Below are 60,948 nucleotides of genomic sequence, written 5' to 3' on the forward strand. Positions count from 1 at the left end.
AGAAGAAGCTTAGAATCCTCAGACTGATGAACACCAACTTTACTATTCACCACCATGAAGAACCTCTCCCCACTTGGATCAAACTTGACAAGACTCGCCTCGTGCCCCAACCTGCAACAAAAAATCCTCTTCCCCCTCACGAGATTCAACATCGCAAAGCACTCGTCACGGTAAACAGCCAGTGCGAGCTTCCCGAAGTGGTGAATCGCGAGATCGTTGACCGCCTTCTTTTGAGGACGAAAGGACTTGAGGAGGACAAAAGGGTCGGTGTCGAAGATAGCGACGGACCGACGGAGCCATCGGCGGAGAAGAGGTTGCGAGGGAAGGAGAGGGAGGAAGGGGTGTAGAAGGAGAGGGCGGTGATGGAAGCTGTGTGGTTGTGGTCGAGGAGAGAGTCGAGGGAAGAGGCGGAGGGGAGGTCGTAGAGGTGGATTGTGTCGTCGGAGCCGCCGGAAGCTATGGTGGTAAAGGAGAAGAGAGGGGAGAAGGTTAGGGATTGGATTTCCGGGTCGTGCTTTGTGGATAAGGCTATAAACGGTATATATTAAAATCCCACAGTACTTTACCGGACAGCTAATTAACTTTGTTTCTATGTATATACACTGCAATTGCCCATTTTTTTAAATCAGTTCTGAACTATATAATTTCTTTATAGTTTGTCATAGTATAGCAATTGGACATTAACTGTTTTATATTTTTTAATGTTGCTAAGAGTTTTATTAAGTGTTAAATGCTAAGTTTTTTTTTCTTTCTAAATGCTAAGTTGAATGATGCTTTCATGTATGGAGATTAGTTTGTTCATGCTTATGAAACTTTGTATGATGTTAATGGTAATTTAAAAAAAAACTGCCCTTTTAGTTGTCAATTCATAGAAAGTTCGTTGAACCTATCAATTTTATGTGTATATGTATTTGATTCATTGTTTATTAATTAATTTAAATTTAGAATATTTTTTGTTTGACTAATTTTAACTGAAATTTTTTATTATTTTCGTACTTCATTTATTAGCATATATGAATATTAGCTTTTTTTACTATGACATAGAATTTACGTTACTATAAAATAGGTTTTCATTATATAAAACTAAAATATATGAGGAAGATAGTTTGTGTTTATTTTCCTAAAATATATAATAATTGTTCTTATGAAATATTTAAAAGCGAATTTCATACGGAAAGCAGAGCATACATTCTAATACCTGCAACTGTTTCACGGCACCTCTCAACAACAACGCACGACGATATCAACAGTGTCTTAACCGAGTTCCTTGGTGTATTTCCCGTAGACTTACCGACTACTATACCACCTCTAAGGGACATTCAAAATAATATCGATATTGTCCCCAGTACGACGCTTCCAAAATGACGTCACTACCGAATGAGTCCGGCTGAGAATAAAGAATTACATCGTCAAGTTTAAGATTTACTCTGCAAAGGGCATATCCGCGAAAGTTTGTCCCGGTGTGCGCTCCCAGCTCTTCTCATTCTAAAGAAAGACGGCACTTGGTGTATGTGTGTTGACAGCACGGCAATAAACAAAATTACAGTAAGATATCGCTTCCAAGTTCCTTGTTTGGATGACTTATTGGATCAAATCGGAGCAGCAATTTTTTTCAAAAATTGATCTTAAAAGTGGTTATCATAAAATAAAAATCAGACCGGGAGATGAATAAAAGACTGCTTAGAGAACTCGTGAAGGCTTGTTTGAATGGCTTGTTATGCCTTTCGGGTTGTCCAATGCTCTGAGCACCTTCATGCACATCATGAATCAGTCTCTACGACCGTTTATTGGGAAATTCATGGTTTTCTACTTTGATGACATACGTATTTTTAAGGTAGAGGCAGTTCGTTCATGGCTAATCCCGAAGACAGTCACTGAGGCCTGTATTTTTCATGGATTAGCCTCCTTTTACAGATGTTTTGTTTGTCACTTTAGCTCAATTATGGCCCCGATCACCAGCTGTATGAAAGAAGGAAAATTTTCGTGGACTCCTGAAGCAACGACAGTATTCGAAATCATCAAGGACAAGTTAACAACCGCCCCCGTTCTTTTCCTATCTAATTTTTGAGAGACATTCGAGCTTCATAGTGATGCCTCGAAATTAGGGATAAGTGCGGTTCTCAGTCAACAGGGTCACCCCATTGCCTATTACAGTGAGAAATTAGCTGGTGCTCGTGCCCGGTATAGTACTTACTATTAGGGACATAAGTCCCACATCGGATATTGGAAAGGATCTTTAGTAATATATAAGATGGATGGGTCACTCCACTAATCACTAATTGGTTTTAAGTGTGAAGCTCATCTAGCTTAACATGGTATCAGAGCCCGATCCATACAGTCCAACCCGATCCACATCGATCCAGTCCAAAGTCGGCCCATCGATCCTTGCCCGAACATTCCGAGATTGACGTTTAGAGAGCCATCATCTCGAGGGGGCGTATTAGACACATAGTTGTCCCACATCGGGTATTGGAAGGGATCTTTAGTAATATATAAGATAGATGAACCACTCCACTAATCACCAATTGGTTTTAATTGTGAAGCCCATCTAGCTTAACATGGTATCAGAGCCCGATCCACGCAGTCCAACCCGATCCACATCGATCTGGCCCAAAGTTGGCCCATCGATCCTTACCCGAACATTCCGAGATTTACGTTCAAAGAGTCATCATCTCGAGGGGGCGTATTAGACACATAGTTGTCCCACATCGGTAGTTGGAAGGAATCCTTAGTAATATATAAGGTGGATGGACCACTCCTCTTATCACCAATTGGTTTTAAGTGTGAAGCCCATCTAGCTTAACACTTACGATGTGGAGTTTTATGCTATTGTGCAAGCCATTAAGCATTGGAGCCACTACCTAGTTCATCGTGAGTTCAATCTTTTTTACCGATCATGACGCGTTGCGACACCTTGATAGCCAAGCCAAGGTTTCTTCAGCAGTTCACATTTTTTATACGCCATCTATCGCGGACTTGTACCCTGATGATGCGTTCTTTGGGCGCTTGTTTAGGGACGCTACTGCTGGTATCTCTGCAGAATACTCCTTGCACGATGTGTTTTTATTCTGAGAGCTGCGACTTTGTGTTCCAGACTGTAGTCTTCGCCTGAAGATTATACAGGAATTACATAATGAAGGAGGACATGTGGGTCGTGACATAATTCTTCAGCTGGTTACTTCATCCTACTTCTGGCCTTCTTTGATCGCCAACACTTCCACCATCAAGGGGAGGAAACAGATCGAGCTCGTGACTGGCCTTAAATGGTATGTCCTCTTTGCGAATCTACCATAACCACCCCAGGCCCACAATTGCGTCTATTTCCCCCATGATGCATCAGAATTGCAGGTAGTAAGGATGTTTGCCAACACCGGTTGGCCTTCCAAAGTTCTTATAGCTGGAGTCTTGATTGAAATTGTGCCCTGGGCCATAAACGACTCGCTTACACTAACAATAGCAATATTCATAACAGAGAGAGCCTGTGTGGCTCTGTTTTCGAAGGAGAGAAGATTTCTCGCTTTCCACAAATCCCACATCAGCCAAGACACAAGATCAGAACTTATATCGGTTGGTGGTAAGCAAATGAGCGTAGTAGAGTTGATGAGAGCATGATATGGCGAGTCAATGTCGAGCCAATTAGCCGGGGATGTGAATGGTGCCAGATTCAATACTTGTTGAGAAAAAGGGCACGTAAAGAAGAGATGAAGCACAGTTTCTTCCGCATGACAGGGAGGACAAACGGCTAGAGGACTTTCTATACAAGTATATTTAGAGTTAGACGACTTCCGTAAGAGTTAGACGACTTCGGTTTCGAGACTTCGTCTCTTATAAAGACTATCAGTTGCTTCGTTTTAATATCCGCATTTTCATATTTTCAGTTTAGAAACTCTAAACCGAATGCACAGAAATAAACTGAATAAACATTTACACCCCTATTTTTCCGAATAAGCAAATATATAAACCAATTTCAATTCAAATATATATTATCAAAGGAATTAGAAATAAATATTTAAAATATACTGTTTTCATTTATTTGCATATTCTGTCCGTAGGACGGGTTAATAAAAAGTATCGATTAGAGATAAAAAAAGAGTTGTCGTTTTCTCGAATAAACGAGTAGGAGTTTTACGGTTTCTCTAATGATCGTAGTTGGAGTTTGTTAGTTTCTCGAATGACTAACGTATTGATAGATATTATCTAGTGGTATCTATCAGATACCAAAAGAAGTCTTGATTGTTCGATTAGTAAGTGGATAGGTTTAAAGAAAGAGAATATTTTATATTTGACTAAACAATACTTCTCAAAATGTATGTTTTAATCTTTATGAAAATAAAAGGAAAGAGTATATTTTATATTTTACTAAGAAAATACTTCTAGAAATGTATGTTTGTGTTATTATATATAATCAGAATGTGTGAAGAGATATCATTAAAAGTTTAGAGTATATTTTAAACACGATCCAAAATTACAAAGATCAAAAGTGGCTATCATAATGAATACTTTAGTCACATTTGTTTTTACTATTCTTTTGATCGGATCTTCTGTTCAATGTAGTACTACGGCTACCGCTGCTGATACTTCAAGTAATGGGTTATATTTGTGCTCTAATTTTATATATTTTGATTAATTTATATACATTGATTTAATGACTTTTATTCATATAAAAAGCTTATGGAGGAGATTACGGCATTTGCTTCCCCCTCAAGCAACGGTGTAGATTAGACGGCGGTTGGTTAAAAATTTGCGATGACTATTGTACGTCATGGAATTATATTTACGGACACTGTGATGCTCAAGGAAAATGTTGTTGTGTGGGCCCACATTGAAATCATCTTATCAAATGTATTGGTATTTGTTTGAAAAATAACATGAGTAATTTTTATGTGTTTCTCAATATCTAAAACAGGAGATTTATAATAAATTAAACACTATTTACCAGATTGAAATTAGTTTTTAAATTTGATTTATTTTAAATGGAGAAAACTAAAACTATATGGCGAAAACAATCATAACATTTTGTTCTTTTTTTTTGTCAACCATTTCTTTCATTCAAATAACTTAAAACACAATGTTTTCAACATTCATACATTTAAGCCTAGCCTTTTCCAAAGAAAAAACCTGAACATTAGCAATACAAGGAATGAAACTAAAAGCTACAGGATTGAAGAGAGTAGCAAGGCTTCTACCGCATTGGAGAACACCTGCGATCTCGTTCAAAACAGATCCTAATCGCAGGGTAGATATGAAGACCTGAGAGTCTGGGAATATAAGAAAACTAAGGAGGCTTATTTCTTTAACCTTAGAAGAGCTGAGCAAAGCTTCAAAGCTTCAACCATGAGTGCTGAAATTTCTATGTATAAAATAAAAATTTCTATGCTACTTTTAATAAATTTATAGTTATAGCTTGTATTATCTTAAGATAGAAGTATTATACAAATTAAATATGACAAGATTATATCAAATTGGTAAATTATCATTTACCAATAAACGGCTTAAAATTTGTCAACTATATAATATTTTATACAAAAAAATTTCTTAACATATATTAAAATTTTATTTCTACAGCAATATATTTTTCGTCGAAGAATATTCTTAATTTGATTATTATAAAGTAATATTAATAGTACATGTAATAACAATTAATATAAAGGTAAAATGCAAAAAAAATAATCACTATATATTAATAAATATTAATAAACTTAAACAATAAGAGTTAATAGTTATACAATACATAACACCAAAATATAAATTATACATTCAAAAATTATTATGATAATATCAAAGTGTACAAAATGAAAAAAATACTCTCACGGTTGTGCGGGTTAAACTCTAGTTTATTAACCATATTCATGTGGTTGAATTTTTATATATTCAACCATAGTAATTTTTATACTTCATAACCAAAAAGTAGCAATGGAGCGTCCACATTAACGAAAATATTTTCTCCGAAAAGAAGCAACATGGCATTATACATTTTTTACAATATAAAAAATAGAAGTATTAAATTAAACACTTATATAAACATGTATAATTTTACATTTTAATATTACAGATAAATATTACCCCGAAAATATTAGCTTAATGGCTTGATAAATATATTGGCTTAATGGCCTAATAATATTACTCTAGAAACTAAAGTCCATCTCACAAGAAGGCACGCACGCATCGTCAACTTCTCTTCTTTGCCACCACGAACGCCCAAGTCCCTCCTCACTCGAGCAAACCAGAAACCAGTCTGATTAAATGAAATCAACTCTTAGCTTCTCCATAATATAATATTACTATTTAAGAAAAAAAATACATAAATAATACATAATAAGTAAATATATAATATAAAATGATAATATTATATAAATATATATCTGAAATAATGTATAGTTATACATTTTGATTATTTCGTAAATATAAAATATAAAAAATGAAAACATTATATTAAACATATATCTGAAATAATGTATAGTTTTATATTTTAAATATTTCCAAATATTTTAAAAAATGGTAACATTACAATATTAAGAAATATTACATTAAACATATATCTGAAATAATGAATAGTTTTATATTTTAGTTATTCCATAATATTACATCTATCTGAAAAAGTAAGAAAATTAGAATAAGTAAATATAAAATTAAAAAAAAAAATATATATATATATATATATATATATATATAAAAAAAAAAAATATACAATATAAAAATGTAAATATTACATTAAGCATCAGTTATATGTAGCGTGTTTGACTGATCAATGTCTATAACAAAGCAATTTCGTCTAAGGGACTATTTGAGACACCAAAAGTGTCCATGTCACAGTACAAATCCCTTTGTATTTTGTTATTGTTGTTGTTTAATTTTATAAATTAGGTTTTCTATGTTAATCTTGATTAATACTTATCACCAGTTGATTATCTTCTCGGGTTACTTTAATATTTGTATATTCTAAAACTTTCACACATGAACATTCCGTCTAAACTACTAACATGCTTCTTCGATATCAAATATTAAATGTATGCACACAGATGCTTCTAGATATGTACATGCATTTTTAGCTCACGCACAATTAATATAATACATTAGAATAACATCCTATAGTCAAAATCAAATATCCGGAAGTATTTGTAATCCAATGATCTGTAACCATTCTATTTTTTATAAATCGACTTTTTATTTATAAAAATGACTTTCTATTTTTTTAATAAAAATCGACTTCTATTTGTTTTATAAAATCGATTTTATATTTTAAAAATGATTTTTATTTTTTTGTAAAATTGATTTAATTAATAAATTTAAAAAACTGAATATTTTCAAAATATTTACTTCCCATATGTTTGGAACTGATTATCTTTATCCATAGAGTGTAGAACTGGGTTGCACGGAAGCTTCATCGAACGTCCGCTTCCCGCTTTGGAATCGGAATCGGAATCGAAATCTCGCGAAAGCTTACGGAATCTTGCTTCCAAAACGCTTCTAAAATATTCTCTTAAATAACACGTTGAAAGCTTACGATTCCATTTTGGAATCACGCTTCCGTTTCTAAAAAGACCACAATGTCATAAATCAATAAAAATATAAAATTATAGTTTTAATTTATATAAAATCAAAATTTTAATAGTAAAGAAAATGAGTGAATAGAAATATACAAGTATTAAAACTAATACTATAAATTATCTTTATGCATTGAAGTTTTTATTAAAGGTATATCTAATATTCAAATATATTGTGTAAATTATTTATGAAGTGTAAAAAATAATTAATATAATAATTTCTTCTAAACTTAATTTATGACATGAAATATTTCAAAATATTATAAATGAATAAATGCTTTATTTTAAATCTAAATTATATAAATTTCAGTCCTAAATTTAAAATATTATCTTATATTTTAATATATATACTTATATATAGATATATGCTTCCAACACGTACCCGCTTCCTAATTTTTTATAAATCTCGTTTCTGCGTTTCCATACTCTTCCGCTTCCACGTACCTGCTTCCGTTTCCATGTAATGTATGTGTAGAATACAATAAATATGTTTGAAATCTATTTTTACTAGTTTTAGATTTACAGTAATATATAGATTCTGAAAGTTTTAGATTTATGGTAATGTGTAGATTTCGATATCTACAGATTTTAGAATGATAGGTTAAGCGCGGAATTTGTTTTCTAAATATTTTTAGATTACTTTTATTTATGTAGAACAAATATTCTAAACATATTAGATTCAATGAAAAAAATGGATTACGTTTTCTACTATATAGAATGTCAAATCTATTTTTTTAGAACAAAATATAAAATTATGATTTAAACATTTTCAGAACTGAAAAAATATCAATACGTAAATATAGATATTTCATCAGTATTTAATATTTTTAAAAAAAAATTTGTTTGTAAAACTATCTAATAGGATATAGTTATCATATTTTTGGTCTAAAAAAATAATTTTCTTATATTCTTAATATGATGGGTATACTTTTAGCAAAAAAAAATATGATGGGTATATTATTTTTTAGATGCCACTATACGTATTAGATATAAATTTATTAGCTAATTTATGTTGTGTAAACTCTATTATTTTCTTTTGGCTTTCATCTTTCAACAGAAGTATTGCAGAGTCAATCACTCTCAGCACGTGAATTAGTTTGAAGCTTATCAATTCTTTTCACATCACTTAATACGACTCCGTATGGCGTGAAGAATCTGCTCCTCTTTTGCCCTAAAGCTGAGTTAGGGTTTAAACACACAATAGCACCCTTTTGATTTATGTCTCTTTGTTCTGTTTTTGTCGGTTTGTGTAACCGATCAACTCAAGCTATTGGCTCCCCACTCCCTGAAATTTGACCTCTCTATTGGATCTCACCAAAGTTTCTCTATATGAAGGAATCTCTACCCTCACAACTTCATTATATTTGAACCACAAGAACAAGAACCAGTACATGCGGTGGTAATGGACGGCGGTTACGATCAATCCGGTCAAGCTTCTAGATACTTCCATAACCTCTTTAGGCCTGAGCTTCACCACCAGCTTCAGCCTCAGCCTCAGCCTCAACCTCAACCTCAACCTCAACCTCAACCACAACCTCAACATCAGCCTGAGTCTGATGATGAATCTGACTCCAACAACAAGTATCCGGTTCAACCTGATTCCGATCAGGTTACCTCGGGCTCAACTTCCGGGAAGCGTCCACGTGGTCGTCCTCCAGGATCTAAGAACAAGCCGAAGCCACCGGTGATTGTGACAAAAGATAGCCCCAACGTGCTTAGATCTCATGTCCTCGAAGTCTCATCTGGAGCCGACATAGTTGAGAGCGTCAACAACTACACTCGCCGGAGAGGGAGAGGTGTCTCCATTCTCAGTGGTAACGGCGCGGTGGCTAACCTCACGCTCCGGCAGCCGGTGACGACTCATGGGAACAATGGTGGAGCCGGGGCTGGAGCCGGAGGAGGGGTTGTGACTTTACATGGAAGGTTTGAGATTCTTTCCATCACTGGTACGGTGCTTCCGCCTCCCGCACCGCCGGGATGCGGTGGTTTATCTGTCTTTATTGCTGGTGAACAAGGTAGGATGATCGGAGGAAGAGTGGTGGCTCCGCTTGTGGCTTCTGGTCCAGTGGTACTGATGGCTGCATCCTTCTCCAACGCAACTTTCGAAAGGCTTCCACTTGAAGATGAAGGAGGTGAAGGTGGGGGAGACGTCGGAGGAGGAGTTCCACCGCCAGTCACTTCAGAAACACCGCCGTCTGGAGTCGCTCAGGGAGAGCTAAGAGTTAACATGAGTGGTTATGATCAGTTTTCCGGTTGGGGAGCCGGAGCTGCTTCAAGACCATCATTTTAGATTTGAAAATTATGTCCGTAAAATAGCTGTAACCAAAATTTCAATTAAAATTTAAAAAATCATTTCATGGTAATGACATTTTCATGTTGTTTTTTTTTTCTTTTTAACTTAGTTTATCACAATATATACATATGTATAAACATTTGGATTCGTTTCTAGGTGTACTTCTCCATCGACAATTCTCTTCTTCTTATGTTAATCACCGGGGTTCTGTGATGAACCCGATATGTTATTTGTCATGTGCTTGAATTCATAAAAAAAAAAATGGTACGAGAAGTCGATTTCATGGATATAATCAGTTCACTCATCATATTTGTCGCATATATTAGTATGCGCCATCCCCTATTTGGGGTAGATATGAAAGTTAATCATTAAATGTATGTTACTTTATATGTACAAGTCAACTAATTGATCAACCATCATGTTCTTGTTCATTTTAATTCATTTAGTTACCCCATAATATAAAATCCTCAAGATGTAATCAGGAGACCTTATGATTATCTTGGTCAAAACTTCATGTAACGAAAGAGCCTTATACAACCTTGAGCATATTGAATGCCTTCAAAATTTCAAATCAAGTTTGTGCTTAGGAACTTGATTTGATGATATATGTTTTAACCAACTGAGTTTTTTTTTTGTTTTAGGATGAAATCAATATGAATCTTTCTTCGATCTTATCGGTCAATCATGAAAATAACGCTTCAAAATCTTCCAAAAATAACCGCTTCAAATCTTTCAAAAATAACGCTTGAAATTTACGACAAAAATTAAATATCAGTTATACCAATAAACATATAATTACAAAAAATATGTATCCGTTACAACGATAGAAACATACCATAAGAGATAGTTTTGACGGTTACGACGATTCGATTAATGGTAGAAACACAAGAACATTACATGACCTGCCAAAAAACCAAAACAAGAAAAAACTTTTGGCTTTGAGTTTCACCAGTTTCCCTTTAGATGAGTAGGAAACTCTGCAACATCAGCTAATGGGTTTTGAGTACCAAGATGTGTGAAAATGAGGAGTACATCAAGTTCCTAGGGAAGATATTTAGTGACAATTTGAAACATGTAATTTTTCTTAAGGAATATAAATATACTTCATCCGTTTTCTTTTATATGTTATATAAGATTTTTATACGTAAATTAAGAAAAAAACATTTAAATTTTGATTTTACCTCTAATTAACATATATATATATATATATAAATTAAGTGCATTGTAAATATATAAACCACACTTGTAATGAAAAAAAATCACAAAGTAAAACGACAACTACTATAAAACAGAGGGAATGGTATTTTATGTATGGAAAAAGTTTGCATAACCAATGCAATGTTCAAAATATGATGAAATATATATATATATATATATATATATATCTCCAACAAGATGGAGATAATTTTTTATCTGCGTAATAATATGAATAATTTTTACTTTGTTTTTTTGTCAATAACATGCATTATATCATATACTGGTTTAAACATGGATAGTGCTGTGCACTAGCAGTACTAATATAAACTACTTGGCTACATATCCTGGTCAATTTCAACTTTACATTATAAGACGAGAATGAGAGTTGAATCATCAACCTTTTCCCGTAAATGATATCAGCTCTGTTCTTTTCATGAATGCTGCGATCAGCGTCAGCTTTAGAAAAAAAACACAGTACGACAGAGCCAAATTTGACGGAACCGAAGATTAAAGTAGCCACTACTAAAATTTCTGAGATACAAAATAGAGACGTTAAATTTCCAGCGTTCATTTCACTCTGCTGCTTGCGCGAGACTGAAAAACAAGTTGACATTGTTTCATGGATTTTGTGTCCGCCATGGTTGACAAGTGTTATTTTCTTGACTCTGACGCTGGTCGTAGCTTCATGAAAGAACAGAGCTATAATATATAAATATTTGGCTTTTTACGGCTTGAAGTATTGAGAATTCAAGGGTATTCGGTATTCCACGTTGGGGACCTTTTATGTACATGCAACAACAGACTTTATCTATTGAAGATTTTTCATGTGATCGTCTCATGTACCTTGCATGCAATTGAACTTAATCTTTGTTCAGTATGTGCTTTTCTTTATACACTGATAAACAAACCGGCTCTCTTTCAAACGATTTAGTAAAGATATTAATCAGTTTACTTTAAAAAAAAAAAAATTGGGGTTTATGTTCATATGTATTAATTCGAAACAAAATTGGGGATCTTATTATATCAGTGTTTCACATGATTATGTCATGGAAAATGAGCTTTTAAATCTTGGACTATTTGAAATCAGCACTTTTAATACTCAATTATCTATTGCGCAGATTTAATCATGAATTTATTGTTAACTACGTAAAATCAGACTTGAAAAGTAAAAAATAATTATTACATGAATTATAATTAGAAAAATGATCGGTTTGACTACATAAATTCTTAAAATCAATTATATAAGATAATGGAAGAGATTTTCGTTAAGTTCGGATAATTTTCAATGATATAAAGAAAATTTTAATGATAATATAAAACTTTTGACACTGAAAATAAAGAACATGATTCCTTTTTTTAAAAACAATATTCACATCGATTTTAAGGATTTTTGGATTTTTGAAAGCCAAATCGATATGTTATTTAATTGTAATTCATTTTTTTGTTTAGTAATTAATGTTTGACATTTTAAAGTTAATTTTGCGCAGTCAATGATAACTTCAAGATTAAATATACGCAAGAGAAAGTTAGATATTACAAGTGTTGATTTCAAATAGTTGGGGATTTAAAAGTCTATTTTCCAAATTCCGTTCAGGACCGTTTCTGAATGAAAAGTGAACATAAATGCAAATTATATGCTTTTAAACAATTAAAGAAATGCAAATTGTATGCCTATGGGTGTGATTGTTTATGACTTTAAACTTTTTCTAAAAGTTGGCTGTTAAATAATAATTGTAGGCTTTAGAAATGTTAAAAGCCATAAATTGTTGCTTTAGGAAAAGCAACTCACGTTGAGTGCAAAATCAGTTATTATGGCTTTGGGAATTTTACAACTTTCAAAGCTTTAGATATGCAAAAGGTTGATTGGGTAAAATAGGCTTTAAGAACTTTAGCATTAAGTTAAAGCTTCTAAAGCCCAACCTCAATCGGACTACGATAAAAAAAAATATAATGGGCCGAGTTTAAGGCCTAATTCGACCCACAGAATACAGGCTGAATCATAACATCCCAAATTCACCACAGTTTTTTCTTTTGAATTGCATTGCATCCTGAATCATGAGCAGCCTTTCTACTAACTTTAGTGGAACACCAATGTTCACTTCTCTACTTTTATCTGGCTCTTTATCAGTTTTTTTCTAAAGACAGAAAGTTTCTTTTTCCTCTAGGTGTTTGTCATCAATTTTTTTGTCAGCATTGTCATCATTTAGTTGGCTAATTTCAGTCTTCTTTCAGTGGGCGGTCAGAAGACATCTATCTATAGTGGTTATTGACACCTCAGAGTGGTGCTGATATATCTAGTCTTTTCTAGGGCCAACACTCAGGTTATCTATATCGATCCTACAACTGGTATCTTGATGTACAATGGGATCTATGGTCTTGATCATTTTATCAAGTCAGAGCGTGAAGCCGTAGATTATATCACGAACAGATCAAGATGAGCTTTTTTTTCTGAAGCTCACTCTATGGCAGGGTAAAACTCGGTTATGCTGTGTTGGGGAGCTTTGGGATGCTTCTTGGTGCGACAAACAACTCGCCAGACGATAGATGACAACATAAACATGTTTGTAGTTTTGTAGACGTAGTATCTGTTTATCTACATAACTATCTCTATATCCAGCAAGAACTACCATAATATGGTGACATTTCACATATAGTAGTCTATGTGACGAAAGGCATGACGAGCGTCCGATATAACTGGTCTCGGACAAAACCTGATCCATCTTTTGTATTCTTGCATGTACCTACGACAATCTAGGAAACAAACAAAGAATTACTCACATGAGTTTTCTAAGTTTTGTGGAAATTATTTTTCTCTTCTTATATTTTGTAGATTTTATCTTTCTTACTTCACATGTTGGTGCATATATTTTGTGGATATTTTATATTTATTTCATGAAATGCATTAAAATTGATCTACAGAAGGGGTGATATATACATGTAATTAGAATCCTTTTCACATCTTCTCTATTAAAAGAGAAGTACCATTTTTATCTACTATAAAATAGTCATATTAGATTCATATATTCAGTTACATCTTTTATTATTACATTAGTTTATTTAATGTATAACATTTCTAAATAATTGTAAGGATATTAATAAAAATATATTTAAATATAAATTTAAATTTTAGTTTTAGTAATAACAAAATCTGTTGAGAAAAAATCTAACAAAATCTTTCTAAAAAATTAAATATTTTTAATTAATGCACTTATTAATTTCGTAATTAGTAGTATAATATTATTATAAATTAGTTTTAACTAAATTTTTACTATAAAAATATGATAAAATTATATCTTAATTTTATAAATTTTATAAATATAGTCTATATTATAGTAAAATAGAAGTAATATATGAATTATATATTAAATTATATTAAATTGGTAAACTAATATATTTAAAAAATACTTTCATTTAAATTAATAAACAAAATTTCATTTACCGTTTAAAATGCCTAAAATCATTCACCTTTTAAAAGGATCAAAATTTGTGAATTATGCAATAATTTTTACAAAAAATAAAATTATTGACATATGTTAAATTTTTATATTTAGAACTATATATTTTCTATTTATTTATTTTTTAAATGACAGTAATATATTATCTAAAATAATTATATACAAAATATAGTATAAAACTTTTATATTTATAAATGAAAAGTTATATGCACGGATATGCGGGTCTGAATCTAGTAATACTATATAAGATAAGTCCTTATGATTTGAAACCTTTTTTCTTGTTGGTTCTGGTAAAAGTAAGAGTTCGGAAACTTATATATGAGTTATCATATGGTTGAATCAAACAAAGAGCTATAGAGCTACGAATCTATGATACAGCTTGAACTATTTCATACGGAACAAACACAAGAAGAAAGTGTACAAATCTGACTCGAGACATGTGGATACCAAGTTTGTGCAATATTTACAACGTTAAAATCAAATTAATATTTTATAGAATAAAAATATGAAAGTCTCATCCCATAGCCAGGGAACAATTTTGTTTTTTTTTGGGAAAATTGCCAAAACGGAACAAAAATTCAGCATGGTTGTCCCTATAGTATAAAACCATCATTTAGTTGTCTTTTTAGTATAATTTTTTTCATAATCCCAAAACTAACCCTTGATTAATCTAATTAAACACATTAAGTTAATAAAATTTTATAAAATAATAATTAAAACGTTTTAAAATGGAAAATAAAAATAATTTTTTTAATAAAAATAAACTTTGTAAAACTTAATAAAAATAAAAAAAAATTTACAATTTTTTTAAAAATAGAAAACGTTAAATCAACCTAATAAAAGACAGTTAACAAAGCTGTATTTTATATAAAAAGTTTAAAATGTTTGTAAACTTTTTAATTTTATCAAAATTTTTAATAAAAAAAATTAATGTATTTTTATAAAGTTTGTTTAAACTTTTTATTAAAATTTTTTTGTAAATTTTTATTTTATTTTTATAAAGTTTACAAATTTTATATAGTTTGTTTAAAGTTTTTATTAAACACATTAAACTAAAATAATTTTTTTAAAAAATAATTAAAAACGTTTTAAAAAGGGAAAATAAAATAAAACTTTTAAAATTTTATTTAATAAAAATAAACTTTGTAAAAATAAAAATAATTTACAATTTTTTAATAAAAACGTTAAATAAACTTATTAAAAACATTTTACAAAGTTTTATTTTTATAAAAAATTTAAAACTTTTTTAATAAAATTGTAATTAAATAAAAATTTTAAAATTTATAAAAATAAAAATAAAACTTTACAAAAAAATTTAATAAAAACTTTAAACTAACTTTATAAAAAAAACATTTTACAAAGTTTTATTTTTATAAAAAGTTTAAAACGTTTGTAATCATTTTAATTTTATCAAAATTTTTAATAAAAATATAAATTTTAAAAATGTTTTTAATAAAACTTTTAATAAAAATAAAATTTGTAAAATTTATAAAAATATAAATAAACTTTACAAAAAATTGCACCTAATTTCAAAATACCATATGTTGTATAGATATGTATCATAGAGAACAATAGTTTGTGAAAAAATCAAAAGAAAAACTATGGAAAAACCATAGATTAATGAATAAAACAAGGGAGAATCATTTTTTAAAATATTTTGACAAGCAAAATCGAAAATAACACGTTTTAGGAAGTTAGAATATTTTTAGGAGATTTTTAGAATATTTCCTTAACTGAAATTTTCATTAATTTTCGCAAAAATCAGGTAATCTTATCCGTAGAAGGCGTCTTCTAAAAGTTTAGAACATTGAAAAAAATCTAGAACACGCTTTCTACTTTTAGTAGACGGAAGAGTACATTTTAGAAAACACATTCAGCGAAATTTAGAATACTTAATAAAAGTAGAAGATGCTTCCGGACGAAAAGTAGATAGCTTTAGGATTAGTAGAATGCGCATTCTACTTTTTTAGAAAATTAGTAAATAGTAGAATGTATGTTCTAAAAATAGTAGATGAACGTGTTTATTTTAGAAATCGCTTTCTACTATACCATTTTCTGTAGAAGGCACATTCTACCTTTAGTAGAACGTATTTTCAAATTCTTATTTATCAACTTTTTGAAAAAAAAAAAAATACCAGCATGTGTATATAGGTGTTTTATTAATTTTTTATATTTTTAATATTTTTTTTGATTCACAAAAGTATTTATTTCATTAGTTTTCAGAAATACAAAGGATAAAAAGGAGAAAAATTAGACAAAAAATGATTTATACCAAAGGGACAACACCCTTGTTTTTTTGTTCTCTATTGGAAATTTTCCCTTTTTTTTTTCCCTTGAATTATAGACAAGAATATTGAGTAAAAAAAAAGAAACAGAATATGGAGTAAAGAGGCGGCCACTGGCCATCAAGTGTGGATTCTCTAGAGACGCATATTCTCTTTTATAAAGAGATAGAGTGTGCATGTTTGGACTTTTCTGGATTGTCTATTCATATTTTTATCCATCCATCCATCTATACTTCTGAAATGGTCTTTAAAATATTTTTTATTTGCTACCAAAGAAATATTTTACAGGTTAACTTGAGTATTTTTCAAGCTCTGTTTTCGTTTCCTATTTTCTTGAAGCTCCACTAATTCATATGCAACAACAGAAGCTATGTGTATTTGGATTATGTTTGCAGGTATTAGCTTTGGGGAAATAAAAAGTGGAAGTAGAGATGATGAAGCTTTTGCATCTGTTCATAACTTCATCGAAACCAGTTGTGGAGATTCTGATGATAACATCAGTTGGATTTTATATGGCTCTGGATGGTGTCAATCTTCTTGGTCCAGATTCTCGCAAATATTTGAACGACGTTCGTTATAATTAAAATTTTACTCTCCTTACTAATAAATCTACTTTAATCTACTTTAAAAAAAAACTACTTTAATCTGTGTTTGTTTGTTTTTTGTGTAGATTGTCTTTTATGTGTTTAATCCTTCGCTTGTTGGGAGCCGTTTAGCTGATAGTGTTACATATGAAAGCTTGGTGAAAATGTAAGTCAGCTGAGGTTTTTCAATCAGGAATCTAGCTCTCTGGTTTATCCTAATGAATAATTGTTAGGATTTAAACCTATTCCTAGTGCTTTAAACTTAGATAGAAATCAGATACCAAAAGCTCTTTCTTATTCACTCAAAGAAAAAACTGTTTCTCAAGAACAATAATAGAGATTACAAGCCAGTGATTAGCACAAAACCCTAACACTTGTAATTGCTTAATCTCTTGCCAATCTCTCTCTCTCGTATGCTCTTTCTAGTTCGGATGATTCTTAAGCCATGACACCACCTCCTTTATATATATAACATGATCACCGACTTTACTCTTCTTATTCCATATTGGCTTTTGTAAAGTATATGACCGTCATCAATAGAAACGGAAACGTTAACGTCTTTTCCTTATTTGAACTTGTGCAGGATTCTTGTTGGGCCAGAGCTTAAAATTGAGGCCCAATTACTACAAACTCCACCTGGCCTAATTTTGACTCTCTTGTCTTCCTCGTGATCGACAAAGAACAAAACCAGAGCAGCCCCCCTTTTTTTTTTTTTTTTTTTTTTCATCGCTTTCTAGAGAAAACGATCTGATCCAGTGAATCACTGCTCTTTGCTTCGTCGAGTTTCTTTGCCGGTAAATCATTGCTCCTCGTCCTCTCTCCGACATATCCACATGCCGACTCAAAGCTTTCATGTCTTTCCTCTGCAACTCGAATTGGATCCAGTAACACTTTCGCTGAGTTACTTCGACGATGCATAGCCATGAGTATCCTATGCTCATTTTCCTTGCCTTTGATGCGTCGCAAAAAATAAGCCAGAATGGCTATTCTTTCTTATCTCCTTTTCACCGTCGACAACTCATGTAACTCGTACGCCGCTACTCTGTCTCCAACCTTTCTCGCCTTGATTCCAGAGATCAATTCAACTACCCAAATCTCCAGCTCGTTTTTCTGCAATCTCCGACCTTACCTCCAAAGCTTCTTCACTGTAAGAACTAGTAATTCTCAAAGAAGCTCGCGATTTCTCCTTTTACTGGTAATTAACAAAGTTCTCATTTTGAATGTTTCAGGTTGTCGATCCATGGCTCAACCTTGTCGGATTACTGCAGCACTCTGGTAAGCTTTCTCTGATGATTTGAGTTTGCTTGAAAACCTCTTACATATTCCCTTTGAGATCGTATAGACTTAATCTCCTTTTGACTTTGACAGTGAGATGTGATTCTTCAACCGGCATATTTCTTTCATGTGTTTCCCGTTATACGTTTCTCCTGCTTGCTCAAACTTCGTCCTTCAGCTTCTCGGTAAATTCATTTACACCCTTTTAGCTGTTTTAAAAAAACGTTTCTGATGTCATGTGATCTGTTTCTTCTTTGGCCAGCCTAGGTACTCGTCTCCCTTCAGCCTTTCTTACTGTTTAAGACGTTCTCTCAGGTGACCCTTTAGAGACTCCGCCGTTACTCCGACGAACGCATGAACCCGTTTCCCTTCAACTTCCTTGTAAAGTTATCCACTTCTCTTTACATGTTTTAAGTTGACGCTTGTGATGTTAAACTCATCCAGTGATCTTGTTGTGCTTTCTTTTTTAATTGAGATACTCGTCTCCCTTCAGCTCTCCTCGGTTTGCTCTCCACCGCAGTAGCTGTTTAAGACGTTCTCTCATGTTCCTCATCCGTTGCTTCAGAGCCTTTGAGTGATTTTTCCTTGTGTTTTAGCTGCTCCACCTTGAGCTGAAACCTCTGCCTCGCATCTATGCTCACAGGTAACTTTCTTTAAACTCCACCTCCTTGAGTTTTCCCATTATCAATATAAACCTGAAACTGACTCGTTTCTCCTCCTCTGTCTCTGCGAGCTTTGAGACAGCGTTGATAACGGAGTTACCTGGAGCGACTATATTTCTTAGTCTGAATTGCAGCGATCCTGAACCTCATGTCCAGGTACTGCTTCAATAAGTAAATCTGCTGGATTTTGATTGGAATGGTTCTTAGATATCGTTATATTCTCCTTGACTCTATCTCCGAAGATACCCTCTTCCAATATATGTGATACCTTTCTCACAGCTTCATTCTTGAGTCCTGTATACACGTTCTCCTCTTTTCCAGCCTTCTTCCAATCCTCCGCATAAGCTTTAGTTCCTTCTTTCGTATTAAGCTCTTTAGGTGCAGCCAGAACATGTGCTAAGAGATCACCATCTTTATGCTTAACTTCTTTTGCAAACAAAAATTCATCCCTTGAAGATTCTGTCCGAGATTCTTCGCTGCTCGCCTTAGACTCAATTTCTTCTGCTTTTTCTTTTAAGAAAGAGTCTCCACCTTGAGCTGATGCGTATTTTGTTTCAAAACCGTACGGAGTAGGTCCCAGAATCAGACTTGTAGCAAACGTCACCGTCTTTGACGACTTCTTTCTGATTTCTTTCTCCACTCTAGGCATGTTCTTCTTACTCTTAGTAACTGTGCCTTGTAGATAATAAACTCCATCTTGATATTTTCCTGATATCACCTTCTTATTATCTTTGTAGAAGTGCACCATGAAATTGCTTCCTCTATACTTGCAACCTGATTTTTCTAACATCCCATAGGAAATTAAATTTCTTCTCACCTCCGGTATGTATCTAACACCCGTGAGAATCACTTCAGAGCCATCTGAATTTTGAATCTTTATTTTCCCAATTCCTTTGATGTTACATTGAGTGTTATTAGCCATTAACACTGAACCACCATTGAACTCCTTGAGATCAAACATTACCTCCTTGTTTGATGTACTATGATAAGAACATCCCGAATCCATGATCCATTCTTGCTTAGTGTCTTGCACACTAGCTGTCAACACTAACGGTTGCTTCGGCTCTGTAGCAATATTTGCAGATTCTCTATGTCTCCTTTCAGGACATTCTCTTTTCCAGTGTCCTTCTTCTCCACAGATAAAACAACCTGTTTTGTTTTTATCAAACCTTCGCCTTGACTTAGATCTGCTCCTGCCATTAGTTCTTCCTCTGTCACCCTTTTTCTCTGATCTGCCCCTTGACTCCACGTACAAACCCTCTGCATCAGACCTGGATTTATTCAACAATCCCTTTTCCTTTAACTCCACTTCCTTGGAGTATGCTGAATTAATCACGTCATTCATCGTAAGAGTTTCTTTCGCCGTCCCATACTTGAGCGTGTCAACTAGTGAATCAAATTGCTGGGGCAAGCTAGATAAGACTTGAATTGCCTGGTCTTCATCGCTGATGTTGATGTTAAGACTTGCAAGATCTGAAACTAGCTTGAGAAAAATATCCAGATTTTCCTCAATGCTCTTGTGATCATCCATCTTGAAGCTTGCAAACCTCTGCTTCATGTAGATCCTATTAGGAAGTGTCTTTGTTTGGTAATCTCTTTCCAAAGCCTTCCAAACCCCTAACGCAGTTGTTTCTTTCATCACCTTACGTAGAACCAAATTTCCTAGGCTCATGCATATTAGATTCTTTGCCTTCTTGTCCTTCAACGGATCTACTTTGACGTCTGATTTATCTTCGTCTTTCTCCGTGTCCGTTTCAGAAGTCGTTTCTGAAACTTCCTGAATCGTTGAATCTAATCCTAGAAGCTCCAACTGCATTATCATCTTGTACTTCCATAACCCGAAATCACCTTTCCCATCAAACCTCTCAATCTCGAACTTGAACTTTCCCGGTATTGATTCCATATCTCCTCCTAGCACTTGCAATCAAACCTGGATTGCTCTGATACCACTTGTTAGGATTTAAACCTATTCCTAGTGCTTTAAACTTAGATAGAAATCAGATACCAAAAGCTCTTTCTTATTCACTCAAAGAAAAAACTGTTTCTCAAGAACAATAATAGAGATTACAAGCCAGTGATTAGCACAAAACCCTAACACTTGTAATTGCTTAATCTCTTGCCAATCTCTCTCTCTCGTATGCTCTTTCTAGTTCGGATGATTCTTAAGCCATGACACCACCTCCTTTATATATATAACATGATCACCGACTTTACTCTTCTTATTCCATATTGGCTTTTGTAAAGTATATGACCGTCATCAATAGAAACGGAAACGTTAACGTCTTTTCCTTATTTGAACTTGTGCAGGATTCTTGTTGGGCCAGAGCTTAAAATTGAGGCCCAATTACTACAATAATGATATTTGTGGTCAGGTGGTTCATGCCGGTTAGTCTTCTGCTCACATTCATCATTGGTTCGTTCTTAGGCTGGATTGTTATCCTCATCACTAAGCCTCCTCCGCATCTCCGTGGTCTCATCGTTGGTTGCTGTGCTGCTGGTAAAAACCTTAAGAATCTCTCTTTTTTTCTTGCTTAATGGTATGATATTAACGAAACCCTAAACAGGTAACTTGGGAAACATGCCATTAATCATAATCCCAGCTGTTTGTAAAGACATAGAAGGTCCATTTGGAGATCCTGAGAACTGCCACAAGTATGGAATGGGTTATGTTGCATTCTCCATGGCCGTAAGTTTTCTTCTTCTCCAAGGTTTTAGCTAGTGTATATATCATCATGATTGATATATATATATTTGAAATGTTATTAGATTGGATCAGTTTACATATGGACTTACGTATACAATCTTATGCGTGTGCTATCAAACTCTCCCACTGAAGCACAACCTTCTATTGAATCCAGCTATAAAGTCCCTCTGATATCTTCCAAAGAAGAAGAAGAAGAAGATAACCATAAGGTCTCATCACTAGATCAATAACTACTCATTCATCAGATGGTGATGATTAATGACTGTGTATGAGTATGTGACAGGTCGGGAGGTGGGACAGATTCAAGAGAAGAATGGTTTCACTGTCGGAGAAAGTAAACTTAAGTACAATATTTGCTCCAACAACTATTGCTGCGGTTTGTGTTTCACTCTCTCCTTTCAACATTCATACTGCTCTAACTAATCTTTCTTACTTTTTTTGGTTTTATTTAAAGATAATCGCGCTTGTGATCGGTCTTATTGATCCTTTAAGGGAGCTAATAATTGGCAGCGTAGCTCCTCTTGGAGTGCTTCAAGACTCAGTAACTCTAGTGGGGTAATTGAAGTAGTATAATAGACACGCTATCATAGAAAAACTCACACATTCTAAAGCTGCAACTTAGCTTCTTGTTTCTTTTGGCTGAAGAGATGGAGCCATCCCTGCTACGACCCTGATCATTGGAGGAAACCTACTCAAAGGTATGAGGAGCTCAGGAATGAAAAAATCAAGCATTGCCGGTGTCTTGGTTGCACGTTACATTCTCCTGCCTATAAGCGGTGTTTTAATCGTAAGAGGAGCATACAAGTTGGATCTGATTACCTCAGAGCCGTTGTACCAATTCGTTCTGCTTATTCAGTATGCTGTACCACCAGCAATGAGTCTAGGTTCGTTGCTGCAGACTCAACTCTTTTATAACTTGATTGTACTGACTGACTTAATAGCTTACTTGGCAGGTACGATAACTCAGTTATTTGGAACTGGGGAAAGTGAATGCTCAGTAATAATGCTATGGGCTTACGGTTTTGCTTCTGTTTCACTCACTGCTTGGCCCACATTTTTCATGTGGCTTGTGGCTTAAACCCCCCACACTTGATCTTGATAAATGTATTATTTTGTTCCATTTATTTAAGATTTGAACTTCTAGACTATTTGATCATGTGTATTACTTAAGACCATCAATACCTGTAGTTTTATTATATAGTTTGGCTAATTATGTTTTATTCTTGAATCGGTTAAGTTCCTTCTGCTTAGTTACACTAGTAGTTTTACATTTCATCTCTTAACAACGCAGAAGCTGTGGCTATTGCATCTGTAGACTTGTTTAGTTGAAGATTGTTTTATAATGTAATAACCTTACAGTCGATGCAGCAACACAAATAGAAGTCGGTTCACAACTTGGTACGGTTCGGTTCGTACTTATGGCATTTAGTCATTTACTTTCCACCTCTTTCTTGTGACGTGAGTGTGAACCACGACGGTCACGTGAGTCGGGTGCTATTAACTATTATTCTGGTCGGTCAACGGTGCCCCTTTTGATCACCTTCTTCCCGCAAATGTTCCAAAGTTTCTTTCTTTTTCACTTTTTGAATACAAACAAAACCAGAAAAAGAAAAGAAAAAACTAATTTTTGTTTGTGGAGTTGGATAGAGATAAGATCGACGATTCGTCAACTTTCTCCCAAGATTTTTGAACATTATGTTTAATTTTCTTTTGATTACGTGTGGAACACACTTCTCTTCTTATTAATTTTTTTTTTGTTATCTCTTTGTGATATTCCATGGATATAGCTTTTTTTTTTTGTTATTAAATTTTTAGTTTGTTTATAAATGTAGGAATAAGTTTATAGTAGTATTTAAAGGATTGAAATATGTTTTTATATAGATTTTGTTGTAAACATCCGCTTGAAAGGATGGTTGTATGTTGTTTTTATGAAATTATAATATTGTCACAATGATATTGATAGTAGGGGTGGGTGCAAGGCGAGTACTTGCATTTTTCCATATATTTGATACTCGCCTTGCCTTGAACTAGCAATGAATTTTTAGACTTGGTACTTGCCTTGTCGGAAACGAGTACTTGTTATATCGAGTATTTGTCGCAAAACATGTAACTTGCAAGTTACTTGCCTTGCTCGATTACTTACTAGTAGGGCTGAGCATATGAAAAGTATTCGGGATTTTTGCCATACTTATAAGCCGACTTGCTTTCTTCGGATAGTTAAAAAATTGCCTTATATTTGTATTTGCTAATACCAAGTCCTTAATTAAGCGAGTATTCGTCTATATATGAGATACTTGCGAGTAACTTTCTGTACTTATACTTGCTCACTTAACTTAAAATTTTTGTATTCGAGCCTTTAAAATATAAATTATGTTTCAATGATTTTATGGTTAGGTGATTGTCTATATTTATACTAAATTTTTTTCTGATTCTTATGCTACACCAATGTAAGATAATATAGCGTAAAATTTGAAAAAAAAAAGAAAATTATTTAATCCCACATGTTTGATATTAAATAAATGGGAATTCGTCCAAAAAAATTCTGAACTTTTCAGCAATTGCCAAAAGAAACCTGTACACTTGTCTAGCCAATAAAAACCCGAACTTTTGTTGACTTATTTAAATTATTAAGAAATTTACCATTGACTGACCAGATTAGCACGCCGTTAAACAAAAGTTAAAACAGTGTTAACGGTTGGCGTTAAGTAAAACTACGTCGTTTCGTTTTACACGATTTGAAAATAAAAATAGGTAGACACCGGGTTTCGAAGCTAGGTTGTTTGGATCAAATGGCAATGTATTTTACCACCGGGCTAGTGGCACATTCAACGTATGTACAAACACATTTACTTTTATTTGGTAATGATTTTGAATATAAAAATTGTCTAAAAATTTAAAAAGTCCTTAAAATTCTAAAAATCAATTTTGAAACTAAAATTAAAAATAAAATTTTATTTTTCCTTTAAAAATCAAAAATCTTCCAAAATTTTCATTTTTAAAAAAAACTCCAAAAAATAATATTTTCATTTTTCGGAATAAAATAAAAAATTCGAAAAATAAAAAAAAGCGAAAAATATAAAAAAAGTTTATAAAAAATTCGAATCTGAAAATAATCAGAATCTATTAAAAATATTTTTTTATAAAAAATGCCAAAAAAAGAAAAATTGAAAAAAAAAATCGAAAAAAAAATTTCAAAAAAAGGGATAAAAGATTTCAAATCTGAAAACATATAATTAGAAACTATAAAAAAATATTATTTTTTATTTATTTTTATAATTTCTGATTATATGTTTTCAGATTCTAAATATTTTATAACTTTTTTTGGAATATTTTTCGATTTTTTTTATTTAAAAAAAATTATAATCCAGAAAATGAAAATTTTCTTTTTTCGAATTATTTTTCAATTTTTAGAAATTTTAGAGATCTTTTTAAGTTTTTAGATAATTTTTTCATATTCAATTAGTACTAAATAAAATTAAATGTGTGAGTAAATCTATTGATTGAGCCACTAGCCCAGTGGTAAAGTACTTTGCCATTTGATCCAAACAACCTGGGTTCGAACCTAGTAGTCTACTTGATTTTATTTTCAAATCAAGTAAAACGACGTCGTTTCATCCCATTTCAAAACGACGTCGTTTCACTTAACACCAACATTTAACGATGTTATTTTTTTCTGTTAAATTTTTTGACGGCATGCTAAATTGGCAAGTCAACTAAAACACTGTTAATTAATTCTAAAGTCAATGAAAAGTTTGTGTTTTTTTTGTCAGCCCTAAAGTTCATGTTTCTTTTGGCAATTCCTGAAAAGTTCATGATTTTTTTGGCCGAATTCCCTTAAATAAATATTAAAGTAGATGAAATAATAATGTAAATGTTACAATATATTTTGAAAATCAAGTAGCGGGTCGAAACGAGTCAAATACCTAAAATAATTTTAAGCCTTGTTACTTGATTTGCACTTGCAAGTATTTAAAATTATTAACTTGTTACTTGCCTTGATTAAAACGAGTACTTGTATTTACGGGGCAAGTACGGAGCGGGTAACGTATTTAAGGCGGGTAACGGGTATTTGTGCCCAGCCCTAATTGATAGCAATTATTGAACAGATCATCGTGCCCAATGGCAAGGATCAGGCTCTTGCATGTACCCAGGTAGTGGGTTCGAACCCTGTCGGAGGGAACTACCTCATGATGCATCTGTTCACCACACGGATATGGGTCCATGTTTTAGGACCCATTTGAATATCCGGGAGAGGGTCTATCCGTGGACTGCACCTCCCACCCGGGAGTTAGATCTGTATCTTTAATAGATCCGGGTTTAACCCTTTAATGTTAAAAAAAAATTGATAGCAATTATATTTTGTGTATCATGATCGTGACTAGTTCATGTTGTTGGTAGTTTTGGACATTGTTGTCTTGTTGACGAAAAAAAAACATATGTTGTCAGTTGACGACCAAATGAAGATCCGGTCAGAGTCATAGACTCACAGTAGCTCTTTCACTGGCTCTTTCTTTGTTCACCTGCCAATTTAAAGGTACTTCGCAGAAGTCCAAAAGATCAAATAAGGGAGTGCTTCATAAGAAAATTGTGGCAAAATTATACTTTTGTAGTTTTAAGATGTGCAAGTAACAACTTATATGTCTGATTTTACTATTTGCATTAGGTATATGAGGTGTTGTGAAAGAGTTTAGTATTAGAAAACTGTATAATACTGACTGAAATGCAGGTTACAATTATAAGATCACAATCTCACTTCGATCGGATCGTCTCAATCATCTTCAAGCTCATATCGCCTGAGAAGATACGATCATGCATAAGAATGAAGAACAACAGACTTGAGTCTTATTTATACGTCTAATTACTTCCTAACAACAAACCCTCTATTTGCTTACCAAGGCTCTTTGCAACACAATTAGTCCGCGCGTGTTTGTTTCTCTTCACTCTGTCACAAGCCCCATATCAGCTTCTTATTGGCCAAGGTAGGCAATAGTCGCTAAACAAAACAAAAGTGCAACTTTCAAAATTTCAAGTAATCACAAAGCCCACAGAGTATTTAAATGGAACACAACGTTTTGAGCCCAATACTGATAACAAAGTTAAACAAACATCTTTTTTTTTTGACAAACAAACATCTATTTTACCTCCCACTTTAGGCCTCTTTAGGATCGCCGAATTATCTTATATGTTTTTTTTTGTAACACTCTCTGTTATATGTTCAATTAAGACTTTTAACAGATACATAACTAAAGAGTAAGTCGTTGTGGGCACGAGCATGTTATAAGATAAACCAGAAATTAGGAATTTTTTTGGCGGGACAAGCAACATGGTAGACGTGCAAGGAGGTTATATCTGAACAAACACTACAAACACTACAAGAAAACAACACTTTGGCGAGAAAAATTAACGAGGAAATAAAATCTTCGTAAAATTACGTCGACTTTACGAGAAAATTACAAAAAAAGAATAAAACGTCGTTATTTTCTCGTAAAGTAACGAAGAAAATATTTACTCGTTAAAACAACGTAAAGTTACGTGGTTTTAACGAGAAAATTCTCTCTCCTCGTTAAAATCACGTAAAGCTTGCATCATCTTTACGAGGAAATGAGGAAATAGAGTTTCCTTGTAAACACAACGTAAATTCGCGTCTTCTTTACGAGGAAATGTTTTACGTGATTTTAACGAGGAATTTTAAAGCACATTTTTTTTACTATCTACCTATTCCTCGCAAATTCCTCGCAAAACTTCAACTACCAGATTCGAAAATTTTCTATAAATATGAAAGTTTCAACATCATTTTAAACACACCAATATTGAGGTTTGAGGTTTGGAATGAAGAGTAGAAGATAAGAAAGATGGTGTTTGTGGTTTGGGGTTTTAGATTTTAGGCGTTTAGAAAGCATACCTCGTTAATTCCTCGTAGTTAACGAGGAAATCACGACGAAAAAAAAAATGTGAGCCTCGTTAATTCCACGTAAGACAAAATCGTCGTAAAGGCCTCGTAAGCTTACGTGGAATTACCGAGGCCCGTCTTTTATTTCCTCGTAATTTCCTCGTGGGTTTACGAGGTTTTAACGAAATATTTTGTCTAAACCCTTAAACCCTAAACCCCAAACCCCATATTTCTTCTATTTTGTCTAAATCCCAAACTCCAAACCCCATTAATAATTTTATAATTTTCAAAAGATTATATTTTCAAATCTTCAAAAGATTATATTTTTGTTGCAAAATAAATAATTTGATTTTGTATAAGTTTATATTATAAAGAAGAGATTGATATTAGAAGTTAAAGAATTGTGGTTTTAAATTTTGAGTTTTGAAATGTTAAGAAGATTATATTTTCAAATCTTCAAAAGATTATATTTTTGTTGCAAAATAAAAAATTTAAATAAATAATTTGATTTTGTATAAGTTTATATTAGAAAGAAGAGATTGATATTAGAAGTTAAAGAATTGTGGTTTTAAATTTTGAGTTTTGAAATGTTAAGAAGATATTGAGGTTAAAAGGAAGATATGTTTGTAATATATGAAGTAGAATATAAGAAAGATGGAGTTTAGGGTTTGGGGTTTCTGATTTTAGAGGTTTAAAAATTTACCTCGTTAAAAACTCGTAATTTACGAGGCATTTACGAGGACCAGAAAGACGGGCCTCGCAGTTTCCTCGTAAATTTACGAGGATTTTACGAGGAAATAAAAGACGGGCCTCTTTAATTCTTCGTAAAGCTACAAGGAAATTGCGACGCCTTCGTAAGTTATATATACAACCCAAACCTCACACTCTCCATTCATCCCAACTTCCTCTCCAATTCCTCCCCATTTCCTCTCCAACTCCTCTCCCATTCCTCTCTCCTTCGAAATGGTAATTTCATCGCTCCCCATAATTAGTTTAGTATATTAGGTGGTTAGTTTAGGGAATTAAGATATGTTTACGGAATTTATGTTCGTTAGATAAATTTTTTAATTATTGATGATAGATTTTTTATTATTGATGATCATAAACTCAAAAAATATATTTTTGCAGGTTCGCAAGAACATGCTTACTGCTCACTACAGAGATATGTTCGGTGAGCCTGGTAGTCAGTTAGACCCGCCAGGTTCTTCTTCAGGTGTCGGCGGTTCCGTGTGAGTGGACTCGAGGCCTTCATCGACGTTATAGCGGCCACAAATCCGGAATGGGAAACTTTGTTGAGGAACATGAAACAGTAAAATCTCATTCCAGGCGAGTCATCGGGCACACATGACGAGGAGGATGTTACGACGAGGAGCGAGGAATTCTACGAGGCGATGAACGGGCCTTAGTTTTTTTTCGGTTTATGTATTATAAAATCCAAAACTTATTTATATATAAAATATTTTGTTGCATTTGAATTTTATTTAAAATTTATTTGTAAACCACAAATATTTAAATATTTTTACTAAATTAAATTAATAATTATTAAATTTATCAATATTATTTATTAATTCTATAATTCGCATTATACGAGTTATTTACGTCGAAAGCTAACCGAGGAATTTACGAGGAATTTACGAGGAATATTTTACGAGGTATTTACGAGGAAAACTTTTCAAGAAATCTACGTGGAGTTTACGAGGAATATATTTCAAGGAAGTTACATCAAATTTACAAGGATTTCTTTCCAAAGAAATTACGTGTAAGTAACGACGAATGCATCGCGTGGTTTCTACGAAGAAAGTCCGCGAGGATTTTACGAGGAAATGAGGCGAGGAACTTACGACGAAATCTTTACTTCGTATTTACGAGAAAATGGTTGACTCGCTACTTTACGAGGAAATGGCGACGAAATGTGTGTTACGACGGACGATAAACGACGAAACTCATTTCCTCATTAATTCCTCGTAAACTTCCTTTTATGAGGAATTAACGAGGAAATTGGTCCTCGTTAAATATCTGTTTTCTTGTAGTGAAAACGGCTTAGGTTCTATTTCGGTAGATATATCAGATATACATTAGATGTTTTAGTCATTTACTTGAAGATATCTACAAATTGTTTGTTCATTGACTAGTAGACTTCTGCCAGTTGCCAAATCGAAAAATCTGCAACGAGCGTGTTCTTACTAAATTCTCTCGATTTTAAATCATTTTTGTTGTAATTAAATGATAATTACGCGTCATTCAAGCTGTCATTACTAAGCTTTTTTGACAAAAGCTGTCATTACTAAGTTTTAAAGATATCTTCAAGTTAATAACAAATGAATCTAATGTACTCTAGTTGCAATCAACTTGATATCATACGACTGTTGGGAACATTAATTATACCCCAGAAGTCTCATCCCAATTAATTAAATTAGTCCATCCACTTCAAGATAAGTGTTGTTGGGGTTCTTTTTTACAGATTGTTGGGGTTCTTTTTTACACGAATTAAGAAACTAATAACATATACTATCATGATAAGAAAAAATATTTGACATCGAAAATCTTGTTTTATTTCATTAGGTTTGAATTAAGAATTGTGATACTGTATTATATTTAGTCAGTAGAATTGGTAACAAAGTCAACGAGTGAACACGTGAATCCTTTGTGCCTTTTGCATGGCCTGTGACCTTTTCGAGTTTACTAAGTACGGTGTCTCCTTTGTGCTTTTTAGCATAATATAAAATGATAATTTCCATTAAGATGCAATGATGAAGTTCGTGATAAAATTCAAATTTGTTCTTTAATTTGAAAAACAGCGACGAGAAGTATTTTTAAATCTCTTTATAAGAAAACGTAAATCTCGTAAATAATGGGGGTTTGCGGAAGCGCATATTACGATTATAAATTGATATTTTGTCAAAAAGGTTTTTAAGCAAATAGTTATAGAACATTTACTTGTCAATTATCATTACGAAAGTCACTTGAAACACACGGCTTGCAGAATAGTAGCAGTTGTCAATACGTAAATTGATCATTTGTGTATTTTTGTACCACTTTGGGATTTCAACTTGTTTTTCTTTGTTTTAAAATATCAAATATCACATGGTATTGGTGAGAGTCAAATACTACAAATTTCTCTGGTCTTTCACATCAGAAGAAAGAAAGAAAAAAAGTTGCTGTGGTTCCTTTTTCCCCACGCTGATTTGTTTATTGTTTTGGTCTCCTTATCTGCTTATAAAATTTTAGTCACGTGTTACGGCTAAGAGCCACCTCATTGCTGACTTCTCTTCAATCCATCCGTACATAGAATCTGTTATCTAAACCGCAAATAATTGATTAGTCGTTAATCAAATCACCAAATATTGAATTCAAACTTCTTTTTATATTTCAAAAATAATTTCTTTCTACACGAATTCCGCGTACAATCGGTAGGTCTAAGAGCATCTTTATAGGTATAACTTTTAAGATAGTTTTAACCATATGAGCCCACATTTTTGTTAAAATCTTTCCTTCTCTCCTCTTATGCAAGAGGTAAGTCTTAAGCTTTTTGTGGGTCCCCTTTCTCTATTTTTCTTTTTGATTGGTTAAATTTTTTTTTTTTTTAATCAAGAAAAAAAAGGTTTAAGAGTTATTTATAGAGTTACACCTATAAAGATGCTCTAATGTTGTATGTATATTACATAAAATGAATATAAAGATTTTTGTTTTGAATCTTTATGTTGCGTATCTTCTTCTAGTTGGGCCAAGTTGACAATTTTATAGACATTTTAGGTCAATTTTATAGAGTAGACTAGGTGTTTTCCTGCACCATGTGCAGTAAAAAAAATTAAAATATTTTTTTGACAGATAAATATAAATTATATTTAAAATAAAATGTTATTAATGTCGTAAATTTTCTTTTTCTTATCAAAATTTTACTATAAATTTGATTTAATTAAAAATAAAAATAGGATAAAAATAATTTTGTTTATTATTATATTTAAAAATATGCATGTATATATTTAAAATTATAATCTTAGATATATTTTTCTATCTATTCATTTTATTTAAATATATTAAATAAATTTGTACAAAATTGCATGATTATCAAAAATTAAAATTAAAAATATTTATAAAATATGTAGAAATATAAGAAACTAATGATTTTACGATTAAATTTTTATAATTTTCTAAAAAATTGTATACATTTTTGAAAATATTAGTAATAAAATTTATTGATATACATTTTTATAATATTTTTAAAAATATATAATTAAATGATATTTCAAAATTTGTAATGAAATATTTGAATATATTTATTTTAATGATGATTTATGAGTTATTACCATATTCTAAAAAAAATTCCAAAAATACAAATCGACATTAAAAGTAATATATGAGTTATTATCATATTTTAAAAAGCTTACCAAAAATATAAATTAACATTATATGTAATTGTCCATGTCATATTAAACTATAAGCCATGTCATCAATTATAGTAGCCATGTCATATTATTTTTATGAGAAAGATTGTAGAGAAGACATGTGGCAAAATCACTTCTCAAATATAGTCTAGGGGATGGATAAGAAGAAAGACCATTTATACAAAAACGCACATCTAAGTATAATACACACATTTATACAATGCAATCATCTAAAATAACCATATCAATCGTATTCACTCGTTGACTAAGAAGAAAATAAAAAAATCTGGCTGTCATTTTTAGAAGAAACTAGATTTTGACCCGCACGCCCGTGCGGGTGTATATTTTTATAAAATATTTTATTTTTCATGTCAATATTAGAGTTTGGCAAAAAATCCGAATCTAAAAAATCGAACCGATTCCGATCCAAAAAAGTACAAAACCCGAACCGGAATTGATTAAATATCAAAATTTTGGTATTTAGAGAACCGAAACTGATTCCGATCCGACCAAAGTATTTCAGATACTTGAATGTATTTGAAATAGATTTATATACTTGTATATATATTATTTTTTAGACTTAATGTATATAAAAACATCTAGAATATATATGGTACTTATAAGTTGGTTTAAATAATTGAAAATATATATAAATAGTCAAATGTAAATATCTAAAATAGTTAAAGTATACTCAAATCACCAAAAATACTTAACATAATTATTGATTATCTTTCCAAATATTTAAATCAAACCAATTTATATGTTAAGTTCAGGTATTTTGATATATGTTATTCAAATTTATTTGTAATATATTATTTTGTTTATATATTTTGAGAAATTTAAAGTATATAATGAATTTAAATGAGTTATCCGAACCTGAACAAACCCACAAAGACCCGAATTCAAATCCGAACAAAAATTTATAAATATCCGAATGGAACTGAAATCTTTGATCCCAAAAAACCAAAACCCAAACAGACCTAAACCGAACTCGAATGGGTACCCGAATTCCCACCCCAAATTCACAATCTATTTTTTTCCTTTAAAAACACATCAAGCATATAATTAATAGTATTTTATATGTACTATCATATAAATAATCACATATATTACATTTTCAATAATGACATATATTGAAAGCATTTTTTATAATGATTATTGGAAATTTTTTTAGTAAAAATAATTTTTTGAATATATGTATATTTGAAATCAATTTTTGATATAAATCAACTTTAAATTATTATTTTGATTTGAAATACTTATATAAATTTTAAATTTTGTTTTATGATTATTTTAGACAAATGATATTTTTTAGATAATTAGATTAGCTCATTTTTTGTATATTTTAAAATTGACATAAATATATAGTTTCTCATGATATAATAGATTTCCAATTTTTCTTAATAACATAAATTTTTTTTTCTTAATATACTGTTATCTATATTTTCAAATAATATTATATCATTTTTATATTGCTATTCATGTTTCCAAATAAACATATTTTTAAAAAATTGATATTCATGTTTTTAAACAAACCTATTTTTTAACTGTTGTCCAAATTTACAAACAAACATCTTTTAAAAATTGTTATCTATGTTTCCAAACAAATTTAATTTGTACTTCAATTTTAATAAGGTAGATTAAAAATAGTAAATACCTATATATTGTCATGAAATCACTGTTTATAATAAAAACTATAGATGCAGTGAAATCAGCCAATCGGGTCATTAGTAGCCAACAATTTAATCAATGATTTATTTATGCTCCATATTTTAGTTATTGTGAGAGATTGTGCATATCTACTGAGATTTTGTTTTGAAATTTAAGGTAACTAACATTTAAAAAGATATTCCATTAATTATACTTAATTTCCGATTTTATTAAAAGAATATTAATATTAATGGCACAAGTTGGTAAATATTAAGAAGAATTAATGGTGATTTTTTATTTGTATTCACTTTTAATAAAATAGATTGTTTTTTCCCAAAAAAAAAACTTCACGTTGTACTCGCGAACTGGTTTTGTAGGTTTCATCTCCTTAAGAAAAACAAAATTTTGGTTGGTGCCATACTACCATATTGTTCTTTGTCTGTTCTGTAAGTAGAAGAAATATAAATGTATAAGGCTGTGATTCATGCGTATCAATATAGAACATTATTATCTTTGTATTTAATAGTTAGATTTTGTGGAGTGTATAACGCAAGAGATCTAGATTGTAGGCATATATATGTAAATTAGTTGATACAGCTTAGAATATTCCTTTTCTTGTTTATAACCGAGGGATAACAACAATGCATAACGAAAGGAAAGTAATGTTCAGCGAATTAATGATCTAGCGAAATTATAATATAAATAGGCAATGAATATAAAATAGCTGTTTAATGCTAGTGGCAATTGAATGTAATTTTTGTGCAACTTTAGGGGCTAATTCATTTTTGTACTTCAGTTTTAATAGTTTAGATTTTATAACCGTAAATTCCACTAACTCAATATAAGTTATATAACCTATGATACATACATATATGAACAGTTTGATCACGCTTTACAGTTTTCTCTTTCTCTTACGATTAAGCAATATTGTCTAAAATTAAATTGTTTAGGTTAGTCAAAATATTTTGCGACTCTTAAGAGAAGGTGCATGCATATCCTAAATACGTGCAAGACAAGAGTCAACTAGCAAGCTAAGCATACGCGTCAGCAACCGGTTTGAGAAAAGACAAACCCGCAACTGGTTTTTGTCTCTTCCTTTTTATTCGGCCGGTTCGGTAATAGCTTTCAAGTTACGACACCATCTTGGTCTATTTATATCCCTTCTGGAACATACTCTGTCTCTACGCGTCCTCTCTGTAACTCTCTCTCTTAGTTGTCAATTACTCTCTCTCAAGCAATCAGAATTCAAGTTTTGTTTTTCTTTTTGTTGGTAGTTTTAACCTAAAAAGATTCGAAGAAAAACTCAAATGGGTCTTTGCGTATCTGTTGGTCGTAGCGAGTGCGATTCTTCTCCGACGGCTAAAATCGTGACGGTTAACGGCGATCTCCGGGAATACAATGTCCCGGTGATAGCTTCACAGGTTCTCGAAGCGGAATCAATGGCTTCCTCGTCTTCCTCCTCCTCTCGGTCTTCTTCTTATTTTCTATGTAATTCGGATTCTCTCTATTACGACGACTTCATCCCGGCGATCGAACCGGAGGAGATTCTTCTAGCGGATCAAATCTACTTCGTTCTCCCTATCTCTAAACGTCGGTACCGTCTCACGGCGTCCGACATGGCGGCTCTGGCGGTGAAAGCCAGCGTCGCGATGGAGAAAGCTGCGAAGAATAAAAACCGCCGTCGTAAGAGCGGGAGGATCTCTCCGGTGATGGGGATGAATCAGCCTAACGAACGGATCGTCGCCGTTAATAGAAGTTCGACGACGGTGATGCAAATTAAGGGAAACCTACCGATTAAAACGACGCAGTTTAAGAGTACTACAATCGGTTATTCCCGGTCCGGTTCGGTACGGCAATTGAAAAGATATGCGTCTGGGAGAGCTAGGAAGCTTGCGGATCGATCGATTAAAAGAGTACTGTCAACAATCCACGAAGAAAACATATTTTAGATTTCTAAGAATACATTTTTTATTTTAATTTTTGTTGTTGTTACGGAAATTATTGTTAATGTTTGAAATGGAAAAAAAAAACTCTCTGTAAATTACAGTGTTCATTTGTTTCTGTGATATGATATTTTCCCGTTTGGTTGTCATGTATACTATTAAACTATATGCGCAATAGCTTATGCTACAAATCAAGTACGTATCACACAGTGCAACTTTCATGAAATATGAAAAAACTACACCAGTTAAAAGATGAGAAATGTTAAAAACATTCTCAACATTGTTGTCGGTAACCACTAGATGGTGGTTCAGTGGTAAGCGCCAGAAAAAAAGCGTCATGAGTTTGATATGCGGTGGCCATCAGAGCTAGCGTTAAATCGCAAGAATACATGGGTTAACAAATTTGATAAATTGACAAGTAATACTAATTGGTTCTAGATTTATTTTAGTTTAAATTTAAACTAAAATAAATAAAATTAAAAATTATCGACCAATCAAATTATAATAATTTTATTAAGACTTCAAAAATGAAAATATGTAAGTAAAAATCACTTAAATTACTTCACGTTTAATGTATAAGAGGGTTTCTATTTTTATAAATGTTTTATACACTTACAAATAATTTTAAATTAATGACTTATAAGACATGTTTGGATATTATAAGATATTAATAATTATTATAATATTTTATATAAGAAAATAATGTTTTATATATGAGTATAAAATCATTATATCAATTTCTATAAATTGTGTTCTATTAATTATTTTATGTAGTATATAAATAATAAAGAATTAATCAAACATTATTATATTTTCTATTATTTTGAAAATTAGTTAGCATAAATTATTATTTGTAGTATCGTTTAGATTATTTGGTAAGTAATATTAATTAATTCTAAACTTATCTTTTATTTTAGATCTAGTTAATATAATTGAAAACTGAAAATCTATTACCCAATCAAATTATAACAATTTTACTTAGGGGGTTATTGGAACATGATTTTTTGTGGATTTTGATGATTCTAACAATTTTACTTAGGGGATTATTGGAACTAGATTTAATAAATTTTACACATAGATTTTCATAACTTGTGTATAAAATTCTATTGATTGTTAAACTTTTAAGGTAAGAAATTAATGGTGGTAGGAAAAAGTAAAAAATAATCATTTCAATCATTAAAGAGTCAAAATGCTATTATATCCCGTTAATATATAAATAATACAAAAATAATAAATAATTTTTTTTATAATTTTGAAATATATTTTTTAAATTTTAACTTTTTATATAAAGGTTTTGATTTTTTTTTGCAAATTGTTTTTGAAATTAAATATATGTTTTAATAAAACTATTTTAATATTTTTTGACTTTTGTTAATTTTTAATAGTTATTTTCTATTTTTTTAAGTTGTGATTTGTATTATATGTTAAACTCTCTCAATGGCTTCTGATTTAATATATGCGGGGATTCTTTCTCTTACTTTATTTATTAACTAGATTATTACTCGCTCTTCCAAAAGACGGCTGTATTTTATTTTATTTTTTTTTTTAAATTAATTTTTATATTTGAGTTTTTTTTGTAATCTATGTTTAATATTAATTTAATTTGATAGAGCAATCTCTTAAATAAATGAAATGTATAGTTGGACATAACATATATCAATAGGTCATGTTCATGTTTTAATATAATACTAGATTATGACACGCCTTTTAAAAGGGCATGTATATTTTTGTTTTAATTTTTTTTTGAAAAAATTAGTTTTTATATTTGAGTTTTTATAATCATATTTGTGTTTAGTATTAATTTAATTTGATAGAACCGTCTCTTAAATAAATGGAATACATAATTGGAAATAATATCTATCAACATAGAATAAATATTTTTCAATATTATATTTATAAAAACTGCTCTAATTTTTAATTGATGAGGATGTCCTTACTCTGCACACTTGTTTCAGATATTTTTAGTTTAATTTTACAAAAACAAAATTGAAAATATAATTGCTTTGATTATACTCAATTTAAATTGTTCACATTTGATTTGTAAAATTTTCTCAATATGTAAAATATGAATAGATTTTGCTGAACAGTTACATAAGTAAACTGGCCCGCAGCTCACCAGTCATCAGTCTCATCGATTCCATGTTTGATTCTATATTCAAAAGGGTTATTTGTGAAATAACAAAAAAATAATTATTATTTTAGTGTAATTAGTTTGAGTAAGGGTTAGAGAGATAAAAAGAAAAATAAGGAGAGAAAATGTTGTTTTGGTTAGATAGTAAATTTAGGATTCATGTATATATGGACAAATTTTCTTTTAAAACATTATAGACAAAAAAAAACTATTTATTTACTTGAGGGATGAACATGGGTAAGTCCATTCTCCTCTTTAGGATTATAGGTGAAGAAGTAATTTAGCATCTTTCCAATATTAGCATAGTCCTTGAAAATTACTATACATGGAACTATTGTAAATAAAAGACTTGGAGGTAAAGTTTGGAATTTGAGTGCAAAGTGTTATTCACTGGTGTGGTTGGAAAGAGACAAGATGTAAACAGTCAATGGTATTTAACTCGATAAAGTCCAACTTTAATCAAATTAAGCTTTAGACTTTTCATTTTTTGTTCAGTCTTTTTGTACCTTTCTACTTAAGAAAAACCAATAATGTTAATAACAACAAAATAATATTTTGTATATTTATTTAATTTTAAATCATAAATAATATATCAACGTTTAAAATTATATATATCTGTAATTTACAATTTTTGATAGAAAATTACTTTTTCTAAAACATTTTTTTAATTTTACAGATTCGTGGATATGTTCAATTTAAATTTGACCATCTGGTCCGCATAAAATAAATTCAATCCACACTCACATTTGTAATCTTTTTTATATCAATCTATTTGCATCTATTTTGCCGCATATCAAACAGAAGGGAACCCGCGAGTTATAATTAAATATGCCATGCTAAATACCAGATAAACCATGAAGCCATGTTCTTCCAACTCTGAAATAAATCACTCAAGCACATATCTCCACCATAAATTGCTTAAACAATGCTAATTCCCCTATATATTGTTTTCTCTTGGCCAAAAGTAATGTGCAACCAAAATCATCTCCTTTTCCCGTGTGACTCATTGGTCTTGATCGCAAAACATATCCAAAATAGAGCTGAAGATTGTATATAATAAAATACAATACGAAGTCTAAAAACTGGAAATTGTGTGAACCCTAAGATTTGATTATTCTATTGGACTAAGAAATGGGAATGTTCCATTCTTTTATGTATGGTCGACAAGGCGACAAGTCTCCGACAGTAACAAGTTCGTATCTGGCGCCTGGCGGCAACAACATTAAATACATTATCTTATTCTGTTAGTAATAAATTAATAATCGATTGATTGGAAAAATGGGAAGCGGATCTATTTAAAACAGATATTCTATCATCCTCTTAATAATTAATTACAAGATCATCTAAGAAGTGCCTAGCAATCTTTCCAAAAACTAGACCTTAGCTTATATAGGACAAACTAAACGAAATAAACGCGAATTTGACTTTTAGCTTCTTGTTCATACTCCAAGATAAGAGTGATTGGAATTTGGAATCGTTTAATTAGTAAGCTTTGCGTTTCATGAGAGTCACAAAGTGGGCTCTATATCAGCCCATTAAAAGAGAATCTTAACCCATTTATAGATTCACTCTCGAGGAGCGCTAGTTGTTAAATACCACTCCGTTTTCTCCTCCAAATTAAAATGATTTCATTCTTTTGATAAAGAAAATAATTCCATAATGTAGTTAAATTTCACTTTAATTCTACACTATTTTAAAATAGAAAATAATTAAAATATAAAATGTTATTCTAGTTATAGAGAAGTTACTTGAAACTCTATTTTATATGAAAATAGAATATATATATATACACATATATTTATATAGATATTGTTTAAAAATAATATATTTGGAAATGCTCATATAGTTTGGCCTACGTGGACTGAAAATTTCAGGGTGAAGTAAAACAACTTTCATAGTAGGAAACAAAAAAAAGGTTCATTTTTTACAAGATAAATATAATTAATTATCTTCAGCTCATACACACGTATTTGAATCAAGTTATGACACAGCACCACGACGTATTAGTATGAACCTACTACCTAGAATATAAAATCTCATCGCTTGGATACGAATATATTTGTTCTATTATCATTTCTTTGATTGTTGTTATAAAGATTTCATGTAGTTGTTAATTGAATCATATATGATTCATATACTTTGTAAACAAATGGGAGTAATCTGTGCGCACACATATGCTCCGAATGGGTTTTCAAAAAGAAAAAAAAACACATAAGCTCCAAAATGGGAAAAACAAATATGACGTTTGTGTTTCTATCGGATGATCGAGTGAAACAATTGCGTATCTAACAAATTGAGTGGTCTAAAATATGAACAAAACTTATCTTCACTCCCTAAGGTGAATCTCTACATTCACCCACCAATAGGAATTAGTTAATTGAGATTTGATATCTATTAAAAAAGGAAACCAAATAATAAAAATTTAATGAAATAAAATTATGTTTTTAGATAAATAAAAAATAGTAGCAATTATAAAAATATTTTTTTTTAGTATTGATAAATCCGTCAAAAATACTAAACCCTAAACTCTAAATTCTAAATACTAAACCCTAAATTTTAAATACTAAACCCTAAATTCTAAATACTAAACCCTAAACCCTTAGGAAAAGCCTGAACCCTTGGAAAAATCCTATACCCTAAATCGTTAATCTTAAACCCTAAACCCTTAATCATAAACCATAATATTAAACCCTAAATTCTAAACACGAAACCCTAAACCTTAAACCCTAAACTCTTTGACAAATATTAAATCATATACTCTTAATCCTAAACCATAAACCATTTTGGAATTTAGAATTTCAGGTTTAGTATTAGAAGTTATGATTTAGGGTTTAGGGATTAAGATTTAGTTTATGATTTAAGGTTTGGTTTAAATTTAAGGGTTTAGGGTATAGGATTTGCCCAAGGATTCAGGCTTTCCCTAAGGATTTAGGGTTTAATATTTAGAACTTAGGGTTTAGGGTTTATAATTTAGGGTTTAGGGTTTAGTATTTTCTGACGGATTTATCAATATTAAAAAGAATGTATTTTTTTGATGATTGCTACTATTTTTTATTTATCTAAAAATATAATTTTATTTCATTAAATCATTATTATTTGGTTTCCTTTTATAAGAGATATCAAATCTCAATTAACTAATTCCTATTGGTGGGTGAATGTAGAGGTTCACCTTAGGGGGTGAACCTAAGTTTTGTTCCTAAAATATCTAATACTATAAAGAAAAGCATAATTCTCTTCTCATCTTGCCACGTAAGTAAATACTCTCATCTGGTCGTGACACGTGTTCACTAAATCAAAGCGCTGCGGTTCATTTAACTCATTCGGCATTATATGTGGGTTTGTTGTGTGGTTGGGCTTCGTATTGTCATCTGCCTTCAAAGCCCATCTGTAGAAACCCTAAAAAGCTTAATAGGTGTCGTTTTGCATTTATCATGTTTTTTCTTCTGCGCTGTTAGACTCCGCCGCTACCTCCTTCTATTGTTCTGGCCGTTGCAGTTCTTCGTGTCTTCATCTGACCGGCGACAAATATTCCATGCGTTACAGAATCAGTGAGAATCCAAACATCGGCTTTAATGGACGAATTAAACTAGCTGTCCACTCCTCCCACGATTTATTATTAAACACATCTCTCTTTACTCCCTTGCTCTGAATCTTCTACTATAAAGGGTGTAACATCCCGAGTTGTGATATGTGAAAAGGCTTAAGAGAATTGATTTGGCTACCTATATCACCAAAGTTGACTTACCTTTTCCGGAACACATCCTGAAAGAACTCCAGAGTTAAGCGTGCTTGAGCTGGAGTAGTGGAAGGATGGGTGACCTATCGGGAAGTCATTCGCGATAGCGTGCGAGTGAGGCCAAAGCACGGGGAAAGGTCGGGTGGTGATTGCAGGGTCAGTAGACGATGATTTCGAGCCTTTGGAAAATTAACGACCGACCGTCGGATGGGATGGGGCCCACGGGCCGAGAGAGCGGACGTGGGTGGCCCATTAGCCGTGGGCGGGTCGGGACGTTACAAGTGGTATCAGAGCTGGTTAGCCGTCTCAGTTCTGACCTGAGAGGCGTCTTGAGACCTGTCGTGGAGCGCAACGAGGACGTTGCGTTCTTTGAGAGGGGTGAATTGTAACATCCCGAGTTGTGATATGTGAAAAGGCTTAAGAGAATTGATTTGGCTACCTATATCACCAAAGTTGACTTACCTTTTCCGGAACACATCCTGAAAGAACTCCAGAGTTAAGCGTGCTTGAGCTGGAGTAGTGGAAGGATGGGTGACCTATCGGGAAGTCATTCGCGATAGCGTGCGAGTGAGGCCAAAGCACGGGGAAAGGTCGGGTGGTGATTGCAGGGTCAGTAGACGATGATTTCGAGCCTTTGGAAAATTAACGACCGACCGTCGGATGGGATGGGGCCCACGGGCCGAGAGAGCGGACGTGGGTGGCCCATTAGCCGTGGGCGGGTCGGGGCGTTACAAAGGGTATGTTTTACACCCTAAAATTCATCAGTTCAATCTTCTCACTCAAAAGCTTTCCAGAATACCAAGCGACCAAAATGGCTAACTCTATTGTTTTGCCTAAGCACAAACATATAAAGGTATAGACTTTATGTAGGTAAAGAGCCATGTGGTAGATGAGTGAAAACGAAGAAGACAAGGTCTCATGGAAAAAGAGATGAACACTCTCAATGACTGGAAGAAGAAAATAGAAGCAAATATCCCTTCGTCAGCCGCGTAATGTCCTAAGTCAATCAAATCCTTACAATCTCTGGTATGTAACTATGGTATGAGTATCTATGTAAGTGTTTGATTTGTTCGTTTGATAAAGATTTGATACGTTGTGATGTGTTCTTATCTATAACCTTTTTTTTGTCACGAGTTCTTAGCTATAACCTAAGAATCAAATTGTGTATGGAATAAATTGTTGTTGCCAATAATTTAGTGTTAATCTTTAGAGTTATTTAAATTTTTAGATTTGTATCTAGATAGACGTGCGTGGAATCACATGACAATTGATGTCTGGGTTAGGGCATTTTTCCAAATCTGGGTTCAATTCTTACTTGGTTTACTTGGTTTACTTGGGTTAGCTAAGGTCTTAAAATATTTTTTTTATGTATATTATTAGTTAACAGTTCTTATGTGATTTGCTTGGTACGTGGTTGAGTCTAAATGTGATCATGTTTAATTCAATATTATGAGTGCATCCATATTTAGTGTTTTATGTGTATTAATCTATAGTGATTCACTTGGTATGTGGTTATATGATCATGTTTGATGCAATATGATGATTTACTTGGCACGAGGTTGAACCTAATGTGAATGTGTTTGTGTCAGTATGATTCGTGCATCAAGGACTGTGATAAGGCAGTTGAAAGAGATAGAAAGCTTAGGCCTGGAACGGAACAGCTCTGTCGAATATGGAACAGCTCTGCTACGGCGCCGCACACCCTCTCCTCTGATGCGCATGTGTTCTGTTCAGAGCTGCGACCAAAGCGCTGGAGAGCGAGGGTTGAGACTGAAACAGAGGGTTGGATAGATGGGAAGCCTGTTGAGGGAAACCTTGAAACAGATCTCGAGCGCGACAATGGAGAAGGTTGCACTATTTGGCGACCAAGGGAAGTGAGAGGATGATATTTGAGACATGCCCTTCGAAAAAGATTTGATCTTGTGGAAGTTAAAAGCTTTGAAGCGACGTGAAGAGGAGTGACCTCCTTCTTGCTAAAGTTAGAGATTGCTTTTAAACTAAACCCATGTATGCATCACTCTAAACCGTAAAACTCCTCTCAAGATTTATCTATGTACCCACAAACAAGAAATGGTCGAGACTTTGAGTTTCTTTAAGCTTAAAGGAAGAAATAGTAGTGGAATTACGTGTTATCAATATATGGTTAGTATGAGAAGTATCGAATAGATGAGGGGGAGCAAGTTATGATTTTATTGTATCTAAATAACTGTATTTAAAAATGTTACTTCATGAATTCCAAAAATATCTTCAAACAATTTCAATACTTATATGAAAACGATCAATATCTTCAAAATATATATGCACGAACAAAAGACACAAATAAAAAAAAAATATATGTCAATGAAATCTCAACTCCTGATATGATCTCCTATATTTTGAAATTATTCGAACACCAAAGCTTGCTTCAGCTATGTTTCTTGATTTCTTTATTTCAACTTTTTCTCACTTAACATACAAACACGTCTGTTAACTCTATTAATATAATTTTATCATATTTAGTTAAATATAATAATTTTATTTTAATATGATTGAAACTAGATAAAATTGGGATATAATTTTTATTTTTAATTTTATAAACAATAGCTAAATATATTTTAATGCAAAATAATAGTTCATTGCTCATTACAAAATTAGTGAAAATATTCACATAAACTTTTTGAAATTAAGATATTTTTAAAATATTTATAATATGATTCATAGGGATTATATAATAGATGAAGTATGATAGAGTATTTATTTTTCATTTTATAAACGATTATTGGATATATTAATGTATAATATTATTTCAAAAATAATTACGAAATTACTGAAACTATTTACATATAATTTTTGAATTAAGATTTTGTTAAGATCTTCTTAAATAGATATTTTCAAAACCTTATATATATGTGTGTATATATATATATTAAATGAAAAGATATCAAAAATATTATGATTAAAGTAGTTCAAATATTTGATATATTATTAGTTTTATTAGCTGACAAAAAAATATTAGTCTTATTAAAATACTTTTAATAAATTTTCTTAATAGTTGTAAGTCATATCTTCATTTTCATACTTTCTCTTCCTATATCTCTCTGCTTCTCTCTACCAATCTGATTTTTATTTGGCAATAAGCTTTAATATCAATTACTAACATTCTATAAAACAACTACAATAACTTTGACAAAGATCAAATCTGATTCATTTATGTATTTTATAGTGTTATAAAACTGAAACATAATAAAACTTTATTATTCAGGATTAAAACAGCAAAAATAATAAGTGCAATAATTTTAGTAATAGTTAAAATTTGTTATAGAAAACATAATTATATTCAATCCAACTTAATATAAAAGAAAATTTACACAAAATCACATATTTTATAAAAACAATCCATCAAATCCCGCCCGTAGGGCGGGTCTACCCTAGTATTTTAAATAAAAAATAGTTCAAAACACCGTACAAATTTATAATAACTTATGAAATTGGTATTTTATTTTATATTTTTATAAAATTAATTACATCAACTAAATGCAAAATATATATTATAACATATTAGTAAATTTTACTTTATTTAAATTTAGAAAACATATATTTTAAAAATAAATCTTGGTCATTTCGTAAATAAATTTAAAAGTGTAAAAATATGTTTACAATGAAACATTATATATAAAATATATATTTAGTTTATTTTACTTTATCAGCTTAAATAATGACTAGAATATGGACGATGAGTCTATTTTAAAATTAATATTTATGTAAAACTAACCAACTTTAATATTGTAAAAATAATCAACAACATTTTAAGAAAATAAGAAGAAAATGAACCGGTTGTTAGACTCCAAATATGGGGTGATTCAACTGTACTATTCAGTCTATTATTTTACTTCATATTTCTTCGTTAATCTTAACTACTAGTAGATCAATCTTGGGATAAAGTATATATCAGTAAAGAGGAAGGTGGTCTGGGCTTTAAAGATATACTGGATTTTAACACAGCTATGCTAGGGAAACAACTATGGTGGCTGATAGAGAAGCCTAATACACTTTTTTCACGAGTTTTTAAAGGACGGTATTTCAAAAATGCTTCACCCCTGGAACCGATCCGTTCATACTCACCGTCATATGGCTGGCGGAGTATTATTTCAGCTAGATCTCTGGTTAGCAAAGCACTAATCAAAAGGATAGGAACAGGGTCTTCCATATCAGTATGGAATGATCCTTGGCTCCCAACCACTCGCCCGAGACCAGCAAACAAAAATCATGTTCTCAGTCACCCCGATCTCACGGTAGATCAACTTATTGATCCAGAGCTACGTATCTGGAACTCACAGGCAATAAGGGCTTTGGTGGATCCCAATGATGTAAGTATTATTGAAAGCATTCCATTGAGTAGGTTTCATAGCATGGACACGGATGGATGGCATTTTACTCAAAACAGAAAATATTCGGTCAAATCAGGATACCAGGTGGAACGGGTTTATCCGGATAAGGGGAAACCTTTACCGATTTTTGGTCCGACAGTTGATTTCATTAAGGCACATTGCTGGAAAATTCACTGTCCACCAAAGATTAAATATTTCTTATGGCAAATAGTGTCAGGATGTATTTCGGTAAGGAAGAACTTACACTCACGAGGATTATCCGGGGACTTATATTGTAATAGATGTGGTGCTCCAGAGGAATCAATTAACCATGTATTTTTTGAATGTCCTCCAGCGCGTCAGGTTTGGGCACTATCCCAGATCCCATCTAATCACTCATTTTCCCCACAGAGTCTATATTCACTAATATGGATTATTTATTTTGGAGAGTTCTTCCAAAATTGGAGGATCATCGGTTTGCTTGGATATTATGGTATATTTGGAAAGCAATGAATAATAAGGTTTTTAACAATTTGGATGTTGAACCTATGGATACCCTAAAACTAGCAGACACAGAATCAAAGCTTTGGAAGGAGGCACAAATTCCCCCTACACCAGTAATAGGTCAACAAAATTCGGATCTTCCGTCCATTCAAGAACGGTGGTGTTTTATTGATGGATCCTGGAAGGATAAGGAAATCTTCTCGGGACAGGGGTGGTATAGTATACTTGAGGGATATGATGGTCTTATGGGAGCACGGAATGTCAGGGCTTCCCTATCTCCTCTCCACTCAGAGATAGAAGCTTTAATATGGGCGATGGAGTGTATGCGGAACCTGAGGCAGTACAGGGTTACATTTGCGACAGATTGTTCTCAATTGGTGAAGATGGTTTCGGAACCAGAAGAATGGCCTGCTTTTACAACCTATTTAACAGATATCGAGACTTTAAAAGGAAACTTTCATAGTTCATATATTATTTATGTATCTCGCACGAAGAATCAAAAGGCCGACAGCCTCGCTAGAAGTGCTAGGAATCAACCGACCTTTGTCGTGCATATGGATGCAGAGTTACCCGTTTGGTTTACAAAGTCGTTTTGAGTCTGTAAAAGTCGATGACAAAAAAAAAAAGATCAAACATTTTTAAATAATGTAACAAATGTATTTGTTATGTTTTTTTGAATGGAGATTTACAGGTGGAACATTCACTGACGTACGATCCATCTTTTTATCTTTTTTTCCACTCGAACCCTTAGAGCATCATCAACGGCCGTGGTTCAAAAAGGAGGTGCTTAACAATTTTAATTTTTTCCATCTTTTTCTTTGTGATTAAAAAAAATTAATAAAAGAACCATTGGCGGACCACCACGTGTCAGTAAGGCCTGCAAAAACACCAAACACCAACGCTTAATTAAACGTTCTTCTTTTTCTGTTTCTTCTCTTTCTTTATTTTTTTAATTAAAATATTCATAAGCAACCATTAAACCACTAGGGTTAATGGTGCTCTTAGACAATACTTATCATGTAGTAAGGGCATCTCCAACCCAACTTCATTTTTAACTCCAAAATAGAGTAAAAATGATTATGCAGTAACATATGCTCCAACTCAACTCCATATCTCACTCCATTTTGAAGTTTACTCTATAAATGGAGTAATCTATTTTTTGTTTGTTGATGACTCCATTATGAAGTGAAAAATAGAGTAGGATTAGAGCAATTTTACTTCATATTCACTTTTACTCTATTTTGGAGGAAAAACAGAGTTTTACATTAGAGATGCTCTAAGGCAAAGCCTTAAACGCAAAAGAGTATATATCTGCTAGAACTTAAGAGAATAACAACTCACGATATCATCATATATTCATATTGAAATATTTATGCTCTTCTACGGTCTTCTCATTGCTATGTTACTTTTATGTGTATTAGGGCCGTCTCAAATTATTTATAAATTCTCTTAAAAAAATATTAATGATATATTTAACGATGTATTTGAATAGTTTTATAAGAATTTATAGCTTTATTTTTATATATTTAACGTTTTTTTAAATTATCAGCTCTAAATTTAATAATATATTTAAAAGTTTAAAGTTTTATATTATATTTTTTAATCTTATATATTTATTTTTCAAAAAAATTATTTTATTTTTATTTTTCGATTCGGATCTTAATCGACCGCTCCACTTACACGTGATATTAGACGGTCCCGATGTGTATACTCACCATTACTAGATCATCTTTTTTTCTCAACTCCAAAAACTAACCTTTTTTGTCAACACTCCGAAAACTAACCTAATAAAGCAAAACTTGTTCTTTGGGAAATTCATTTATATTATATGGTGTTTAAAAGGTAGGCGTATATGGTACATATTGATATATCTAAACTATTAAAACTGAAGTACAATTAATTATTAAGGCTGACTTTTCCCAAAAAATTACCATCAAATGCCATTACTTCTTAACTTAATAATTAAATTTCGGGCATGCTTTCACCATTACTAACTATCGCTGAAGCTCATTACTTATGATTAACTATAATTATTTGGGCTGAAATATTGATCACATCTTATACTTTAAAAAAAATCCACTTCATATATAGTCCGCATGCACATATCATACAATTATGAGAACGATTTGACTTATTATTATTATCTTTACAAGTTGGATCCGAGACACGAAATATAACTTATGATACCAATTGTGTACATATACAAAAACAAATTATTATAAGAACAATTTTGACTTATTATTATGGTCCTTACGAGTTGACCCAGACACGAAATATAACTTATGATTCCCAACTGTGTACGTATACAAAAAAAAATTATTTCTAGGTTTAGTGGTGTCAACATAATCAAATCCAACCTTTTAGAAATTTAGTAGACTACTTTTTATAATTAACGTACCACAAAATTTGATCCAGTATAAATCATAATTATTCATATCTATATTATTAAAACTAAATTACAAATTAGGTTTATTTTAAAACATGAATAACAATTTTAAAAAAAAAGATATTTGTTTGGAAATTTGGATAGCAATTTAAAAATATGTTTGTTTGGAAACATGAATAACAGTTAAAAAGGTTTGTTTGAAAACATGAACATCATCGCATTATAAAATATATAATTTTGTTTGAAAACATAGATAACAATATATTAATATATTAAGAAAATAATAAATTTATGTTATTAAAAATTGGAAATATATTATATTATGAAAACTATCTATTTGAGCTAACTTTAAAATATACGAAAATGAGTTAATTTAATTATCTAAAATATCATTTGACTAAAATAATTATAAAAAAATTAAAGTTTATACGTATATATATTTCAAATCAAAAAATAATTTAAAGTTGATTTATATCAAAAATTGATTCAAAATATACATATATTCAAAAGTTTATGTTTACTAAAATATTTTCCAATGACCAGTATTAAAAATGTTTATATATAAGAAAATACAATACAAATTCAAATTTCATATTACCAACTTAAATTATGATTTTTATATTTCACATTAAATTTTAAAAATATAATATATGTGATTATTTATATGATAGTACGTATAAAATACTATTAGTTATATGTTTGCTCCAATTTTAAAGGAAACAAATAGATTGTGAATTAGGGGTGGGCGTTCGGGTACTCATTCGGGTTTTGTTAGGATCTGTTTGGATTTTGGTTTTCCGGGGTCAAAGATTTAGTCCCGTTCGAATATTTCTAAATTTTGGTTTGGGTTCATTCGGGTTCGGATAACCCATTTAAATTATTTTTAAAATTCATTATATACTTTAAATTCTCAAAATCTATAAAAAATAATATATTACATATAAATTTAAAAATATATGTCAGAATACCTAAACTTAATATATAAATTGGTTTGATTTAAATATTAGATAGATAATCAATAATTCTTTTAAGTAATTTTGGTGTTTTGAGTATACATTAACAATTTTAGATATTTAAATTTGACTATTTATATATATTTTCAATTATTTAAAAGTACCATATATATTCTGGATGTTTTGATATACATTAAATTTAAAAAATAATATATATAAGCATATAAATTCGGATATCCGAAATACTTCGGTTCGGATCGGATTCGGTTTCACTTCTCTAAATACAAATTTTTGAATAATTTGGATATTTAATCAATTTCGGTTTTGGTTTGGTACTTCATTTTGGATTGAGATCGGTTCGATTTTTTGGATTTAGATTTTTTGACCAACTCTAATATTGACATGAAAAACAAATAAGAACATATTTTATAAAAGAATACATCCGCACGGGCGTGCGGGTCAAAATCTAGTCACGATTAATTTACAAGTACACATAACTTATCGATAAAATACAATCGTTGCGTCCCTTAACAGCGTATGTATACCATGCATACTTCAGAAATATAATTTAAATTAGACGTCGATTAAGAAAGGAACATATTAGAAAAGAAAAAGAAACTTATATCATGCATATTTCTAGTATATTTCGATATGTAAATAATTAGCATTATTAAAGAAATGACAGAAAATTACAGAGGTAGATCCGTAGATACAACAAACAAAACAGTTCAAGAAAACCACAGACGCATCGACCTGGTCCTACATTACATTTCAAGTGAGCCCATGTCTTGTTAGTCCAACCAATTAGATCACTTCCTCTATTCCCTTCTTATCAACATCATTTATAGTTTCCATAATTTCGGATATCTAGTTTCCCAATTACATAAAACGTGACACTTAATTCAGCTAAGTTTACACCCGTTTGGTGAACAAACTAATTAAGGAGGAGCAATCAATCAGTTACTCGAAAACAGAAACGATGAAAGCACACGCGTGTAATATGTATTCTATCCATTATTATATAACATCATAAAGTTGATGACCCAAATAAAATAATAAGTTTAAATACATTATATAAAAAAATAAATTAATCCATTTACGCCTCATACCTTTACATATATCATCAAACTTCCTCTCATTTCTCTACATCAAACTCATTCTCTTTTTATACTCTACACCACCAAGTACCAACAATATATATGAGAACGATGGTAGACTTGGGTAGAGAAAGAAGCAGCCATCTACGAGTCATTAACTCTCCAACCAACGTTGACTGTGCCCGTGAAGTCCGTCTCCGACGAACTCTACGTTCCCTCATCGAGTGCTTAATCCCATACTGTTGTACTTACCAATCTCTTCCCTCCGACCATAACGATACAGTATCTTCCTCTTTCTCCGACAAAACCGGTGCCGTTGTTACCGGAACATTCTTCGGTCACCGTCATGGCCACGTCAGCTTCTGCCTCCAAGACGACACTCACCCGTTCTCTCGGTCGCCTCTCCTCCTACTCGAGCTAGCCGTTCCCACCGCCGCTCTAGCTCGGGAGATGGAGGAGGGCTTTCTCCGAATCGCTCTCCGGAGCAAAAGCAACCGAAGGGATAATATCTTAGACGTGCCGGTTTGGTCTATGTACTGCAACGGAAGGAAAGTTGGGTTCGCCGTGAAGAGAGAGATGACTGAAAGCGACGTCGTGTTTCTTCAGATGATGAAGTCTGTTTCCGTTGGCGCAGGGGTGGTTCCAAACGGCGAGACGTTGTATTTGAGGACGAAGTTTGAGAGAGTCACCGGGTCGAGTGACTCGGAAGCGTTTCATATGGTCAACCCAGAGGGTAGTTATGGACAGGAGCTTAGCATTTTTCTTTTGAGATCGTGATATACTTAAGGCCTGTTCGTTTGGTTGCCGCAGGTTTCTGCGTCGGCGTCAACGTCGGCGTCGGCGTCAGCGGCAGCGTCAAACTCGTTTGGTTGTTGTTCGTTTCGTAGACGTTGACGCAGTCATAGATTGTTGTTCGTTTCGAAGACGCAGATAGTTGACGCTGACGCCGACGCAGGAAACAAATTTGAATGATGTTCGTTTGATAGACGCTGCGGTTATTTTCATTTATTCATTATTTTATTTTAAAAATTGTAAAATTATATTTTAAATAAATAAAATATAGTTTAAATATGTTTATATCCATAAAAATATTATGTTTACTTGGTAATAAATTTTTGTTCAAATATACAAATATAACAATATTTTTGTTATAAAACTAAATCATACATTTACATGAGTTAATATATTAAAATAATAAAATAAAATTTAACTAAATAATTAATCACAGTTAATATATTAATATTTTGAGTATTTTAACTAAATCATTTTCAATGCTAAAACTATGAAATTTAATTTGGGTAAAATCCATAAAATATATATTTAATGTGAAATTTTTAACTGATTTTATTTAATTTAGTTTAGGGATTTTTACATAAACCAAACTTAGTTCAAACAAACAAGAGAGCAAAAAAATATCATATATAGTTATAAATTTTTATAATTGTATTTTAAATAAATAAAATGTAGTTTAAATATATTTACATCTATAAAAATGTTAAAAATCTATAAATTTGTATCTGTTTGTATACTAATCTGTTCTCTTCAATAATGTCAGTCTGATTTGCTTTTTCATTAGAAAAATTTGTATTTTAAATTTGTTTCCATGGGATACACATACACTAAAAAGAAATAGATGAGATTTGAAACAAAATTATGTTCTTTGATACAGATTTTCCAATACAATGACAAGTTTCTTTGTACAACAAGAGAATAATGAAAAAAGATCACATAGTCTGAGCAAGCTGGAGAAGAACAATGGTAGTCTGAGCAAACTTGAGACAATTCAAACATCTAGACTATCACAACAGACCTCGAGCAGCAGTCTGAGCTTGAGAGGGTCTGAGCTTGAGAGTCTGAACTTGAGAGACCTGTAAAAAGATAGAAAAAATATGCAATGAGACTAAATAAACAGTCTGATAGAAGAAGTGCAGAACCAAACGCAAAGACAACACAAGACACCATCACTAGCATCAAACAGTATGATACTCAACAAGAAGCAACCACAACTTACTAAACAAAAAGCAAAAAGAAGAAACAACTTACTTGAGTGGGTCTGAGCTTGGAGAGAGTTTGATATGAGAGAGCCAATACTCGGATGGCTTACCAAGGATGGATCTGCAGCACAGAAAACAGTAACATAAGACACAAGTAAAAAGTTACTAAAGATCACAAGAACAGCAAAGATAACATACGAAACTTCAAGGGAAACACCAAAATAGTATACAAACATTTCTTAAACATTTGTCCATCTTCCTGATCACTAGAAGAAAAAATAAAACAGTCTTAACTCTTACAATAGAGTGAGACCCAAAGCTCTTACAATAGAGTGAGAGACAAAGCTTTAGAACAGAGAATCAGTCTCAAGAAACAGTGTGAGCTTGAGAGAGAGAGAGCTGAGTCTAAGATGGAGAGAGCTCCAGATGCGTCTGTGGAGGAGACGAGGGAGCTCGAGAGGCGTCGTCTGTGGAGGAGAAGAGAAAGCTCGATATGGGTTTGGTCGAAGCTCAAAGAGAGGTCTAAGCTCGAGGACGAAGAGATGAGAGGGCTCGAGGTCTGAGTCTATCAGAGAAGAGAGAGAGAGCTCGAAGTCTTCGTCAATCGGAGAAGAGAGAGAGCTCGAGGTATGTGTCCTGCATCTATCGGAGAAGAGAGCTCGTGGTGGTGGTCTGTGAATGGAAGAGAGAGCTTGTGGTCTGTGAATGGAAGAGGAAGAGAAGAGAAGATATGCTGCGTCAATTGGAGAAGAAGATGCGTCAATTAGGGTTAGGTTTATTGGTAAATATTAAAAAATATTAAGGGCAAAATTGTAAATTACCAGTCTAGCCGCATCATTTATGTCGCGGACGCGAGATTTTTCGGCGTCAGACGCAGGCTTCGGCGTTAGACACAGCGTTAGACGCAGCAGATCGACGCAGGTACCAGCGTCAATCAAACGAACAAGATTTCCGAAAAAGATCGCCGCAGCCGCAGACGCAGGTACCTGCGGCGACCAAACGAACAGCACTTTAGTGCACTTGTGATTATGAAAAAACTAGTCCTTATGATGTTATTTTAATGTACGGTTTGTGCATATTTTAAAACTACGGATGTCAATAGTTTATATATTTCTGTGGTATATTGGATCAGGTAGAAAACCTATTATAAAATCACAACGTTATACACTAATTGGATATCCTCGAAGAATTTTTAAATAACGGTGGAATAAGTTATATATCAACCACCAAAGCGTGGTTGAATAGTAAAATGAACTTGGAAAGATGTTAAACAACTAAACTTCGAAACCTACTATTTTAGATATATTCCACTTGTGTGATCATGCAATATGAATATCTAAACTATATTACGAACAACTAGATTTCATTGATGCTGGTGGACAGATTCCTAAAAAAAATAAAACACTTATGAATTATTAAGAAAACATATACATATATCCTGATTCTACAAAATTAACAGGATATACAAACTAAATAAAATTAATATTTCAAATTTATTTAATTAAATTTTTATACTTCAAAACTGAACTAATCGTGAAATTGAGATATGTGACAAAACTTTATCATGAATATCTCTAAGTATTTTAGTCCTCTCTTTTATTTTCATTTTATGTTTTCATTTATTGGTGAAATATCTATTAGGGGTTTACCAATCCATATAGATAGTATAACAAGTTAAATATGTGGTTAACATTTTACCAAATAAAAAAAAAGTCAAGTATGTGGTATCACCTAATAATTCAATCATATTATGATAAGGAGACTGATCAGCAATCGAAATCATCGCTCAATAATTATGGAATATTGCTTACGACTTGTTACTAAGAGATGATGAAATTGGGTTTAGTGTGTCATTCATTGCTTTTGACTCCTTTCCTGCCATCTTGCTTTTGTAATCTCTTTGAAAGCTGAGAATCATTTAGGGGCCACCGGCGCGTGGGAAGCACGCACAGGCACCTGCGTTAAGGATAAGCTGATCAAGGCGGATACTGAGAGCGATGCCCGACCAAACAACAACCACATGACAGAAGAATCTGACATAGCTTCGGTGTCTACTTCGTTACCGACCCAGCACCCTTCCTTCCTCACCTCTAGTTTTCAAAATAGTAGGGGATTTTGCCTCATTGAAGTTCACTAGGATATTTCCCGCGCTACGCCGCGGTTGAATTTTGTTAAAATCATTTTATACTTATATTTTTTAAATATTATAAAATTAATAAATATTGTTGAAATATTATATCTTACAGATTTGAGAAAATGATCTATATATATATATATATCATTAAAAATGAATATTTTATAACAAATATTTCTACATTTTGAGAAGTTACAATTCTAGAAAATGTTACTAAACTTATAAAATTTATTTTGTTAGCAATGAATAATAAACTATAATAAAAAATGATGAATATTTATATATATAAGAAGCCATGCATATCTAGTAAGACAATGCACTCCTAACTTTGGTTTTACTTTTACATTTTATGTAGTTTTAAAAATAGTAATTCTTCGTTGTGTTTGTTAACAATGGGATTGTTTTCATAAAAGAAAATAATTAAATATTATATTCTAAGGAGTAAAATTTTTGGTTTAATTTATATTAAAACATAAAAATGATATCCCATAAAATAATTTTGAGGCCTAATAGAAAAATTCAAATCAGATATTTTTTTCTCTAAATTATGTGTTCTTTTCTGTGTGATTTTGAATAAATATCATTTCTTAATGTGACGTATATATCTTAAGATCAAATCATAACGTTTCTTTGTAAACATTTAAATTTAGTATATAATAAGAGTATATACATCTTATTGAAATACTTATTGTTAGTTTATATAGACAATATTTGTTGGAGTTAGATAACTCTCGATTTCTGTTTATAATTGTCGTTCACAACGAAAAAATACTTAATTAAATGATTAAGATAGATTTTGAAATCAAAATCTAAGTAATTACCCGAGCGATGCTGCAGTTTTTTTTTTAATTTTTTCTTAAATTTAATATAATTTTAAAAATATTTTGAAAATAAATAAGTACATCAATATCAATTATAAGTTTTCTTATTCTTATATTTACAATCTAACATATATTGTAATTTCTACATTTGTGTATTCGCTTGTTACTAAATACTAAAATCTTAGAGAATAAATTGGTGAAATTTGATGTGATTTAATAGCATGACAAATATTATTGTATAGTAGTTATTATTTTTGACATTACTTTTTGTTAGATTTTGGTATCTTTCTAAAAATGTAGTGTTTATGAAAACTTTTTTTTTAATAAAGGGCATTCTTTACGAAAACTTTTTCTAGAAGAGTTTTTTTTATAGCTAAAATCATTCTCTAATTTTATTATAACAGAGAGAAGAGAGGCTCAATAGTGTTGACATGTCTGATCTAATACACAATTCTATTTTTTTGTTAGTTTCAAAGAATTCAAATGTGCATTTTTTTTTCTTAACAATAGAATGGCCTTTTCAAAAAAAAAAAAACCTTAACAAAGTGAAAGGAAATTCATATCTTTTTGAATTGGAGATTGTTCAAGATCCCTTTATATTTTTAATTGTTGATCTTGTTTCTTTTCATCACTTTAAATGTGCAGTCTATTTTTTAGATGACCCGAGGATAATATTTAACCATCATCATATCTCATTTTATAACTTTCGTATAAAACAATACACGCATCTCTGATCAAACCATAAGCATCCGTCACTACTCAGACCAAGCTTAAAAAAACAACCCATGATTTTTTTTATCCTTTGTCTACTTTACAGGTTTTGGTGCAGACGTTTAGAACCAACTGGAACTATATATGAGAGTTTAATTCTGGTTTCTCAATAACTTCCATGACACCAATCACTATGTCATGAATCTCATTTCTCAACTTTTTGAGTTGTAGCTATTGGTATATATATATTGTGCTACTGTTTTATTGCAGGGATCTATAGTCAAAACTTTTGTTCTCGTTGATGATCACTGAATACTGAACTCCACCTGACCTCTCGACTTGGTTGTTTGAAGCTTGTAAAAGATCTTATCCAGTAATGGTCTTTCTTCTTCTCCAGCTTCACATGTGATTCAAGCAAAAAAAAAAAAAATCAGTACAATCATCATGGTTTGATTGGTTTATGGGAGTTTTCATATAAGTGAAGGAGGACCGAGTTTTCTAATGGCAGGTTCTACTTTCATCCTCACAAGTGTCCCAAACCTTGTGCATTTTGTTCCAAACTGCTATCTTCTCTTCCTCTCTTTGCAAGCTGCAAAATTTCGACAAAGAAAAACATTGAAGGATTAAAGGCTGTTCTGAGATATCCCAAGAAAAAAGGGAGCAAAACATCCAAATTTGAAGCTGTTTGGCAATGCCTAGAAAATTGCAGTCGAGTTGTTCTAGAGATGAGTGTAAGGGATTACCGTGGTTATGAAATGCTACTCTCTCAAATTGAGGTTGGTGATGAATGAGTTGTTGGACAGTTTGACGAAGTATGTGACTGCTACTTAATCTACAAAGAAATATTATGTTTCATTGATTATATGAATTATGTGTAAATCAAGATTAGGCACAGTCTCATCTTGTAGGTTTCTATTTCTACATTTGCTTTATTTTTTTATTAGAAACATAATGCAACACCTACTTTATTAATATTTATGTTTTTCTTGTCTTTGCTATGTATTATGTCTATTTGAAAATCACCATTCTTTTAAGACACTGACATGGGTGTGGTTTCAAAACTTAAAGAGCTCATGAGGAAAACATACCTTAGTAAGCAAACAAAGGTCCGGACCTCTCACTATCTTCTTCACACCATAGGATATCATTTCTTTTTTTTTTCTGCAGCTTGCACTAAGCAACTATATAGGACACAACACTGTCTCTTGCCTCAACCACTAATCTCTTCATCCGTGTCAGTAGCACCGTGTACGCTTTCTCCTTATGCCCTGCAAAATCAAATGGGATAGGAAATCTAGACATCAAAACCCATCATCACTGTCTATGCAACACATCTCTTCCTTTCTGATTCAGAACTTAAACAAAGATAATGGGTAGACCAAGTTCTGTCGTACGTACCAAAGCCTAGATTGGGATTTCATCTGCACGGAAATAGGTAAGACCCGTTTGTTTCCTTCCTGGTACAGAGAACCGAGTTTGAATTGCTCCACGGCACTGGACAGATCCTGGGAAACATTAGCACGCATAAATCAATATATATAGATACATTTTTAAAGAACATATAAGCGTATTTGATAACTACAAACAGACAAAAGCAAAAGCAAATCAGAGGCAAAGCAAAACAGAATAAAAAAAGGTTGAGACTTTCTCTTTTAGATTGCCTCTATCGAGAAGAACCATAGATGCGAGAGGAAGAGAGAGGAGGAGTTGTGAGTATAGATCGAGTTGTGAACGGTGCTCTTCTGTTCTGAGTATAGATGCGAGAGGAGGAGTTGTGTTGATTTCGCTATGAAATCAACCGATCGTCGTTGGCCTTGATAAATCAAAGCGAAGGTTATGGAACCGATAGATCGAAGAAGGTCAAATTGAAAAAGGGGAGATTGAATGAAGTTTCTGATTGCACGAGAGCGACAATGTCGAAGAAGAGAGCGTAGAAAGATTTCTGAGGTGGAGAAACAAAATGTTCTGAGTGGTTTAAAAAGTTTTTTCATTTATTGACATGTCACTCCCACATGATTCTAAAAGTCTGAGGTGTCAAGAGCAGGAAAGAACCTTGTGTTATTACTGTGTGGATTATTTTTTTTTCGTTTTTTCTCTTTAACTATTACTATTTGACCTCCATATATTGTATTTTAAAACATCTTATTAATCATTTAAAAGAAATATAATATAAAAAGACACAAATATGATCAAACAACACAAATATAAAAATTAAATTTCTAAAAAAATATAAAACAAAAAAAAATATAAGATAAATTTAAGATTTATCAAAAACCAAATATTTTTTGTTTTTGTTTTTTTTCTATTCAGAAAACAGAATAAACCTACACATATCAATACTATTAAAACATGAACATGACCTATTAATATATGTGTGATCCAACTATTTTAATAGTATTGATTAAAACATCTTATTGATCATTTAAAAGAAATATAATATAAAAAGACACAAATATGATTAAACAACACAAATATAAAAATTAAATTTCTAAAAAAAATATAAAACAAAAAATAAATCCGCCCTTAGAAGGGCGGATCATAATCTAGTTGTATTTTATGGTGGCCTGGTTATGAAAAAAATTGTTTTAAAAGTTGATAAACCAAGTTTCGACCACTCTTTACAAAAAAGAATCCATGCCGTGGGCGATGCACAATGTTTTACTTCAAAATCTCAAAAATGTAGTACTCCATATATAAATAGAATGTAGTTATGCAATTAAAAATCACTTTTTAAAACTTTAAACAAGATCCGTTGATATAACTTTGTAAAATTTGTTACTAGATAGGAATAACCAATCTATAAATCATATTTTAATCAAAAAACTCTATATGATACAGTATATGCACGCATGGGCAGACCAAACAAAGAAATCGGAAGCCCATTTCTTTGTCAAAATTTTTTTTATCCCGTTCCTCTCAGAATCTCCCCTGTATACACGTATGCAGTATACAGTGTGCAGCCTAACTAAAATTTATGGATATTTCGTGGTTCTATGTCACGAGAAACCATTCATGGAATCATGTGGTATCATTTCTAAATCAATCTATATATACATGGTGATAATTGATACGTATGTCAAGATAAAGAACCAAACTTAGGTTTACCCTAAATTTATCTCATTCTCTAAAATCAATTAAAGTGTCATATATATTATTAAATAAAAAATATAAAATTCAAAAAAATAACTAAAATAGAAAATAACGTCAATTTTAACGATGCTAATACATCTAGTTAAACCCTAATCTCTAAATATTAAATTCTAAACCTAAACTCTATACCCTAAACCCATATCCTAAACTTTAAATCCAAACCATATACTCTAAACCCAAATCATAAACCTTATACCGAAGCCATATATCCTAAACTCAAACCATATACCCTATATTCTATAGTCAAATCTTAGATCTTAAACCTAAACCGTAAGTCTAAACCCAAACCCTATAACATCTAAGTTTAGGTTTTGTGTTTAGGGTTTCCGGTTTGGGTTTAGAGTATATGATTTCGGTTTAGGATATATGGTTTCGATTTAATGTTTAAGATTTGAGTTTAGGGTATACAGTTTGGTTTTAGGTTAATGGTATAGAGTTTGAGTTTAAGGTACATGTTTAGGTTTATGATTTAGAGTCTGATTTAAAATTTAAAATTTAGGATTTAGAGTTTAGCTGACGGTGTTAACATCGTTAAAATTGACGTTATTATTTTTCAGTTATTTTAAGTGAATTTAATATTTTTTATTTAATTTTACACATGACATTTTAACTGGTTTTGGAGAGGAGGTAAAATTTAAAGCTTCTTTTTAGGGTGAATCTAAGAGCACCATTATCTCCATCTCTTAAATGGGTTCTTAAGAGGTGGGGTCCACATTTTTTAAAAAACTATCCTTTCTCATTTCTTCTGCAAAAAACAAGTTTGTTGAATTCTTATATTGTTTGCGAGTCTTACTGACACATGGCGATCTACGATTTATTAGTTTTTTTTTTAATTATGACAAAAACAAAAAATAAAAACGGGTTTAAGGGTTAATGTTGTTCTAATTGTTCCAAGATAAAAACCTGTTAGATTCGTTTACAAAAAAAAATATAAGATATTTGTGATGGTTAACTATAATTGACGTCTCAAAGCAAAACTTCTGCCTTGAGTTTTCCAATCCTAAAACTTGTCATCCGACTACTAGACCATCGTGATGTAGTTAATATATACACCCATGTCTCGTAAAATGACAGATGCATGCAGAAATCGTGACATCCAGCAAAGGTTCTGAGGCTCT

The 60,948-nt window shown here is 31.8% G+C and overlaps 4 protein-coding genes, 2 long non-coding RNA genes and 1 pseudogene across 17 annotated transcripts; 5 read left to right on the plus strand and 2 right to left on the minus strand.

Annotated features, from left to right (window-relative positions):
• Window positions 1-544, minus strand: part of LOC108814973 (uncharacterized) — a 1,418-nt pseudogene extending 874 nt beyond the window's left edge.
• Window positions 545-8,590: 8,046 nt separating this feature from the next.
• Window positions 8,591-9,897, plus strand: LOC108816678 (AT-hook motif nuclear-localized protein 29-like). Its single transcript, XM_018589243.2, has one exon. The coding sequence runs from the start codon at window positions 8,947-8,949 to the stop codon at window positions 9,832-9,834; it is 888 nt and encodes a 295-aa protein (XP_018444745.1). The 5' UTR covers window positions 8,591-8,946; the 3' UTR covers window positions 9,835-9,897.
• Window positions 9,898-16,932: 7,035 nt separating this feature from the next.
• On the plus strand, window positions 16,933-23,195 carry LOC108834877 (protein PIN-LIKES 3). Of its 10 annotated transcripts, none has more exons than XM_056990673.1 (15): window positions 16,933-17,062; window positions 17,170-17,343; window positions 17,445-17,524; window positions 17,942-18,505; window positions 18,588-18,633; window positions 18,727-18,818; window positions 18,896-19,276; window positions 19,367-19,451; window positions 21,603-21,792; window positions 21,860-21,981; window positions 22,062-22,208; window positions 22,283-22,375; window positions 22,454-22,554; window positions 22,645-22,883; window positions 22,941-23,195. In XM_056990673.1, exons 9-15 carry the CDS (start codon window positions 21,651-21,653, stop codon window positions 23,075-23,077), a joined length of 981 nt encoding a protein of 326 aa, XP_056846653.1. In that variant the 5' UTR covers window positions 16,933-17,062; window positions 17,170-17,343; window positions 17,445-17,524; window positions 17,942-18,505; window positions 18,588-18,633; window positions 18,727-18,818; window positions 18,896-19,276; window positions 19,367-19,451; window positions 21,603-21,650; the 3' UTR covers window positions 23,078-23,195. The 10 variants fall into 10 exon arrangements, with proteins under 10 accessions (XP_056846653.1, XP_056846657.1, XP_056846655.1 ...); XM_056990677.1 differs by having other exon boundaries at window positions 19,378-19,451; XM_056990675.1 differs by having other exon boundaries at window positions 18,896-19,014; window positions 19,109-19,451.
• An 11,896-nt stretch (window positions 23,196-35,091) lies between these two features.
• LOC108815964 (uncharacterized) lies at window positions 35,092-36,016 on the plus strand. Its single transcript, XM_018588509.2, has one exon. It carries the CDS (start codon window positions 35,232-35,234, stop codon window positions 35,871-35,873), a length of 642 nt encoding a protein of 213 aa, XP_018444011.1. The 5' UTR covers window positions 35,092-35,231; the 3' UTR covers window positions 35,874-36,016.
• A 5,401-nt stretch (window positions 36,017-41,417) lies between these two features.
• On the plus strand, window positions 41,418-43,872 carry LOC130497682 (uncharacterized). 2 transcript variants are annotated; one of them, XR_008936689.1, is made up of 3 exons: window positions 41,418-41,664; window positions 42,605-42,760; window positions 43,324-43,872. It is a non-coding gene; the product is annotated as an uncharacterized LOC130497682 (long non-coding RNA). The 2 variants fall into 2 exon arrangements; XR_008936688.1 differs by lacking the exon at window positions 41,418-41,664 and having other exon boundaries at window positions 41,672-42,760.
• A 7,091-nt stretch (window positions 43,873-50,963) lies between these two features.
• LOC108816208 (protein MIZU-KUSSEI 1) lies at window positions 50,964-52,091 on the plus strand. The gene has a single exon (XM_018588778.2). It carries the CDS (start codon window positions 51,123-51,125, stop codon window positions 51,795-51,797), a length of 675 nt encoding a protein of 224 aa, XP_018444280.1. The 5' UTR covers window positions 50,964-51,122; the 3' UTR covers window positions 51,798-52,091.
• Window positions 52,092-52,640: 549 nt separating this feature from the next.
• LOC108816639 (uncharacterized) lies at window positions 52,641-53,930 on the minus strand. Of its 2 annotated transcripts, none has more exons than XR_001943894.2 (4): window positions 53,836-53,930; window positions 53,341-53,747; window positions 53,064-53,135; window positions 52,641-52,888 (listed from the first exon to the last, which is right to left on the minus strand). It is a non-coding gene; the product is annotated as an uncharacterized LOC108816639 (long non-coding RNA). The 2 variants fall into 2 exon arrangements; XR_001943895.2 differs by having other exon boundaries at window positions 53,315-53,747.
• Window positions 53,931-60,948: the final 7,018 nt, after the last annotated feature.

This window comes from Raphanus sativus, chromosome 7 (assembly GCF_000801105.2).
Source record: "Raphanus sativus cultivar WK10039 chromosome 7, ASM80110v3, whole genome shotgun sequence".
In the NCBI taxonomy this organism is placed as follows: Eukaryota; Viridiplantae; Streptophyta; class Magnoliopsida; order Brassicales; family Brassicaceae; genus Raphanus; species Raphanus sativus.

Excerpts from the sequence above, each read along its gene's own strand:
- LOC108815964 (XM_018588509.2), top strand. The coding sequence starts at position 35,232 with ATGGGTCTTTGCGTATCTGTTGGTCGTAGCGAGTGCGATTCTTCTCCG.
- LOC108816678 (XM_018589243.2), top strand. The coding sequence starts at position 8,947 with ATGGACGGCGGTTACGATCAATCCGGTCAAGCTTCTAGATACTTCCAT.
- LOC108834877 (XM_056990670.1), top strand. The coding sequence starts at position 17,206 with ATGATGAAGCTTTTGCATCTGTTCATAACTTCATCGAAACCAGTTGTG. Across the intron at positions 17,344-17,444 it reads CTCGCAAATATTTGAACGAC|ATTGTCTTTTATGTGTTTAA; the intron begins GTTCGTTATAAT and ends TTTTTTGTGTAG. Across the intron at positions 22,209-22,282 it reads AAGAAGAAGATAACCATAAG|GTCGGGAGGTGGGACAGATT; the intron begins GTCTCATCACTA and ends AGTATGTGACAG.
- LOC108816208 (XM_018588778.2), top strand. The coding sequence starts at position 51,123 with ATGAGAACGATGGTAGACTTGGGTAGAGAAAGAAGCAGCCATCTACGA.